We start from the raw sequence: 72,089 nt of genomic DNA on the forward strand, positions 1-72,089 counted from the left end.
GTTCAACCATCTTTCCTGCAGAGTAAATAATAATTCTATGTTTGATTTATTAATTATAGCTCTTTTTAATCTGTATTCTTTCTGATTTTTCGGTAATGAAGATGGCGAGTAGAATGGCCAAACCAGGGGAAGGAAGAGAATCCGGACTCATAAAATCTAATGAAGGAAGTACATAAACGCGGAAACAAAGAAATTGAAATAATTAAAACTATTTTGGATACTGAAAATTCAGCAACGGAGGCACTCCTTCTCTATAGGGTAAGTGTTGAAAAAATTATTTTATATTCCGTAGCACCTTCAAAGTCTGTGCATTCTCGAATCGATTTTAATCTTTAAATTTCAACCGTTTATTTCTTTTGTAGATGAGGGTGGGTTGATGGAGAGTTGTGAGTGCCGTGCTGAATTTTCACTGTCCTTCGCAGTTCAAGCATCTTTCCTAAAGAGTAAGTAATAATTCTATGTTTGATTTATTAATTGTAGCTCTTTTTAATCTGTATTCTTTTTGATTTTTAGGTAATGAAGATGGCGAGTAGAATGGCCAAACCAGGGGGCGGAAGAGAATCCGGACTCATAAAATCTAATGAAGGACGTACATAAACGCGGAAACCAAGAAATTGAAATAATTAAAACTATTTTGGATACTGAAAATTCAGCAACGGAGGCAATCCTTCTCTATAGGGTAAGTGTTGAAAAAAGTATTTTATATTCCGTAGCACCTTCAAAGTCTGTGCATTCTCGAATCGATTTTAATCTTTAAATTTCAACCGTTTATTTATTTTGCAGATGAGGGTGGGTTGTTGGAGAGTTGTGAGTGCCGTGCTGAATTTTCACTGTCCTTCGCAGTTCAAGCATCTTTCCTGCAGAGTAAGTAATAATTTTATATATTTGATTAATTAACGGTTTTAAGTATAGCTCTATTAACTCTTTATTTTTTTCTCATTTTTTTAGAGAACGAAGGATGGCGAGTAGAAAGGCCAATCCAGGGGAAGGAAGAGAATCCGGACTCATAAAATCTAATGAAGGAAGTACATAAACGCGGAAAAGAAGAAATTGAAATGTTTAAAACTTTTTGGATGCTGAAAATTCAGCAACGGAGGCACTCCTTCTCTATAGGGTAAGTGTTGAAAAAATTATTTTATATTCCGTAGCACCTTCAAATCTCTGCGCATTCTCGATTCGAAATTAATCTTTTGATTTTATTCGTTAATTTCTTTTGTAGATGAGGGTGGGTTGTTGGAGAGTTGTGAGTGCCGTGCTGAATTTTCACTGTGCTTCGCAGTTCAACCATCTTTCCTGCAGAGTAAATAATAATTCTATGTTTGATTTATTAATTATAGCTCTTTTTAATCTGTATTCTTTCTGATTTTTCGGTAATGAAGATGGCGAGTAGAATGGCCAAACCAGGGGAAGGAAGAGAATCCGGACTCATAAAATCTAATGAAGGAAGTACATAAACGCGGAAACAAAGAAATTGAAATAATTAAAACAATTTTTTTTTTATACTGAAAATTCAGCAACGGAGGCACTCCTTCTCTATAGGGTAAGTGTTGAAAAAATTATTTTATATTCCGTAGCACCTTCAAAGTCTGTGCATTCTCGAATCGATTTTAATCTTTAAATTTCAACCGTTTATTTCTTTTGTAGATGAGGGTGGGTTGATGGAGAGTTGTGAGTGCCGTGCTGAATTTTCACTGTCCTTCGCAGTTCAAGCATCTTTCCTAAAGAGTAAGTAATAATTCTATGTTTGATTTATTAATTGTAGCTCTTTTTAATCTGTATTCTTTTTGATTTTTAGGTAATGAAGATGGCGAGTAGAATGGCCAAACCATGGGGCGGAAGAGAATCCGGACTCATAAAATCTAATGAAGGAAGTACATAAACGCGGAAACCAAGAAATTGAAATAATTAAAACTATTTTGGATACTGAAAATTCAGCAACGGAGGCAATCCTTCTCTATAGGGTAAGTGTTGAAAAAATTATTTTATATTCCGTAGCACCTTCAAAGTCTGTGCATTCTCGAATCGATTTTAATCTTTAAATTTCAACCGTTTATTTCTTTTGTAGATGAGGGTGGGTTGATGGAGAGTTGTGAGTGCCGTGCTGAATTTTCACTGTCCTTCGCAGTTCAAGCATCCCTTCTACAGAGTAAGTTATAATTTTATTCATTTGATGGATTAACTGTTTTGACTGTAGCTATATTATCTTTTTTTTTTTCTAGTTTTTGGGGAGGGAAGTATGACGATTTGAAAGTGGCTTTTAGGGGAAGGAGGATTATACAGAATCCAGAAAATCTACTGAAGGAAGTCTCGTTGGTTGTATATCAAGAGGAAATTGAAATTTCAAAAAATTTATGGATACTGAAAATTTAGCTTATTATAAACGTAATACCTTTCACTGGTTTCTAAAATTCGAGATAGTGTAACTTCACTCATTTATTTGTTTTGTAAATTACGTAGATATTAAATAGAATACTTCTTATTTACCTTTCAACTATGGAGAAAAATATCGGAATTAAATATTTAATAAAACAATGGAAATGATTTTAGTTTCAGAGCTATATATATACAAAAACTGCCGAAAGTTAGCAAAACTTCGCACAACAATTAAATTGGCATCATTAACAAGAATATTTTTAGGTTTTAAAACTGCGTAAAATTTATTTTTCTGCAGTGTTATTTTCGAAAAATATTGCTGAAACATGGCAAAATTCTACTTAATTATTTATTTATTAAAACCAATTACAATCATAAAAAAATTGTTCTTAGGTGCACATTTCCATTCCACCAAAGTATATTTGGGACAAATTTAGTAACTTTAGGTCGAAAGGTCTTGCCTGTAGAATGCCAACACATGATCGGTTTTCAAATGGGTCTTGAATGTAAACGTTTTATTTAATTACTTAATGACCCAAACATCGTTAATATGAATGCCTTTTTAGAGATTTAAATTAATAAAAGTATCCTTAATATCAACTGTTGTATTTGGTCCTGATTCGGTGGTTTTTTTAAAATTGATAAATGTTGAACGATTTTTATCCCAAACGAAATCATTGCTTGTAAGGTTGGTTTTAAATGTATTGTTATTCTCAGAATAATTTATAAATTTTATTCGTTTCACAGTCACCATATTGCTCTAAATTGTAATTTTGGAACGTCTTTAGTTCCAAAACAACATTCTTTGGTATAAACCCTAACAACTATATTTACCTGAAATTTTTACTTTAATAAATGCGGAAACAGGAAAGGCCGGCATCCTGTCATAGCGCGTATTCCCAGTGATCTTGATGACCCGGAATAGAGTCGCGGTTTAAGCAGGGTTGTTCTTCATTTGTGTTCTATCTGGGAAGTGTGTGAATGCGCCCCCTATAAAAAGGGGTTGTGCAAGCGAATGTGACGCACGAGTGGATAAGACGTACTCCTCGCCCTAGATGGCGCTACTCAAAAACAAGAGGCGCTCTCTCGGCTTAAAATCGATGACTTCGTCAGCGAACTTGTCTATAATAACAAAACCAATAGAAACAGGGAAGTATTGCAATTCGAAATAAAACAATCTGCGATAGAAATCTTATGATAGCTGCCAGGTTCTATTGTGATAATCCAATTTATTTTTACTTTCGATTTCTTTATTGAAAATTTTATTAGTAAAATAGCATTGTAGCCCTTGTAATGATTCAGCTTCTTCCCTGTTTGACCATGGTGACGTTTCTTTTCCCACGCTCCATAATTAGCATCCAGACAGCAATATCAGCAATGGCGACGCCCTACCGCAGTGTAAGTGCTTCCAGAAGTGCCAGGTGGTCAACCCCTTTAAAGTAAGGACATCTGGGCATTTAGTGCGAGTCCAGATAAGGGACCCCACCTGCATTGTAATTGAAACAGATGTAAACCTACATTCTTTACATTGTGGAGGGTGGCTCCCCAACGCATTCCCATGGTCGACGGTAGACCACTGAAGTTGTTGCTGAACGATTATTGAATAACCGGGAAAATGGTCCGATGTGAATGAGGGTGGGAACAGGATAAGAGTGCGAGGAGATTGGAAGAGGAGGATCGTGGACACTGGGGCAGAAAGCGGAGTGTCCGACTAGAATTCCACCCGGAAAGATTCGGTGGATCCCTGGAGCTACGTCTGTTTATGAGAACGCTACGAGTCGGCTAGCTGTTTTCTTAAGAGGTTTCTCCGAAGTATTCGAGGAACTATCCTGGTTGTGTCGAATAAAAATCATTTAACCTAGAACTCATTTAACCTAGATGAACTGTAAATTTATGTAAATAAAGCTGTAAATAAAGAATTTGATCATAACGCTACCTTTTATTGGATCGAGACGATGCACCCTTTTTCAGGCTTTCATTTTTGCTCATTAAACTCTCATAAAATTCATATGTAATTTCGTTCGTAAATCATTACCTTGGGACTTTTATTTTTGTTTATTTTAGGCTATTCTGGGATGGATTTTTTTTAATGTAATATTTATGTAATATTTCTATTCTTCATTATATGGCAATTCAACAGCAATTCTCCCCCCCCATTATAAATGCTGGTAATTTTTTGTTTTTAATTTTTATATTTCTCTTTCAGATGTCTATCTATCACTGTGTTATTAATTTTATTTTTATTTCTCTCATAGGGTTGCTTTTTTTGTTTCGATCTAATTACTAATTAAGCTTAATTACAAAGATTTGTGTATCATTTTATAAAACCTCCATATCTTGACTTTTCTGTAAGGCTTTACTGTGAAACATATTTTTCTTAACAATTTCGGAAAAAGAAGGTTTCGTTTTGTATTGTGTTGGCAACTAAATGATTGTAAATTTTAAATGAGAAGAAAAATTCAAATTTTTGCTTAAAAATATAACTTTATTCAGTTAGGCATTGTCCGTCTTTGTCGATGACCTTTTACCACCTTTCAGACAGTGTCATAATTTCATGTTCATAAGACTTCCGATTTTTGCAAACAAAAAACCGAATTAAATGTGATTTTGCATAATGAGCGTCATTAAAAATTTTACCATTTAAGGAGTTCTGCATGGAACGAAATAAATGGTAATCTGAAGGCCCAAGGTCAGGGCTATATGGTAGATGTAACAACACTTCCAAAATAGTTCCAATAATTTTTGATGGGTGACCAAAGATGTGTGGGGCTTTGCACTATCATACTGGAAAACAACATCTTTAAGATTTTCCAATTCTACCCGCTTTTCTTGAACTACGTCGTTCAGTTTGGTGAATTGTTGAATGTTTGAATTAATCGTTTGATTTCTTGGTAAAAATTCAAAGTGCAAAATTCCTTTATAATCCCACCAAACTAACAGCATAATCATTTTTTTTTTTTGGTAAATCTCAGCTTTTGGTATCGTCTGGCCTGGTTCATCTTCGATCCATGATCTTTTCCGATTTGCGTTGTTATAAACTATCCACTTTTCGTCACCAGTAATTAGACATTTCAGAAAGAAATGTTATTAAAGAAATGTTAAAATTTGTTATGTTTCAGAAGCTAATTGCATTGTATCAAATGAATTTTCTTCAGCTTATGAGTCATCCATAAATCGAGTTTCTTGGCGCAGTCTGGCTGTTTAAGTATTTTTTTTTCCCAATGTATGTGTGCAATACATCGAGCTTTTCTGCAATTTCACGTGTTGTACTATGACGATCTGAATCGACAGTGGCCTTGATATGGGTCTCATAAACTTCAACTGGGCGGCCAGATCGTTGCTCATTTTTCAGTGAAAAATCACCGGAACAAAATTTGCAAACCAATTTTGACACGGCCTTTCTTTCAAGACTTCGTTCCCATATACGGCACATAACTTATTGTGTGATTGCGATGGGTTCTTGCCTTTTCGGAAATAATACAGTAAAATATGTCTGAAATGCGCTTCGTGTTCTTTTATCTTTAAATTGGAATAAAAGTGAAACTAAATACTAATCGATACAATTTTTTTATTAAATTAAAGGTGAAAGTCCAAACAATAAGAAAACAATATAGATAAGGTGCTTTGAACACGCTGACAAAACAAAAGAACGTGCTAAAACTATCTATTGACAAAATCCGCAATGACTTAGTTGCCAACCCAATACCGGTATCCTTGTTAATTACATCCTTGCTTTGTTTTATATGCGGAATGATTGTTTTATTAGAAAACATTCTTTCAAGCGACTAATGAGTAAAGATATCGAACTAACCATTTATATCTCTGTTCTGAATCTGTTCTTCATTTATCTTGTTCTCTTAAATTGAAAATTTTCTTCCTTAGATTACTAATTTGTTCTAAACAGAAACAGTTATCTCGTAGAAAAAAAAAACATTTCAATAGTTATAATCAGGGCACTAAAATTCTAATATATCGGCCAAGAATTTCAAGTTTCAAGATAGCGACGCTCAGAAGATGGAATTCTTGAGTGTTTTGCTATTAAAGTATCGAAATGGAAAAAGAAAAAAATATTTCGAAATAACTTTTTCTATTTACTTAATAACTTTCTCTATTTCTTTTTGGAAAATAACTTTTTCTAAAAGATTGAATTATCTTATAAAACATCAATTTTACGTAATAAATAATACGCTGCGAGTTCTAAAAAAATCGAATGAATTAATAGTAATTTGAGTAATTAATAGAATAAATCGTTCTTGATTATCACTAGATCCCAAGCCTTTTTTTTTCCACTCTTGAGGATGAAAGATCCTTCTGTTTGCATGATATTATTTGGTGAGTGCAGTATGTTTTGCGTAATAATAAGAAAATTTAAAGGCAAATTGAATAATTTATCATTAAACAAGCAGTACCCGCACGGCGTTGCCCGTGGCATAACATCCAAGAGGAAAAATTAGCTTTAAACTTAAACGAAAAACTTCCCCAATAAATGCCCTACAAAATGGTACAAATATCTCCAATATCAGTTAATTTTGTGGGGCATAATGAGTTTTGAATCGCTGTTTAAAATCGGATGTAAACAAAGAAATGTATCGTATATGCATACCACAGCTCTTGCTACTTGCACATGCGCGAATAAGTAGTAGCGCGACAAGTAATAATCAACCACAGCACACAAAGCGTCCAGGCAGAATCCAGCAGGAGAGGGAATCCTCGGAGCTTCGCTCCACGGTCTTTCCAAACGGCTGAAATTTTCCTCTGTCTCCTCACTTTAGCTGTATCCAACTGCCGAACTCACTACCACACGACTGGCTACTCCATACACGACGCTGCTCCCACAACAAACAACAGAATTCGGCAAACAGCTCGGTTCAGCAATAGTTTGGGCTCTACACAACGATGGCGCTCCGCCGTTGCTTCGCTATCCTCTCAAAGACTCGGTACTTTCCAGTTTGAGACTACCGTTCTTTTATAGTACCCGGGAGGCGGGCCTAGAACCTTCTGGACCAATCAGGTGTATCTTAGTTCCTATTGGATGCATCGTTAAAATTCTCGAAATTTCCAGCATTATCCATTTTGTCACCAAATTCGCCACCAAATGGCCTCCAAGTTTGTCACCAAGCTCTGGGATTACTGGCTCGGCACCCGAGCAGCATCCAATGATTGTAAATCGGTCTTTCCGGTGATAGAACTAATCAACATTTCTTGTTTGTAACAAGCAATGAATGTTTGCATTCAATATTGAAATCATAAAAGCAAATAATTTCATTTTCTAAATCAATGCGATCGATATCCTTTTACGAAATCGCATTTTGGTCCCTAAATAACTAAAGTAAATTCTCATCAGTCGGTTTATTTAATTAGTATTTTATTTAAAAAAAGAAAAAAATCTATGCGTTAGCTTCACACATTTAATAAGTTACAAATCCTTTCTTAGAAGAAATAAAAACTGTCTTTTATGATTAGGGAAATAATTCGAAAATAATTTTCACCAGATGAAATTTATCTCTTCCTTCAAAATTTTATATGTTATGATGTCCACTTCTTTCCTTCAAATTAAGTTGCCAATAGCTTTGCTCTTTATAACTATTAAAACAAGATTCGAATTCTGATTAATGACATGTTTGAAAAAAATTTGCAACATCGATATCCCTATTGTGAAATATTTTGCATGCATTTGAAACTCATTCAGTTTCTCATTCAAATAACTAAATTTAAGAAAAATTCATTCAAAGTAAACTTATTGTCAATTAATAGGATTTTTTCATATCTTTTTTGTACATAAAAATGTTTCAAAATTTGATAAAATCATCTTGCCCGAAGATTTAAGTATTGACGATACTGCTATCATATTTCTGACTATGGTTTTGGAATATCTTTAACCATAATCAGTAATAAGGTATTGCAAGATCACCGATATGCTTCCTGTTTATGCCCCAGTCTAACAGAACTTGCCAAAAAAATTATCAACGTTTTGTTAAGCCCCAAAAAGTAAATTTACAAAACAAGTCTATGTTGAAGTTTTCTTAAAACTAAAATCAAATCACGCATGTGTCTGGAAATTTATTTTTTCGTGCTAAGCCCTTGCCTGTCTCTCGTGTCGAAAGAGTAATGCCTGCAGTATTGCACCCATTACTCTTTCATAAGCATATTTTAAGCATTTTGTCGCGTTTTTATCTTTTCGAGTGTTTCATCAATAGTATTTTTAATTTTATTCTTTCCAAATGCTAAACTTTCAGTAACTCGCTCAAATGAATCGTAAACCACTGTTCTCTGTCATCCAGGTTCCTCATTTGTACTGATCCTCTCCCATCCTTATTTTTGCTTAGTAATATTTCTTCCTGCAACAAAATTGTAGTGAATTTTCAAATCACTCTTTACCAGCTTAAAGCAAGAGGAATTAGTGTCTGTTTTTCTCACGTACGAGGTCATTGTGGCATTTTAGGGAATGAAAGAGCCGACTGGCTTGCAAAGCAAGCTACAAAACTAAACATCATTGATCCTGTGATCATCCCCAAATCTCACATTCGTAATGAGAATCACAAGACCATTTTCTTATGGAACGAGCTGTACCAAAATTCGTCAACTGCCTCTTTAACCAAATTATTTTTCCCCACAATTTCTCAAAGGTTGAATAACAAGCATTTCTTCAGTGATTTTCACTTAACAAAATTTCTTACTGGACACGGTAATTTCAATTACTATCTCAAGAAATTTGGATTATCGAGCACTGATCTGTGCTCTTGCAGCGTGGGTGGAGTTCAAAATGTCGAACACTTGGTTTTTGATTGCTCCAAACTTACTGAAGGGAGAAGAGATTTTATTGTGGATCCCGATGCCTGTAATATTAAGTTTCCACCTCCACTTCATGTTTTGGTCGACCACAAAATGGCTTTCTTCTCATTCTGTAAATGTATTGCCTTTGCTGCTTCAATTTTTAATTAACTTTGTTGTTTATTTTTTCCTGTTGTTTTCATTTTTATTTTTATATGTACATATTTTTATCTATGTATGTAGTTGTTTCTACTTACTTCTATAAGCCTTGTGCTGTACTTTGGGGTGCATAAGGATTGACTTGTTATTAATAAAAAAAAATGCTAAACTTATAAATACGATCTTTCATAGTATTGCAATAGCAAAATTAAAATACATGTATAAGATCTGGTTTAACACATAATTTGGTTGAAGATAACATTTTTCAGATGTGTAATATGACATCTTTGTACTTCAAACAATTTTTATTTTTCCTTTCTCGCTTATTTTCTTAAATAATACTTTTTAGTAAATAACACATATTATATTTTATCGTTCAAAAAATCGTAGTTTTCGACTCATGTCGCACCCCTCTGTAAGAGTGGAGATCTATATTTTTCAATTTTTATTTCAGTGCAAGTACTGGAACCCCCGACATTTTTTGTTTGGATTTTTCCTTGTCTTTTTTTATTCTGATGAAGCTATGGTTCTCAGAATTATTCAAATTATTTTTTTTCATCCTTTCTCTCATAATTCTCTCCTCGTTATTCATTGTTCTTATAATCGTTTTTTTTTTGTAAGGAGAGGAGAACATGATCAGGATCGTTTTCGTAGATATCGTCCATTTTAAATTCATTTGCTGTATTATGAATAACGATGAATTATACGTTTCTTCATTTTCGTTGCATATTTTCGGTTTTTTTTTAAGACATTACACATGATTCTCTTTTTTCGTCCATCATCTCAATTTAATCAGGACAATGCCTAACGTTTTCCTTGCATCTCTTCCACCTGTCATATGGACCGCGGTCGCCTGGTGTTAAGGCCTCGGCTTCGGAACTGGAGGATTTCAGGTTCGAGACTCGATTCCACCGAAGAACCGTCGTATAAGGGGGTCTGTTGCACGTTAAATAAATCAGGGCCAAACGTCCTCCCCCTGCTGTGGTGTGGTGTGGAGAGAGGGGTGCCAGCTGAGGTTTCGACCTCGTCAACTGACCGCGGTTCAAAATTATGAGGTCCGTCCCAAAATAGCCCTAGTGTTGCTTTACAATGGGACGTTATTATAACTAAACTAAACTCCATCTGTCATATTCCGAAATTTTTTAAAATACTACTATAAGAATAAAATAAAATTTCCTTTTTTTAGGAGTCTAACAAAAATAAATAACAATGATTTATATATTTTTAAATGGAATTCAATTGTATAACTATTTGATTCCTTTCGAATATTATAATTATTTTCAAGATTCGTGATATAAACGATAGATCTTAGCAATCGGATATTATAATGCAAGCATATTAAAACGGATTTACTTCCTCACTATTCTGTTTCTGGTTTCTGCAATTATAACGGGACTAAAGCAAAAGACCTTGATTTAAATGGATTGACATATAATGAGCGCAAATAGCATTAAAATATTACAGTATATGTATTCCCGCATTAAAAGGAAAAAAGCATTTTTATTTTGCAAAAATAATCTTTCGCACACCCATTCTCGGACTAACCTTGAATAGGACAAAAGTTCACCTAATTGCTGAAATTAAACTGTTTTTATTATTAGTTCCAACCATAGAAATTTCATTTTAATGCCCCACTTAATGTTCAAACATTAAAACTCCATTTTAGAAATTTATTAATCATAATTTCGCTGGCATCTTTTAACCTCTTCATTGCTTCTTAAACCACCTTTATTTAACCTCCTAATTAATACATCCTATTTTACTATTATTCCAATCCCTATAATAATATAAAAGACATTTGAGATATTGAGGATTTGCCAACTGATTTTTGTGTTTTAAATAACGTTAATACTTTCAATAATTTCATATTAAATAATAAAAATTTAATAACTTGATGCACATGCTCGGCATGTCATTATAGCGACCTGTCTAAGCCCTCAGTATAGCAATCCTAGGCAAACTGCCTGGTTGAAAATACAACACAACTTACGTACCATCTACCTAACTAGAAGCAACAATTCTTTCACTTAACTTCAGATTTAAATAGTAAAAATTCAGAAATTCGATGCACACGTCATTATAGCGTAAAAGGTTACATCGACCTACCTGAGGATCCGTGGTGGCCTGGTAGTAAGGTCTCGGCTTGTGAGCCGTAGATTTTCAGGTTCGAAACCCGATTTCACCAAACAACCGTCGTGTAAGGGGGTCTGTTGCACGTTAAATTAGTCAGGGTCAAACGTCCTCCCGCAGGTGTGGTGTGGAGAGGAGGGTGCCAGCTCAAGTTTCGTCCTCGTCATCTGACCGCGGTTCAAAATTACGAGGTTCGTCCCAAAATAGCACTAGTGTTGCTTTAAAATGGGACGTTAATATAACTAAACAAACGATCTGTCTGAGCCCTCAGCATAGCAATTCTAAGCAAACTGCCAGGTTGAAAATATATTATTGCTTAAAGAGCATCCACCTATAATCTTGATTCGAGGCTGCGATTCTATCAAACTAAATTTTTATTCAGAGTCATTATCCTTGTTTGAACTGTGTTAAAAAAAATTGTACTTTCAGTGATGGATCTTCATCAGAGTAATGCGAATCTATATATATATATAAATATATAACTGTCTGTGCGTGTGTAACAATTTTTCATGTTTCAGTTACCATTTTCCTGATGTGTGAAATTGACTGTTTCAGAGGTTCAAATCGTTATCAAACGTTCGTTTTATAAGTAAAAAATACATGACTGAAATTATATCCCTTATTATTAAAATTATTTTCGTCAGACATCTGGGGAAAAAATTACGTAGAATTTTATTCCATTTTTGTGGATTTTAATATAACAAATTCTTATACTTTTCATATATAATGTTTCAGGTATAATACCTGAAAATTAAGCTTGATTTAGAAAGAGAAAAAATGTTGGACGAAATAATTATCGAAACAGAAAAATGACGGAAATGAAAATTGTCGAAAATGAAAAATGATACAGGGGATTTCGAGAATGCTATTTCTCGTTTCGGGCCTTTTTTGTAGCTTGAAGAAAATGAATAGTATTAATTTTTCGTCGACGAAATCCTTTTATATTCTCAAAAATATAATTAATGAAACAAAATTAGAAAATCACTATATTATGAAGAAATAGAAAAGTAACGAACCTTCAAAAATATATAATCATTTTTCGAAGTATGTAACCTACTTTATTTAGTTAAATAAAATAAAATTAGTTAATAAATGTGCAAAAAATTATTTATTTTTCTAAAATCTAATGAATTGGATCTGTTCATGACAATTTCCTTATTCATTTAAAATTCCCTCTAATGAATAATAACAATAAAAACTATCAGTGTTAGTAATAGACAAATTTAAAATATAAAAAAAATCAACTCTAATGGCGGCAAAATGACTGGTGAAGGAGAACGACATCCACTTCAACAACTTTCAACGTGAAATCCCGCCCACAGAGAAGATCCTCTCCAATCTCCAGCCTCTTCTCTGTGGTCCCGCCTTCACGGCGCAACTCGTATCCCAATTTACACTCACTGTCAATCACTTATTCCGAAACTAGAATTCTCTGTTGGTAATATTAACAAGTGGAAGTAGGAAAAACATTTTTCTGCAACCGCTTTGCATTTCCACCTGTTCTTTCTCCGCCGGCTGTTGAACAGTGCATAATAATAAATGGCTACAGGTGGGAATAATAACTCTAGCCGCGGTACTGATGTACTAGATAGTGTATCGATTTCTTTTAAAGAATGCATTATTGACAAAGATTCTATAGTTTTCCATCTTGATGCAAGCAAATGAAGTAGTTCAGTCATTTGTAAGTAATAATTTTGACATTCAAATTTTTTTTATTGGGCCATTTATGTAGCGAATGAAATTGAAAATACTATGTATTACTGAAATATACTTTTACTCGATTTAAAAATATCAATATAAAAATTAAATTTATATGTATGAGTAATATATATATAATATTAATTATATAAATAAAGTATTTATAATGGATGCAATATCGTATATTTATAAGGAATTTATTAATATTTTTGTATTTTATATTAAACATTTTATTTAATTTATCACCTACCAATATTTTAATAATATATATGCCAATTAAGATTCAGGAATTCTTCACAAAACCACATATTCTTTAGTGAATCTCAAAAATGCTTTCATATTATCAGGTTATGCTATTTTTCTTTAGGTTAAATTTAATGGTTGAATATACAAATATTTATTCTTAATATATACAGTGTCAGTTGAATGTTTGAAATGTAATCAGATGTTTTTTTTTTCTGAATCAGAAGGAAATTTCATGCTATACTTTTCTAAATAGAAATCTGATATTTAATGTGACTGTAATCATTGCTTGGCTTTATGACTTATATTTATCTTAATTCTTGAATTTGTTTGGACAAATTTTTACCATTGCATCTTTTGTCATAAAATTAGTAAATTATCTTACTTGTATTTTGGAATCTATGGATTATAATACAATCCTGATGTTAGATTTTCAAAGAACATTTTTGAATACATAAATATATATTTTTTAAAAAAATAATTCTATTATTTAGTTTTTATATAAAAATGTAGCATGCATGCTTAGTATTATGGAAAAATTATTTTCATTTTAAAAAAATTGGCAAAAAAAAAAAAAGTACTTTATTCTTCAGTTTTACCCTTCTCATTAATAAAAAGTTATTTTCATATCTACTCAAATTCCTTATCCTCTAGTTTAGTCAGAATCTTATCATATAGATGGTTGAAACAGGTGTTAACTTCAATGAAGGAAGGAAGTGGAGAGAGAGAAGCTACATCCATAACATTGTCATTTTCAGATTTTTTTTAATTATATCAAATAATTAAAAAAATTATTTTAGAAGGAAAGTACAATTTTCTTTCTTTTCCTCCTAGGATGCTAGTGAAATAGGAATTACACTAGATCCTGGGCTATCAAGTTTCTAAACAACGTGAAGAAATTTCAAAGTAGAACCTGGGCTATCAAAAGTTTCTAAACAATGTGAAGAAATTTAAAAGTAGAACCTGGGTTATCAAAAGTTTCTGAATAATGTGAAGAAATTTCAAAGTAAGATATAACAAAATTTTATGATTTTTTTTTATTATTATGCATGGTGATTGAGCTTCATTCAGATTTTTTTTTTTTATTAATTATATAAATATTTTTATTTTAGAAGATTTTGACACCTGCTTTGCTTTTCAATTTTGATATTTAAAATTTTAAGAGTTCTTATTTTGAAATTAGTGTAAGTTAGAATTTTGATTATAAATCTCAAAATTATTATTAAATGCTGAGAGTGATGAAATTAAACATTGATTAATAATATTTTCTAAATTCCTTTACTATATAATTTTGAGGACTTTTTACTATTATCAAATATTCGGTATTCTAGACTTACACATAAAAGTTTTTTTTAATAATTTGGAAATGTAAAACAGTGGTTTTCTGAAAATCCGCAATGTTGATATTAAATGACTATTGGATTAATTTTAAAGGCAAGGACATTAACATTTTTGATATTTAAAAAAATATATTATTTTAGCTTGCATATTAATACTTTTTTAAACAGAAATCAACTAAACCTTTACATATGATTGTATTAAAGTTATTATTCTATGAGCTTATCATTTAGTATATAAAAGTATCTCAGTCTTTTCCCCCTTTTCTACCTTTTATCATTATTAAATGGAGTTATATAATGTTATTTCTTAATCCAATGTTGTTGTTCATTTAGGATTGTGCTTATTGTTTCGAATTTCCAAATTTATATATGAAAAAAATTGTTACTTATGTGTTATAGTGGACCTTACATTCTATTGTTAAAGTAACCAAAATATATCATCAAAATATTTACGTTATATATAATGTATCTTGGCCTAATCCTAAGGTCAGATAAAAATGGAATCACCCCCAAAGTTATTCCCCCTTCCCTGAAGTTTTCTGTCATATTTTAACTCTAGTTTTAATTTATATGAAAAAATGGCAGGCAACTTGTTACTGGATTTTATTTTGATTAGAAATAAAAAATTGTATAATTGAACTTTTCATAACGTAGTTTTATTTCCCTCACAGAATTTTAAAACATTAGTATTTATATATGAATGTCAAATGTTACTGATTTTTTTACTATAAAATCTGAATAGTATAATAGAAGAATGTGAGTTCAAATGATGGTTTGCACAAGGCAAATTTTTTATTTGGTGATCAGATATTAAAGATATTATATATGTTAAAAATATTATTTAAGTTAATAGTAATAATACTTAATTTCTTTTTTTTAAAACAGTGATAGTTTTTCCAAGTTACTATTATTTTTTTTAATTGATAGTGTAAAGGTTGGAGATACTAGATATTCATGCATTATTATTCACTTAATACAAAGATTTGTTTATTGCTCTAAAAATTAAATCTACATAATTGTTTTCGGTCAAATTTCTTTAAAAAATTAATCTATTATTCACTTAATACAAAGATTTGTTTATTGCTCTAAAAATTAAATCTACATAATTGTTTTCGGTCAAATTTCTTTAAAAAATTAATCTACAACTTTTTGCCATTTTGTAGGCGATTTTAACAATCAAAATTAAAATAAATAAATAAAATGTCAAAATGATGCATTGTTTTGAATGGTGAGTGAGAGTGCAAAGGGTTAATATAATCAGCAAAATAAAACAAGGGAAGAGGATCTTTATCTTAACAATAATAAATGGCAAGTTTAATTAATGTTTTTTTTTTTTTTTTTCAATGTACAACAGTGTACAATATATTATCAGAAATATCTAGAAGTCGTCATATATTTTTTAAATATTTTTTATTGTTAATTTTTAATCTTTTTGTGTTTGTGTGTGTGGATGAAACATGATTATTTTTTTTTAAAAAAAGTAACATTTTTAAAAATAATTTCTGTAATTTTTAATGAAACGCATATATTGATTTGATTATCAGTTGCATCAAAATAATGCATGTTCATTTTTAAAATGTTAAAAAAAAAAATTCATAAATATTTCAGCATGCTTAGTTCAAAAATGTGATGAAAACTTATGATCGAATTATTAAATAACTGTAAATATCAAATGAAATGAAGTAAAATAAAGATAACTGATTAATTGAAATTAATTTGAAGTGCGATTGTTATCATTATTCTTAATAAGTAAAATAGATGGATATCAAACAGCATTTAACTTAATGTTTTGTAGGATTTAAAATAAACAGCAAAATAAATTTTGAAATGCAAACTTGCTAGTAAAATATGCGAAACAAAATGTATGGAAGATAATGCTAGTTTTTTAATTTTGATAAATGTCGATTTAGATCCTTCCTTGTGTATTTTAAAACAGGGGTGCAGTTTTAAAATAATGAAGATATTGTTGCACAACAATTAAATTATTTTTAAATTTCATTTAATTTATTTATGTCAATTGCTCTTACATTTAACAATCTCTGAGTTGCTCTAAGCTTTTAAAAAAAAGGGAAGTTGGATGGATTTAGGAGAATGTCTGCTTTCCAAGGCCAACAAAATGCATTTTCATATTTGTTTAAAAGTTGATGCAAATTGAGAATGAAACCATATTGGTATCATCTATTGCAAAGTTGTCAGAAATTGTTTTCTGTAAGCAGTAGTTTATGCAATGTATATTGTTACTAATAAAATTTGTTCCTGACCACAAAATTTCAAAACTGAATAATGAATAATCTTGTCAGTATAAATTGTATTTTAATTATAATTCCATATTGTATGTTTCAGGAAACAAATGAACTTCACCAAAAGATAGAATTGAGTGGAAAAGAAAAAGTTAATTTAAAACTTCAACTGGATGTAACTTCACGTAACTGATGAGAACAAAATAAACCTACGAATAATCAAGTTATAAATTTAGTGTATGTTTTTTTTTTTTTTTTTTTTTTTGCTTTACTTGTTAGTGCCAAATCTGCTTGCATTGCTGATTATGATAAACAATTCTAGTTGTTATATTTAAGGTTATATAACCAATGAGCTTTTTAAGTTTCAAGTTAGAATTCCATTTCTATGACCTTAAGTTTGAAATTAGAATTTGCAATTTGTCATCCTATTTTGAGTCATTTCATTCATATGTGAGTGATTATAGCATTTTCCCATAGTGTTTTTCATAAAGAATCTATATCTACAATTATATGCTATGAAATTCATTAAACCAATTAATGATTCTGCCATATTCTGCCATCTGATTAAGTATATGTAACTAATCTTTTAAGTTATTGATTTCTGTTTGGAATACTATGATAACAAAAAAAGTAAAGATGTATTACTTCACTATTTTCATATATAATGATTCTCTACACTCACCTTTTAATTAGAAGTCCTGAAATTGATGTTAGTAGTAGACATTTTAAACTCACTGACAGGTAATATTGAAGAAATTATTTTGTGTTCTTCATAATATTTTATTGTACCAAGTTTTAATACGGAATGCATAACTACTTAAAATTCCCTCTTTCTTGTTTGATAAAATTGGAAAATCTGAATCTACTAGAAATTAAAATCTATTGAGGATCTCTAAAGGATTTTACATATTTGAAACTTATCTGAAATTCAATTAAGTAAAAAATGTTTTCTCTGAGAATTCGATATAAAATACACACTGCCATATTTGTTGTAATTTTTTTTAGAAATCAATGTTTAGTGTTTTAGCTGTTGAAGAATTTATTAATGTCTAACAGTATATGTTTCCACATTACTAGAAACATTTTCAAAAAAGCTGTATCCATTTAAATAATGTTGAAAATTGCAAATCTTTAATGCTAACTTATAAAAGTTGACTCAATTTTTTGGTATTGATAGTTTGATTATTTTTATGTTTTTGTCAAAACCTGAAAGACGATTTGTTTTACAATAGAATATGATCTACAAATACAGATATAAATATTGAAATTTAAAGAATATAAATTCAAAATTAATTCTTAGAAACTTTTTCAATAAAAAACATGCATTATTATGAAATAGAAAACATCCTATGCTTAGAAAATACACAGTTTACATATGCATATATGTACAAAGCTGCTTAATTTTTGCTGCAGTTTCTCGATATGCACCCTGATTAAAGTACTTCATAGATCAAGATCAATTCCAAATACCTACTTATGAATATAAAGTGCAATCTATTAATAACAGCTACCCAATGATCTATTTATTATTAATCTTCTAATTACTGTTGCTTTTATTTTAATTAAAATTTGTATAGTATTTTTAATTATGATTTATTAAGTAAAATTTTAATTATATACACTGGAATTAACTTTCATTAAAAACTATAACTAGTTAATCAATATAACTGATTATTAACCTATGGACAATTCCATCAGTAATCGTTTTATAAAGCTAACAGAAGCAATATATATTTATTTTATTAAAATGTTTGTATATACAGTTAGTTATAAATACATGATTCACTTTGTAGAAATTCTGACATCTTCAATTGACAACTTGTCCACGTTATTTGATACAATTCTCCTTCGCACCATATTCTCTAATAATTTTATTTTGGGATGTTCTGAATTCTTTTTTAAAAATGCTGCCAAAGAAGCAGGGATCTCTCTTTTGGCAAGTATTACATATTTCATCAAAGCAGCTGCAGCACAATTTTTCACAAATAATTTTTCTGAAAAATACAAAATGGAATGTATATAGATAAACAGCCAATTTCTTTATTTTGCAGTATTTATAAAGACTAGGAAAATTTTCTAAAAATCATTGACATGAATGGAAGAGTACTTCATAAAATAATTGTTAACATTTCCAAGGGAAACTAACCCATGAAAATGTTTTTTGTATTTGAAAACGATTATAGTTAAAATGTCTTCCCAAGTTTAAAGTTAAGACTTAAGTTCCTAAAAACATTAATATGCATTTTTTTCAATCCTTTATTGGATTGTATTTTGAAAATCAAAGCTTTCTTTTGATAATTCTAATGAAAGCATAATGAACTTATCTTTTTTATAATTTCTAAGTATTAGTAACTGCATTTTTGAACTCCCTATGCATTAACATAAATCTTAACACTTAGTCATGTATAAACTACTAATCTTATTGTTTTTCCACATGCAAAATATGAAAATCTTTCAAAATTTTATGAAGTTTGTTTGCTTTTACTAATTTAAGCCAAAATTATGGACAAATCAAATTAAGTAATAATTCAAAACTCAAATTATAAGAGATAGTTAAAGATATTCTCCTTTATGAAATAAATTTTCTTCTTAATTTTTGGATTATTATATGATCTTATCCTCTCATTTTTTCAGTTATTTTGATTTAAAGTAAAAAATAAGACTTCATTACAGAATTAATATTTAATGACTTTTATTCTTTGTAATACCTGAGAAAGACATATATGAAACTGAATCAAATGAAATCTCATAGTTTCCATAGTAGTCTTTGATTATTTCTGGCATTTTGTTTTAAATGACATTAGTTATGAATAAATTTGAAACAAAACTTGGTAGTTACATCTTTTTAATTTGGGTTTAAATTTCCTACTTTATATGGCATTAAGATTGGATAGTGAGATTCAGCGGCAATTCTCAAACCAATTAATGGTTGAGTTATTAAATCTTTTGTGCATCTTATTATGTAGCTAAAGTTTTATACTGATATTTTTTCTAACTAAATAGAAAGAGATTACTGTTTCAATGGATGAGCTTCAAGCTAATTTTGCAGCAACTGCTTTTACAGATATTGGTGCAGTACTTCTTGAAATATACTATATCTTAAAAGATATTATTTAATGCTATTCCATATAAAAACTATACCTACTTTTTCATTCTTTATTAATCAATATTAGCTCATTTATATTATTTTAAATTTTGCTGGTTCATTTAATTACAGAGAAAAATTTACATTCATGCAAAGGATATTGTTTTCAATATCTAAAAAAATTTAATCCTGTCTTTATTCTATGAATGTTTAATATTTTTTATAATTATAATACTTGTTTTATATATTCCTTCTCATTTATATTTATTTATCAATAATAAATCAGACAGAAAAATACATAATTTTCTAGGAATGCATATGCAAAGTGTGAACTGTAGTAATTAAAAAAATATATATACCTTTACATTCAACTTCATCTTCAATAAACTTAATTAATACTGTGTCAGCAAATTTTGTTGGCGCTAATAGATATACATCAACTAAAAAAAAGGAAAAAAATAATAAAAGAAAAGCATAAGTCAAAAACAAAGACAAAGATTTGTGCAAGAAAGTGAAAAAAAAAAAGCCACAAAACAATTTTCAAATAAAACTTTTAGCAATAAATGGAAGGCTTTTTTAAAACTGCTTGTTTAATTTATATTATTATTTACTATTTAATAAGAGTATATGCTTCTTTGATTTTGAGAATTCACTATAATTTATTTCTAATCTATTTTAACCTATTAATTTTTTTCTCCAGCTCAATACTTTTTATATTAATCACAAAAAAAATCACTATATTACAACAAGTGATTAATTTACAAAGGAAAAGAAGATAGATAGAAAAAACACCCCCAAAAATATCATGTTAGACATAGCTAAATTTTGATTATTTTTGTCAATGACCTGCAGCTAATACACAAGCACAATCTCAGGTCAAATTCTTTATCTTAAAAGATAAAGTCCTTCAAGAATAATCAGTGAGAAATCATTAAATATTCCATAACATATATACAATCATTAAAAAAAAATAAATGAAATTGAATTACAAACTTTTTATACAGTAACAGTGCACAGCATTTTTACATTAAATTTAGTAATTTAGCATAAAAAAGTTTCTTTTTAAAGATGAAACATAGCAAAACATATTTACAAAAATATTAATAAAAGATATAAGTAAATTTCTATACCATAATTTTTTTATCTCATAAATCATGAACATTATCAAAATGTCTTTCAGTAACAAACAATAATTCTAAATTTAAAAAAAAAATACTAATATACTAAATATAATAATTCACTTTCAAAAACATTGAATAAATTCAAATATTTCCCTAAATAAGTGCTTTTTTTTAATCATTAAAAAATCATACTTTTGCAATTGAGAATAAATTGAATAAAAATTTTCAAAACATAATTCCATGTAAAGATATATCAGATTTTTTCCTGCCATATTATAATTTCTGATGTCGCATAGGATTTTAACTTGCCATTCAATATTTCCTTTGATTCAAAGTTTTGAACACCATAAAAACAAAATGAATATTTAATCCAATAAAATAAAACTTTTTTCACGTGCAAAGAAAGTTATTATACCAATTTATACTTAAAAAAAAAAAAAAAAAATGAAACATTGCTTACCATATAGATCACAAAACAATTCAAATGCGTGTTCATTTAAAGATTGACAAGAAAATTGCTCTAAATTCGTTACAATGTAATCATTTAATAAGGTCTCCTTTGTCCAATTCCATGGTTCACGGGCAGCCAAAATAACTAATGAAGAAGTCAAATACCATGAATTCTCAAATGAGCCTAGAAAAGAGCAAAAACAGACTAAATAACAAGAAATAAGAAGATTTGTAATATGACATAATTCTGTTATTTCTGCCCAAACAATTCAAAACATGCAACTACTATCAGTTCCATATGTTGAGCTCCAAGATATCTGAAAAATAATTTGACATATAGAAATACTTATTACAATTTTTTATAAATTTCTTACAGAAACCAACTATGCAGATTTAATTTTTGCAGTTAGAGAAAATTAAAAAAAATTAACAACTAACAGTGATTTTTCATTCTACTTTCATATATTTTTAAAACTGGATTTTCATATTTAAAGATTTCTATTTGGAGGTCATATTCATTATAAGAAATCTACAGCTTAATTGAATTGAAAGTAAAAATATATGGCTCTAAATTAGAAGAGAAATCCAAAGAATAGAAGCTAAGAATAACATCTGCTGATCTTCTGCAGTAAGAATTGTTGAGACAGGTTGTTTTTTTTTAAATTTAATTTATTTTTCTTTGAATGATAAAATCACTAGTTGTTTTTTGATTACAATAGACATACAGTTTTTATGCAAAAAAAAAAAAAAAAAAAAAATGTTTGTTCAAAACATAAGAGTTGTTCAATATATGGGGGTTCTAGTGTGCATTCTAATAGTCCATAATTCATGAAATTATCCAGCTGAAAAATAATAAATGCATTCAAATATGAAGTATTAACCTAAATAAATAAAAGAAAAGCCTCAAATTTCATTCACAAAACTACATTTTAATCACTGTTCTATTAGAGCTATCATTTGGATATAAAAAATAACTATATGATTGTGTAATGATTTCAATATGTTTGTAGGATTATTATAATAATAGAAATATATTCATAGGATTACTATAATAATGGGAATATATTCATCCTTAAATTCAGTTGATAAAACATATAATTAATTTACTTCAAATTATACAATTTTCAACTTTTATTTTAAAGAGCCTTTTTAATCAGCATCAAAACATAAAAGCAATGTCAATAATAAATTTCTACTTGCTTTTTTTATAATTTGCCTATCACATGCATAGCTATGATTTATTTTTCTTGGCTGTTTCAAAACCACATATGCAGTATATAATATTAAAATGCATTAATTAGTTTTTTGATCAGAAAAGACTTATTTTTAAATGCATCAAAGCATAAAAGTAATGCGATAATTTTTTTTTTTTTTTTTTTTTTTGTAATTTGCCTATCGCATTCTGTTAATTCACATTCTGCTACAAAATTCTGTTAAGAGCATATATAATTTAAAAACAAAAGTTGGTTGAACAAAAAGTTCTTGCTAATAGCTTTTACAACTCATATTTAAATTTACAAATATAAACAGTTACTCATAAAATGCCAATGAAATTTATTATAAAATAATAACCTGCAATTTTTAATTCAAGACTGATGGAAGCTACTGAAACCAGGGTCCAACTTAGAAAATAAGTGCATCAAATTCAGGGGTGTTTGTGGGACCCCAAAAAATCCCCTGAAACTTTTACGGACTTACTACCGACATTTTGGAGTTTCGAGAAGGGGGGGGGGAGAAATGAAAAATTACGATTATGAAGTATTGAATGACCTAATTATAAAAGTTCAATTAATTACTTTTTTTGCAAAATTAATAACCATTAATTTTGCAAAATTAAGACCTTTGAACCCAGGTCACGTGATCGCACATCTGGTCGAACGAAGTCTCTCCCTTTTTTTTCTGCCGCGCCTACTTGCCGAAAAGAATCCAGAAGAGAATGTCCGAGAACCGGGGGAATGAGTCATAACTCGCAATAAGGAAAGAACAAAAAAGAAGTTTTTTCCCCCTTTTCACGCATTATCACTGCCTTTGGAGAAAGAAAGGAAAAGTTTTCACCACACACGCTGACTTCGCGTTTTCTGCTTTCAAAGCAAACAAAATTACCCAGATCAAAATACATAATTCATTATTATTCCTACTTCCTTTTGAACGACGATCCCCGGAATTTCCGGGTATCGAAGTTCAAAATCCCCGGAATTCCGGGGTTTCCCCGGAGCACAAACACCCCTGCAAATTGTATTTAAATATGAGCAAAGAAGAAAGAAAAATATGTAACAGAGTTTTAAGGTTTTTCAATACATAAAACATATTAAAATAATTGTTATATCAATGATGCTATTTTGATATCAATGGTTCCATAAAATATAACAGTGTCTAATAAAATCTAAATTTTATGCAACATTTTTTCATGGGAAGATAATATGCAGGGTTGTTATTAACAAAAAAAAAAAAAAACTATTAATAAAATCCTGGTCCCCTGGTTATTGTATTGTTCATAGAAAATGAATGAAATTTTGTTTTAAGGTATTTTGAGGTATGCACTCAAGAAAAATAAGAGAAATAACTTTTGTGCATGAATATTTTCAGAAGTTGATGCGAAAAAATTTGCTTAGTTTTTAATTAAGTAAAATTTTAAAAACATCACTCAAAAAAAGCACATTTTCACTCCCAAGTATATTCATGCTAATTTTTTTAATTCTGGCCGACTGAGAGCTAACACATAAACCATAGCTACACTTTCATCTTTATTATTAGTAGCTATACAGAAATAAGATAGCATGTCAAATGTTTGGTGCGGGGTGAAAAAATAATTTTTATATTTTTGCACTATTTTCTTTCTTCAAGATATTGGTTTGACAGCATTTGCTTACTTTACCATTGATTTGTAAATTACAGAGGATTGGTAATTATTTTAATTACATAAGTTAGGATTTTGGAAAAATGGGATAAGCCCATTTTTGTAAAAAACTTTCAATTTCTGAATTTTGTAATTACATCATATTCCAAAAATGTGAAATATTTTAAATAAGAGAAGGGGGAAATATACAGTTTAATTCATATATTACTGTGCTGTGACAAAAATAAGCTTCTATATTTATACCATCTTTAATGAAAGAAGGAGGAGAGAAAAACTTACTTTTTAGAGATTTCAAAACAATTTGTTCTTTCAAAGATTCTATGACTTGCTTTGCATCTGATATAACTGGAACTATAAAATATTTGCTTATTAACTTAGAAATGTTTTCCCAAGTAGATTTTGTAACTTTCTTTGCCCTTTTTTGAACTCCATATGCAATGGAACTAAATAATATTTTCTGCTCATCTAGAAAAAAAATTTGTTTAATTTAATTCTGAAAGCACATAAGTAAAAAGAGTAAAGAAACTGCAATACATTGAAAAAATAAAAATAGGAAGTTGTTTTTAATATCAAAATGAAGAATAAAACAAAATCTCAAAACTAACTTTTTATAAGAAAAATCTTTTATAACACATCAGCTGTATTAAAGAATTATGTAGAGTTAATATATTAACATCCACTTTTGAAAATGCATGGGAGTTATTTTAAATTGTAATTACATCACAAAAACTGAAATATGGAGTTCACAACTTTTTAAATTTCCATGCCACACTAATATGATTACATCTGACATAGGATAGTAAAGTCTCTATTAAGAACATCATCAAAACTTCTTCAGCATCAGGTTTCAAAATAAATATTTGCCGAAGACAACATAATGTCTAGTTAAATTATATTAATGTTATAAAAAAAACCTAAATTTTTGAAAATTTTTTTCATTTACTGGTGGATGTTTTATTGCAATCTCAAAATTTGATTTGTATACAATTAACATTACTGCGAACCAAAAAAAGAGACACATGGACTGAAAAATAACTATTCTAGAAGTAAAATTTACCAAAAAAATAAACTGAGTTACTGAGTTAAATCAATATATATAACTTGAAGATAAATTATAAGCAATAACTAAAAACAAAAATTATCAAACTATGCAATTTGAATATCATGCATGAGTAATTTATTAAACAATTTTCAAACAATTACCCAAGAAATGGTCAGGAATCTCAAATAATTCTTTCCAAACTCCAACAATCGATGCAACTAATAATGATGCATTCCTGTGTTTTTGTTTCAACAAATCACAACATAAAGACAAAGGTTTCAATTTATCACCATGCTGTTTACACAGTTCAGTAAAAACTCTACACCAAGATGCCAAACTACCAACACTTAGCTTTCTTTTTTCAAGAATTAAACAATACATAACTGACAAAAGAGAGTTTATCAATCCTTGCAGATGTAGTTTGTTCTTCTTTTCAACATTGAGTAGTGTAGTAACAACACAGTGCTCGGAAGGCAAAAAGAAAGGAAAAGATTCAGGACTTTGAAGAAATTTTAGATACGGGTTTTCTTGCTTTACATGAAGATAATGCATAACAAGAAAGATTAGTGAAGCAGTATCAGGAGCATTTTTTGGATTTATTAATAGATTAGTTAAAGAATGGACATATTTCCTGAAAACTAAACTATCTATTAATGTATTATTAATACCATCAAGAATTTCACAAATGTGTACTGAAGATGATATAAGATCCTCATTTTTAGAATCTTTACAGCCTGCTTTTTTATGAAGGAATTTTTGCTTATTTTTATTCATGAATCTTTTTTTGTCATTTTTTGTTAACTGCTTTGAACATTCAAGAGTAACACTGCTTTTACATAAAGAATTAAAAGTTGTGGAAATGTTTGATGTTGCAGCAGTAGTGACTGAAACATTATTTTGAGCTGAACAGTCTGTTACAGAATAAGTTGTACTAAAATTTGAAATCTTGCTTTCAAAAGATATTTCATCCAAAGAAGGGCTCTTAAATTTATTAGATAAAATTTCAGCAGAATCACTTTGATTTTTTGAAGCCAATTGCAAATTATTCAAATTTGTTTCATTAATATTAGGGAGAATTCTATTTTTAAAATTAACATTGCATGAATTCTTCAAGGAATTGTAACTTTCTTTATGTAAATCTGGACAACTGGATTTGACATTTGAAAGTTTTTCTGGCGTCTTTTGAAAGAATTCATTAATAGAATTATCATAAGTTCCAGATGTTTTATTATAATCTTCATCAATAATTAACTCTGGGTCTGATTCATCTTCAAAATTCCAATCATCCTCTATTTTTTTGTTTGTTGAACTATCATCAGCAAATAATTTTCCATTTAATGTAGAAATACTTTTGCTATTATGAGAATTGGCCATTGTTTCCTCAGAATTTTCACTACACTTTTGCTTTTTCGTAGCAGATTCTATGTTAGAATTCAAAGATCTTTTCTTAAATGTGAAGAATTCCTTTTTTCTATTTAGACACTTAATACTATTATCAATATTAAGCTCATTAACATTTTCTACAACATTGTTCTCATTAGAATCTGATGATGGTTTCAGTGAAGAACCCAATTCAATAGATTCATCTTTCAAATCTTTTCCCTTTATAAAGGAAATGAAGTTCATGCTTGTTTTGGATTTTGCATTAGCAAATGACACAGTTGTCTTTTTTTTATTTTCTTTTATCTTTTCACATACATGAGTCTTGTCCAAAGCTGGTCTCCTATGTTGTTTACGGATTTTGGAAGGTTGTACAGTAATATAAGTTTCAATCTTTTCATCACATTCATGAGGCATCAAATTATTTTCAGACGATTTATTTATATCATAATTTGAATCTATATTATTATTTATAAGCCTACTGCAAGAATTTTTGAAAAATACTTTACTTTTTGAAGTTCTTCCTCTTATTCGAATAGGAGCAGCATAAGTCATTTTACTATCAATAGGTTTTATATTCCTTTTTGAATCTCTGATAGATGTATATGGCTTTTTAAATGGAGAAAAGCATTTTTTCTTAAGTCCAAGAGTGATATTTGCAGGAATAAGTGTTTCTGGTGGAATCCCTTTTTGTTTTTTAGACAATGAAGGTCTATTTATTATTGATGACTTCTTCCATTTTGTAGGCATAGAAGGTCCTGATAACAGAATAGTAGCTCTTTTCATTTTTTCTATAGGTTTATTAAGAGTGAAGTCACTAAACTGTTTCAGCATGAAAGTCTTTTCAGAATTACAGTCAGATGATTCCAATTTTTTTCTTTTCACTGGATATTTTTGATGCTCACTTATTACAGAATGTTTCTGAATGTTTACAGATAAATCATTAAATAATATTTCTGTATCAGATGAATTTTGGAAAGTTGGTACTTTCAATTTTTTGTTCACTGGTTCTACTTTCTCAGTAGTATTATTAGAATCTAATGATAGAACATTACATCCTTTCAAAGAAGAATTTTGAGATACAGAAGGTTTCAATGCATATTGATTGGTGTAATTTAGTTCTACAATGTTAGCAGAATCATTCTGAGATCTTAGAGATGAACTTTTTTCATGCTGACTGTTTGGCAGTCCTCGATGGTTAGTAGAAAAATCCTCTTGACATATTATCCTCTTGACATATTGAGAAATTGGAACAGGACATGTCTTGTCTACTGGCTTCATTCTATTAGAAGTATTATTATGGCGGACATGACTTTCAGTAGGATATAAATTCTGAGATTCCAAAGAATTTTCATTAAGATTTTGAATATTATGAAAAGAAGATGTCAATTTTTCTTTTTCAATTGGTAATACAAAAGTTTGTTCCCTCAATAAATTATATGATTTATCAGATAAAATTTCTTGGAGAAAGCAAGAATTTGGTTCATGTTTTTTATTGGATGGAATAGAGAACATATTAATTCCTACTTTTTTAATCTTAAGATGAATGCTATCATATTCAATACTTCTTTCACAATCTTTAAAAGTAGTATTGTTATCATTCAAAACTGTATTATCTATTGGTTCACTTTCATTTACAATAACTGAACTACATACATTGGTTTTTAAATTGATAAAATTTGTTTGGTTATGCTCAGTTGCTTGGAGCACAGACTTTTTTCTTAAAGAAAGAAAGTAATTTGGAATCTCGCTTCTGGAAAGTGAAACAAAGCATTCATTTTTGCACCCAGACAAAGTTTTACTTGAAATTTCTTTTTCTTTTGCAGAGGTTGTTGACACGCTTGAAACAGAATCCTTTATTGAAATATTTCCTAGTCCATTTGATGATTCACAATTTTCATGTTCTTTAAGAGATATGTTTTCAACAAGACTTGATAGATCATGAGTAATATTTAAGGAAGAATCTTCTGTTGAATTATTTGACAGTGGAAAAGACTGAGAAGAAAGAGATGGAGCTGTAATTTTTGTCTTTGATAAGTTTGAAGTTTCTTCCAGTGAACCATCACATGAAAACTCAGAATTTGATTCTTTTTCAAAAAGTATTTCAGATGCTGATAAATTGCTGATTTTTTCAGTTTCATGTTGCATATTAGAATCAAGATTGGTTAAGCACTTCATATGTGTAGTTGTACTATTACCACACAAAAGAAAATCATTTTCTTCCTTTTCAAATGAAATTACAGGCCTTGAAGTTGCGGGTTCTGAACTACTTAACCTACTGTTGTAATAATCAACTAATTGGGAAGGAGTTTTGTTTCTAAGATTCCTAAAATAATTTGGAATATCATTTCTGGAAAGTAATACATAACATGTTCGTATTTTTGAAGTTGAGATCCAGTTTGAAATATTTTGTTTTCTACTTGCTGAAGATTCTATCATGTTGAAAGAATGGGCCCCATCAGTAATAAATTTGGAACTACTTGATTCGCAGCAACTTTCTGATTCTGAGAATACATTGTAATCATTGGTACAGAAAACTGCATTATTATTTGTATCATTTGTAGATTGCTGTTTAAAAGGATCTAAAGATTTAGTTAAGATCAGTGATGAAAAAGGTAAAGCTATATTTTTTACATTAAGTATACCAAAAGTTTTTTCCGATGAAATTTCATGATTAGATTTAATGTTCAATTTATTATTAGAAAATGTAGCTGTTTTTAGTGAAGTTTTTATTCCTGCAAATTCATTTTGACAGCACGCAGAATCAGACATTGCTTTACAGTTTGTAGTAAATGAATTACTTAAATTATCATGTGCTTCTAACTTTTCTATTTGTTTATTACTACATAATTTTTCAAATCCACAAACTCTTGAATTTAAACTGTCAGAATTAATTTGGTTGCTATCACTCGCTTGAAATGAGAATTTGTTTTTCAGAGAATGAAAATAATTACGAATATCATTTTTAGATAATAAAACATATGGATTTTGAATATTTACAAATGTTTTGTTTAAAATATTCTTATGATCTGATGAAGATTTGACTGAATTTGAAGCAGAAACTTTCAAAGTAGATTCACAGTTATGCGATGATGTCAATGAATTCTCAGATTCTGTTAGGTCAGCAGCACTAATGCAAGAGAGTTTGTGATCAAGTATAGCAACAACAGGAGAATCTTGGGTTAAGGAATTTGGAGATGCATCTTTACTTAATAAAGAAGATTGTGAGGTAGTAACACAATCGATAAATGGTCTTTTAATCAAAGTATCAGACTGAAGCTTGCATTTTGATTTGTTCCCAAAACATTCTTGAGATGATATGCTGTTTTCCCTTTCAATCTTATACTGATAAGGATCAAATTTCAATATATTATTATCATTAATTGCAGCTTTATTATTACTATCAATCAAAAGTAAATTATCAGTTTCAGATGAAGCAATTAAATTCGAACTCTCTGGAATGAAGCTTTCATAGCTATTTTTATGAATAGTAAGCATTTCTGATTTGCTTTGAGTTTGCTTTCTTTTGGAAGAAAAATATCTGGGAACATCACACCTAGAAAGTGACACAAAGCATGGTCTTAAACAGACAGCATCTTTTGTAAGTTCCTGATTTTCACTTACTGCAGGCTTGATTATATTTTCATATAATGAATTATGCTGCTCAACCAATTTTGGCTGAATATCCTTATCTAAGTTATCATTTGATTCTATGAAATAATTGTCATTTTTATGAGAAATATTAGTATTGCCAGATAATAAGATACTTTTTGCTACAGAAAAATTTTTATCTTTGTCAATAGGTAATTCCTGATCTTTGACTGATTTTGGAATAGAACTAATCTGATTTGTTTGCTCATTTTTCTTGAGTTCTTTCAAACTACTATTTGAAATGCTCTTATCATGAAAGAATTTTCTGTTTTTACTTTGAGATGCAGAAAGTGGCAATGTAGGATTCAACAACATAATTGACAACTTTCCAAATTTGGAATACTCATCATATCCACTATCACCCGAGAGACACTTATCATCTTGGGAAACAGATGTAGCTTTCACAAATTTAGGTATTACAGAAAAATTATCAGTTAAACTAGAAATTTCATTTGTTAAAACTGATCTTTGTTTTAAGACATCAAAAGTATTGTCTTCATTTACAGCCAGCATTTTTAGTTCTGTTTTAGGGCTTTGTTTTAGCAATACATCATTTTTTAACACATATTCAGATGTAGTACGATGATTAAGTTTCTCATCAGATAAATCCCCCCAAAGAGGCATAGATATATCTGATATGCAATTTTTCTCAGAGGATATATTAATAGAAAATGCTTGTTCACTGCATACATTTATTTTTCCCTCATGTTTTAGATTTTTTGAACTAGACACATTTGTTAAAATGTTACCACATGATACATCTACAGTTCTGAATGAATTTTCTTCTCGATTTACACAAGGATTTTGATCATTTCCTAATGATTTTCCTTTATGTGGGCTTCTTGTGTCTATTTCAGAGGTTTTAGGAAGATGTTCACTAAACAGATCTTGTTCAGCATCATCTGCAAAATTGGAAACCAAAAGTTTCTTTTGGGTTTTTTCTTGTTTATTAGATAAATTATCAATAATATCATTTTGAGATGACATGTTTGAAATATTGTTACTGCTTAGTATTTCATTTGCAGTTTGGGATGATGCCAGTGAAGATAAGTTTATATTTTGATTATCTGTAGATATATTTGTACACAGGGAATCAAAATTTTCCATAACACTTTTAATAGGAAGCACTTCTAAAAGAGTAGCTGATGAGGCATTGATTGTTTTAGGAGAATTCTTCCCACCTGTAAAATAAATATATGATTAGTATGGTTGTTCATAAAATTTCTATGTACAATTTATTACTAACAATAAAACACAGAAAAACATAACTTTTTAATTCATCAGTAATAAAGAAAATGAAAATGGGTATAAAGAAATGTAAAGACATAACATAGCTTTAAAAAAAAATCTCTAAATATTTTTAAGCAGTTTAAATTATGAATAATCTTTTCATAAAATTGAAATAGCCAAATGTTGTTTTATTCTAGTATGCATAATTAAACTGAAGAAACAAACTAACAAAAAAAAATTAAGAAATGGTGCTGAAATAAGATTTGAAGACAAGAACAAAATAGTAAAGCTTATGAAATCTATCAAATATAAAGAAAGAAATTCTGAAAAAAGTCAATAACTTTCATATATTTAATGTATATAAATACCAACTAATCAATTTTGGAGAAAGAAAAAGTAATGGTAATTTTTTCTCATGTGATAACATGGTTGTTAATTTTTAGCAAAGAATTCGTAATACCTACAAAAATGCATAGGTAATAAATACATGCATCTTTAAGTTAGAGGCACAGGATCTTTAAGTCAATTGAATACCAGGAAAAAAGTGAAAATTAATTTTTAATTGATATAAAACTGATATTTTATATTAAGATATGCTTTTGCAAATTCATTTTTAAATAAAATTGTTACATTGCCCAATTTGCACCAATTATATTTATGATTAATTTCAATGACATTATTTCAACTACAAAATAAACATGAATAAGTATAAAAGAAAAGATTTGGTTTTCCCTGTGGAAACAAACTATATACAAATGGTTATGTTCAACTACACTTTCCAAATTGGAAATTTTAAACAACATTAAGTAAAAGAATGCATTGTGATGATGTTTAGACATAGCCTAATAGATTACTTAATTTTAATTTCACAGTTTTAAATATAATCCTATGACTAAAGATTTGAAACTATTACAAATTTTCAAAACTGCTAGACAAGTACACATAATTACGAAAGCAATCTAACCACTACATACAAATAGTTATGTACAACTACACTTTCCAAATTGGAAATTTAACAGCATTAAGTAAAAGAACACATTGTGATCCTGTTTAGACAGATTACTTAATTTCAATTTTACAGTTTTAAATATCATCATATGACCAAAGATTTAAATTATCACAAATTTTCAAAACTGTTAGTCAAGTACCCAAAATTAGAGAAGGAATCTCAAAACCAAAATACATTTCCATCTCTAAGTTCCCATTGACATACAATAATTGTAATGTCATGTACTTATAATATCATTTTACAAATTTATTTCAATTCAATTATTAACATATTACTTTCATTATGAACATTTACAAGGTTTCAATGTCTATTGCAAGTAAGAGAATGATTTAATCTGATTATTTCTTTAGTAAAACTCATACAGGAAAAAGAAATGCACAATAACAAAGGGATATAAAGCTCAGTAAGATCTCTCAGTAAAATTTGCACAGAATAGAAAGCATCTAGATAACAGAATTTTTCCTTCTGAAAGTTTTTAAAATAATGTAAATATATTTTCTTTGAATTTTTTCCTATTATAAGAAAATGAAATAATTCAAAAATAAAATAACCTGCAGAAATGAATTTCTTTTTTTTAATTTAGAAAGAAAGAAATATGAGAAAACAGATTCTCTGTTTAAGATATACTTGTTTCCGTTTAGATAACAATTTTACAAACGATGCAAAGTTTAGTAATAAAAAAGGCTCTTAAATTTTCAGATTCAAACATCATTTTGCTTTTAATCACTTTTTTACTTTTTATTTACATAAATCTGAATATTGAACTTTTCAAAATTTTCAAGGATAAACATGTTTCATTTTATACATATTATATATAGTAACAGAATGAAAAAGCATTAAAAAAACGAAAAACGGTGGAGAATAGAAAAGAATGAAAAATGAGAAAGATAGAGAATTAAATTTTTGTTGATTGGATGTTAACATGGAATTTACAAAAATATTAGTACTAAATCTTTCACTGTGCAACCTTTAAAACAAAATTTATACTTCTATTTTCATTTCAGTTAAAAAAGTAAAATTTTATAAATATTTTATTGCTATCAATATTAATTCAGCAAGTAAAACAGATTTGTTAATTTTAGTCTTTAAAAAAATGGAACTAACAACTTAAGATGGAACATTAATAATATGAATATATATTTATTTATATTGAGCTCTTTCTCTATAAAACTATGTAAATTAACTGGTTTTTCTACAAAAGGAGTTTTATTCTGACTTAATTTTAATAAGATTTTATTTCATTAATATGCTTATTTAAATTTATGCAGCTATATTGTTTAAAAAAATTAAAAGGCCTTGTTAAAAACTATTTTTTGTGTTTGAACACTTGAGACAAAATATTATTTGCTTATAGCTGGATGGCCTAAATTTTTTATCATTTAGATTATTAGAGCTTATTATTAATATGCTTTACTAATAATAAAGAAGAATATCTCTGTGCTGGTAATCTACAGAAAAGTATATTTGCTTTAGAGCTTTGATGACTGGTAATGTGCATCTCTGAGAGATTTTCAACATTTTGGTTAAAATTTTAATTAGTTGAGATTTTTGAATTTTCCTAAAATAACTATTATTGTACAAAATGATTTCTGGTTTTTATATTAATTTAAAATATTCTCTTTTTAATCAATCATACCGATTTCACTGCTTCCTTATTTCTTTCTAAATCTTTAAAATTTTAAAAAATATATTTTTTGTGCAATTTTTAATAACAGTTTTCATTGTTACAATGAAATAAAAATCATTTCATCAAATATTTAATCATATGTTTACCTTTCATTGTTGAAAGCTAATGAAGAAAATTTTTATTTAATATCTGTGTAGTTTACATCACAAATAAAAAAGTGCAGTTACAGTATTGAGAAAGTTAGAAGAAAGATAAATCAAACAATTGCAATTTTAGTAACACTTCGATATCGTAGAATTTGTATTTTAGTTTACTTTAATGAACCAGCTGATCACCAAAGGAGCTAATAATAAACAAAAGATGGAACAGTGTATAAATATTGTTTTTAAAAAATCCAGAATCCAAAAATCAATGTTTATGGCGTAGTGGATGCATGATAAAATGGTTCAACAGGCTCAATAACAATGATTGGCGCTTTATTCTACATAAATACACAGATACTAAAATACATCTGAAGTGTACACAAGAACAGCACTTACAGTAAATAGCAAATTATAAGCAGCAAATTAATAACTAATAGCCATAAGTGCTCAACGAGAACTCTGCTGGGGAGAGACATTGCATGACGCCTCTTGAACTTCTACCGACTCACTACTGTTACAACAATGACGAGCTTTAATACAGCTGATTTCAAATTAGCCTTCCATCATTTTACAATTTCAGGGACAGGGCTAACAAAACTAATGTAACTCATGTCCTAATGGACCTACCACCAAAATTCCTGTACATTCTGGAATCTTCGATTTTGTCATAAAAGTTGGAGCTAGCTATAAAACTGCCTTCCTTAACAGTAGACTCATTGCTGCATTACAAAGCAACATTATAAATTTGTAACAGTATTCACTCATGATTTTGAAAAGTAACATGATCTGCATGTGTACTTCATTTCAGTATTTTTTAACGAATCTATAAGCTCTGTAGGTTAAAGATTTTTATCTATATATCAGTTTATATATTTGTTTCCTGCATTTTTCAAAATGTAACAAAATATAAGAGCAAAAATTTATATTTCAGAAAATGTAAGAAACTAGAAATTCTTTACTTCCCCAGTTGATTATTACTGAAAGTATATAAAAAGATAGTTCAATAAATGAATACTCAAATTATATACATTTCATAATCAAAATCTTTTTTTAAGAATTTTTTTAAAAAATTATGATAAAATGAAGGACAGAAAATTAGTATTATCAGTAAAATCTGAACATAAATGTTAGTTTTATATTAACAACTGATTTCTTTTCTGCCTTTAACCTTGATTGTTTTTCTACATATTAAATTTATCTGTTGTGAAAAAAAAAATGTTTATGTAATATTACACCAATATACCCAATGGACAATAAATTGTCAAATTCAACACATTCTCTAAAAAAAGTTAACTAACTTTTTTTCATTATTAAAACAATTAATAAAAACTTACTTTCAGAACAGGAATCCCTTTGCATGTCCTCAACTTCTAAAAAATCACTTTCACTATCTGAATTAGCTGCATTAGTTTGAGATTTGTTGTTTATGACAATAGGATCAGTTGAATTTTTGGATGACTTTAAATCACATATTTTCTGATTTATGTCACTTGGATCACAAATATTCAAGTTTTTTTGTTTTTGTGTCGAAATAACTTCTTGTATTGGTTGTATAGAAAATGAGTCTTGTTTGAAGAGTGAATTATTTTTCAACTGATTTCCTTTCGGTACATTTTTCAACTCATTAGTTTCCTCAAAGACCTGAGAATTTTTTGTATCTTCAACATAAGAATCATGCAATGGTGATAAAATGTTCATTTTTTCCTTTTCATCATACAAATCAATTTCTTTATCAGAATCTGATGAGTCTGGAGAACTACATAAATTCCAAATTTCATCATCTTCAGCAATATTGTTATATGATACTTTCTTTTTATATTTATTGGCTCTCTTTGAAGGAGTATGAAGTTCATTTTGAAATGTATTCAAGTTTTTACATTTTTCCATTGAAATGATTTCTTGTGATGTTTTCAAAGAATGCAAATCTTGTTTAGATGATAAAGTATTTGCCAACTGACATCCTTCAGGCATATTACTATTATCAGAGATGTGAGAATTCCCTAAAGCTGGTATTGATAATGCCATATCAATGGGGCTTGTATCAGGATAAGGTATTACTTCAGTAACTGACTGACTATCTGTAAAGATCTGTTCATAAATTTTAGATAATGGCTCATTAATATTACTGAAAACAGAATGATCTTCCACTTTGCAGAAATTTTTTTCATTATTAACATAAGAATTACACAATTTTGTTGGAGTGTTCAATTCTATTTCCCCTTTATCCTGTGAGGTACTTTCATCAAAATTTGATGAACCTGGAGAATTATATAAGTTCCGATTCTGGTCTTCTTCAGTATTATTGTTATCTAAAAACTTCTTTTTGAATTTATTCTTTTTCTTTGGAAGATTCTGAAATTCAGTTTGAAATATATCCATATTTGCACAATCACTTTTAATAATTTCACTGCTTGAAGTTAATGATGAAGTTGGAGACCGTACAGAAAAAACATTTTGGTCATCTCCAATGCATGTGTGAGCATTATCAGATTCTATCTTGTTGGTAAGTTTGAGAGAAGAATTGAATACTTCAGATGTTCCTTCAGAGATGTTACCTACAAAAAGAATGATAATTTTTTAAATCAATAACAAAAACTTAAAATTTTGATAACAACAGTATGAGAATTGCAACAATAAAAAGAATAAAAAGATAATATCCCAGCCAATCAATCATAAAGATATTTCAATTTAAAATTCCTTTAAAAATATTTATTGATATGTAATAATCACAACATATTTTAAAATGAACATAATTTGCTTTAGTTTGAGCAACATGCTGTTTTAATTGAAGCTACAAATAGATTATTTTTTAAGACATTTTTACTCAACATTACATGCTTCATGATTATAAAGATGGAATCTGCAATCGTTTTTCCACTTACTCATGTATATAGTTCTAAAATTTTACACAATATTTATATTTTTTAAAATAAAATATTTTAATAATTTTAAAACTCCTGGTTACCAATTAATATATCTAAAAATTAATTTCACAAGGGCAGCATTGTCTATAAATTAGAGAAATATCGATTTTCAATATCCATTATACTTGTAACTATGAATTATGAAATATATTATGTTAAAAGATTAGAAAACAATAAATATAATAACTTTAAAATAATGCTTTTGTCAAAGATTTAAAAGAAATTTTTAATTAAAAATCTGGAAGTAAAACAAAAATTGTAAAAGCTTGAGACAAAAATAGAAAAGCTTTAAAATAAATTGAAACTGCAATTACATTTACATTGTATTCTAATTTTTTATATAATGAAAGTTTGGAACTTTTTGCTTCTTCATTGTATTAATTACAGCTCTTTTCATATTGTTTTTTACATCTCAGACATTTAATATTTTTGCTTTTTCTTCCAGATTTTAATTAAAAAATTATTTTTACTTTTTAATGCTTAAAAATTTTTTTTAATTTATAAATTTACTATTTCATAGATTAAAATGATAATCGTTAGCCTAGGTCACAGAAAGAGAACATCGAAGCAGGTGTCCTGCTTTCCAAATACCAAAATCAACTGGTGTGACAATGCTTGGATTCTAGTGAATTTAATATACACCAATTCAACATAGATGCAGATTATTCAGAGTACTTGAATCTTGGTTGTAACTGATTTTTCTAATAAAATTTTCCACACACTTTCAACAATGTTTTTTCAAAAGTCTTTCAAGGATAAAAAAATTATTTCGAAAGGATAAGAAAGGTCTTTTTTTTTGGGGGGGGGGGAGCTTTATAAACAAAATCATCTGCAATTGCTATAATGCATAACTCATCTTTCCAAAAAATTATTTACTTTTTATAAAATCATAAACAAAAATTATCAGCTCAAAATTAAACAGAAAAATTTATTTCATGAAACCAAAATGACAAGTAAATAACATATGCAAGCATAAAATAATTTAAATATTTTTTTGTTATTCTAAAAATTACTTTCTTTTCTTTTATGAATGATATTTAAAAGCATCCAAAAAAAAAAAACACTAACATTTATTTTGCAATTAAAAGATGAAATTCTGGAATAGCAAAACAATTTTTGCTTAGAAGTTTACTGAATACTTAGAAGTTACACAGTAGTACAGTGAAGTACAGAGCATATGAAGAGTAAGATGAGGTTTATCACAAAAACCTTAATTTAAGAACAGATAATAATTACAATCTGATACATATTGCTTTGAAAGAATTTATGTTCCATTCTTAAATTTAAAATATTATTTGCAATTTCTAATATATGAGGAATGTTAATCAACACACATAGAATTCCATGTAAATAGTTAATTCCTACATTGTTTATTCCTACATTCCAATGATTCACATGCACATCATTATCATTTTGTCTTTTTTGATAATTTTAATATATGATGAACATATTTATTGCTGACTAAATAGTAGATTCATTAGAAAAACATTAAAATAAATTTTAATTAAAAAATCAATGATTATTAAATAATTAAGTTTAATATTCAATTTTTGAAATATTTTTCATGATTCCTAATACTAATTTACATAATTTAAATAGTTCATGGTAAAAAAAAAATTAATGTTTGTTAATAATGTAAAGCTACTTTACTAATTTCAAGTGCATGCATGCATGCATGCATGTATGTATGAAAAAATTATTGCTAATGCAAAAGTCAGAAATATTTTTTGTAAATACAAATTTACATCAAATGATATATTACATAAAAAATAAAAAATGAAGCCCCTTCAATATTTTATTTCATTCTTAACTGAAATTCTGATTACTGAAGCGTTAATTTAGAATCTTTTAAAAGAAATGAATATAAATTATTCATAGACAGCAAGCAAAAATAAAAAAGAAGAAATTACAATGAATTTAGAATAATTGAAATAAGTTTAATATTACAAGTTATATCACATCACAAGTTATTACACATCACTTTTACACTTACACATTGTGAATGCATGAGAATAAATTATATTTTACCAATAGTTTCAGATGATTCAATGGAAACGAATGCCTTCCCATACTTTTTTGCAAGATCCACCCTAAATTTTTTAGTTAAAAGACCTATAAAAATGTTGAAATATTTATTAAATATACATTAAGAAAATGCAAATTATTTAATGAATGATAAAAAGTATTATGAAAATTATTAACTTCCGATCTGCATTTTAATAAAATCAAAAACTAAGATTAAATCAAAACAAATTATTCATAATTTAGGAAAGAAAATTAATTTACCAGCTTCTGTAAGCTTCTTTCCAAATTCTCGAAGTAAACACTAAAAAAAATAAAATAATAATGAATTACAAATAAAAATATGCCACATACAAATAATAAAACATATATGTGAAGAAAAAAATTACCTCAATTTGTTCATTATAGCATTCCATTCTTTTTAGTTGAGTATCTTTCTTAGCTATCTGGGAGCGATAAGTTACAGAACTTTCTGAAATACACAAAACGGACTTATAAGCAAAAAAATCGTTTTCTAACAATAATATAATGAATTATTGGTTCATGGACAAATACTAAAATTTAATGATGAAAATTTTATAAAAATCTCTTAATAAAGAGCATATTTACTTTTAAATCTCCTGATACTTTTCAATTTAATTAATCTGAAATAAGAGAGAAAGAAATATTAGTATTGACTAAGATTGAAAGATTTCAACATTTAATTATGCCCTTAACATTAATTATGAATAATTAATTATAAAATAATCAAAAACTTAAAATATCATTCATAATACAAGTAGTACTAAAATGAATTTTAAATTGTAGCCATACATTTCTTTTTCCAGTTGTTTTATTTTTATGTTTTCTGCCTCATTTCTTAATTTCAATCCTCTAAACTGAAAGACTTCACACTAAAAGGAGAAAAAGAACAATGAATGCATCATTAAAATCTTTCTCTTATGCAAATCAAATAAATATCTTTCCATACCTTAAAATAATACATATAAATTCATAATGGAAATTCAATTTCTATGAAACATGCAAGTGAATCACATCAGCAATAAGCCAAAATCTGTATTTGAAAAAACTAGTTATACATAATATGTCCTTCAAAATGCATCATGACTATGGATAAAAAATAGAATAATTGTTTCTTCATATAAACCTAATTATTTTTATGAAATACGTTAGGAAATCAGAGAACATATAAAAGAAGGGGGAAAAAAGATTTTCTTGTTTTAAACAATAGTAAGAACAACTGATAAAATTATACCATTTTTATAAGATTGAATTAAATTTCCAAATGGATCACCTACCAACTTACATTAAAAACTTAAATCATCATTTTCCCAATTTTGTAAAAATTCTTTATTTTTATATCTAATCAATGAATCACAGTAGTGAGACTTCTCTTTTCATAAAATGGCAATTAGAGTTGGGGCTCAAAAAAATTAATACTTCCTATCATTTTATAGTTACAACAACAACTACAGCAAAAGCGCAACAAAAGTGCCTTCCATTTTCTAATACACTAACACAATATAGTCTATTTCGTATTTAGCTTTGTCTTTTGTACCCCATCTGTTTAACAAATTGATTTAAAAATATAATATACATGAATACGTGTGGCATACAGATACAATAAATTCATCTCTCTAAGCTGCAGTTTTGAGTTATAACATTCACTTAAACCCAAACAGACTGAATGATAAACTATCGACTTTCCAATAGATAATTGAAAACTTTATATACATTGATAATATTACTAATAAAACCATATGCAAAACTTATGCATATATATCAAGCTGATTATGTTGCAATGTATATAGACAGACAGGCATCCCATTTTTAAGCTTAATCCAAAATTGCCAAAGACTACATACATAATTAAAAATAATACTTATCTTAAACTTGGTGTGGTTTAAACTGAGATTTATCAAAATTTTAAGGTTACAATACTTTTTCATAAAACCTAACAAATAAAATAAAACAGATTCCTTTTTCCATTACTATATATTTTTTCCTCTTGAAGTATGGTAAGAAATCTAACACTTTATCAAACACTTTATCTTTCATAAATTTTCCAATCATTAATCACAAACATAAGAAAATAATAAAAATGAAAATTCATATTAAGTGCAGATCAGCCTACAATTTGTCCAAAAAACTTTCATAATTTTATTGTTTCAACCAATCAGAATTTAAAATTCATCACTTTAGAAATTATAATGGCATTTAAATATAATTAATGTTCAGGTAATATTATTAATATTACATATGAAGTAATCACTCCCAGAATTATTTAGTTCCACAAAATGTTTCATAAATGTAATAACAACTCATATCAAAATTTCCAAACAAAATACACATAAAACACGACCTTATTCATCTATATCATTTAAAGAAAAAACTTGAAATATATTAAAGTGTATTTTAATTTAAAAATTTCTATGATTATTCTAAAAAATATTTACTGCAAAATTAAAAAATTCTTCAAAATTTTACTGAGGATACTATTGTTTAATTTAATATTTTCCTTTCTTATTAAACACAAAATAAGTTTTATAAATTAAAAGAATGTTCATATTTCTTTTTGATTTATAATATCTCAACACCAGATACATTAAAAGAAAATAAGGAAAATTTTACAGTACTAAAAGAGTCAGAGAATTTTTCATGGTCCTTTACAAAAATTCATTACTTTTTCAAGTTAAGCATATATCTTTAAAAAACAGGATCCCAGTTTAACGAATTTTTCCCCCTTTTTAGATTAAAATGAAAGTAAAAGAAAAAATAACTCTATTAATGAATAATAAATTCTGAATTAGCAAAATATTTCAACAACCATAATTTTGATGTTGTTGTTGGTGGTGGTGGTTTGGATTAGGAAAAATATAAAAAGAGAACATTTCTAATTATAGAAACATATTCTACAAGGAGAGTGCAGAAATTTTTCATTTTGGATCCTGATATCATGAATAACCCCAGATTAAATGACTAAAATATTTAGTGCTAGTGAATTCATCAAATCGGAGCCAGACTATATAACCCTGCAGAGCAAGTAAAGTTAAGAAAAGGCAAGAAATGAAATAAATTTTATTAATGGATCAAGAATAATATAAAAGCAATAAAAAATAAATTCATTAAATGCAGATGAACCGAAGATAAATGCAAAACTATGTTTAAAAAAACCCTCAACAAATCTGCGAAAATTAGCATATATAAATGAACACCTCATTTTCGATAAAAATGAATTTAATACGTTTACTTGGCCAATTATAAATTTAAACACATCACTTTCACAAACACAATAATTCTAATGAAATATGAGTTTGTATGAATAATCCAATAATGACAGAAGTGAATAAAAATTCTTTGGAATCAAAGAACTGCCTACTATTGCTGGTCACTAATCAAAGAAGATCGGAGGGAGTGCAATACCGATCTGACATCTAGTCTTCAGCCTAAAAATCTGAAAAAAATATAGCATTTACTATTTTTAAATGCTTTCAGTGTCAGTTGAATAGTCAAATTCAACAGCATAGTGATTTCAACATTACCTTTTTACATTTGATATATATATATGCAAATAATATAAAAAACATTTATAAATGTTGGAAAGACGTGAAAAAAATCCACATAAAAAATTTTTCAAAAAAAAAAAAAGCAGTTTAATACAAGAACTTGAAAATATTTTATTAGAAAGAGTACACTGATATGGTAATATTTTATTTCTTCTATTTAAATATTTATTTTTTTATTTAAATATTTATTCTTTTATTTCTTCTATAATTCCCTTATATACAAATAATACAAAAAACATTTATAAATGGTGGTAAAAAAATAAAAAACAATCGATATAGAAAATTAAAAAAAACAAAAAACAATTGATATAGAAAAATTTAAAAAAAAAAAAACAGTTTGATAAAAAAAGTCCTCTTATATGGTAATATTTCATTTCTTCTATTTAAAATTTTGAATTAAAACATCCAATCATGAATGAATAATTAAACGATTTGAGAACAAAATCAATAAATCAAGCAAGCCATAAACTTCCAACATACTTTGCATTTTGTAATATTTTTTTGACATGATAAAAAGTTTCCTTTACTTTAAAAAAAGTCTTTCATTTCTTAAATTTTTATCTACACAGGAAAATAAAAATTTAAGAATTTTAAATATAACTTATTAAATTAAATGTAGTTATTAGTTATTTGATACTTGTTACTGAAATGCTTTAAATTAAAGATATTTAATTCTGCTTACTAGAAAAATAAAAAAACAATAACCCAAAAGCTTTTGTAAATAAGAGTTTAGAAATTCCACAAAAATGTAACCATATATGAAGTCAGTGCACATAATGCACATAATCAAAAATGTAACCATATATGAAGTTTTTAAAATGTAACCATATATGAAGTCAGTGCACATAATTCTAGATACCCTGATTAGTCTACAGAATTAACATAATATATATATATATATATATATATATATATATATATATATATATATATATAAGAAAGATTTTGAAGCTAATTACTATGCATCATCAAGAAAACTTAATTTTAAAAAATTAATACCAAAATTAACTTTTCAGAAGATTATCAATGCCTGTTAGAATATTCTGGAAATACCAACCTCAAGCTGCTTTACATGCCATTTCAGATTTTCTATCTCAGCATTATCAGATTCTTTTTCTTTTCTAAGTTTATCCAACTCCTAGAGAAAACAAGTACTTGAATACATTGTTTCATTCCAAAACAGTTATGACATAATTTATGCTATAAGCACATAAGAAAATATTCCTTTTGAATTTCCGTTTCAAACAATTGAAATTTCCAAAATTCAATATAAAGATCCTTATAAATTCACATATCTTTTTAACTACTGAATGGCAAACCAAGGATTGTTAAACAAATATCTTAAATTCATTTAATTTTAAATAAAATTTATTTACACATACTTTCATAAAATCATTGTAACAGTTAAATGGTAATATTTTAACTGTTTTGTTATTCTAAAATGAATCTTAATGGCAATTTTTAGATGATGGATATATTTTTTAAGAGATATATGTCTTTTAGATATATTTTCTTTTAAATATTTCCATTTTTAATATTTTTTAATTAGCTGTTTATTAAATAGAAATATGCAAAAAAAAAAAAAAAAAAAAAAATGTCACTCTACCAAGTATAAAACTTCTAGACTGAAAAATTACACTAAAGATGAATAATATTTTTAAATAATTTAGCAATTAAAGAAAATATGTTAACATATAAAGCCCACTGACAGCAATGTGTTGGTCAGACTAGCACATGTTTAAATATATACAGGAAACTTTACTCTCAAATTTGTTTCTAAATGAGATTAAAAATATATTTTTAAACAAGTTAACAAGAGCTTTTTTCTCAAAAGCCATTATGAATTCTTTCAGATATCCATTTTGTTTATCAAGTTGGTCACTAGACTGCATATATTTTTCAGATAACCATCAAAACCAAAATTAATGTGAAACGTTAACTGTTGGAATGCTTTGTAAAAAGTTGCAGTTTCGTCTCTTCAGTCATATCCTATATATTTACAAATTTATCAGTGGTTAAGAAATAATGTCAAAACCACACTGAAAATAAATGGTGAAAATTTTATAATTCTTTTTAACTGTGTCCCAAATTCTTAGGCAGAGTGGGAGTACTTATTACTTAATGCAGCATATGTAACTTTACAGAAATTTCTTATAATTGCATAACTTCGTTTATAATAAAATAAAATGGCATTATAGAAAAATAAGAATATTTCAAAAAATTAATTATAATCTTTTATATCATCAATAATCACTTAACTTCTAAAGTCAATAAAAACAATTTTCAAAAATTTTAATTACCTTATTAGCAGCAAATAGATCTGTCATGCTTTGAGCAAGTCTTAGTTCATAATTTGACATTAATCTGAAGCATATAAGATTTTAATTAATATATATGTATACATATATTATGAAATGTTATTAAAAAAATTATTATGAAAGTTTACAAAATAGCAACATTTTATAAAATTTCAGACAAAAGAAAGTATTATTTTGAGAGTAAAAAGAACAGAATTACAAAATCTAAACTTAGGTTATTATTCAATTAACTTAAGCCAGTTGTAAAAAAAATTTTAATCATTCCTTTAAATCATTACCACCTTATTGAAGCAACTATAATATAGAAAAATTAATTTAAATATAAATTGCATTGTAATATTTTCTGTTAATGCCGTGTTCACAGAAACAAAATCTAGAATATGGTGAATGATGACACTAAATCAATTATCAAGAATAAAAATTGAGCTCCAGGTATGAGATGTTGCTTAATTTAAAAGATTACAATGAACTAGAAACCCAAGTTCAAAATAAACATAAAAAAATTATAGCTTAAATTGTTGCCCCCCCCCCCACTTTTTTAACAAATAAGAGAAGGAAATAATGTTCTTTATTAATAAATAATACAAATTTTGAAGGAGCAACCTCTCACAGTCAAAAAGTAACAATACTACAGCTGTAGTTTCATCTATACTTATATAAAGCTCAATGTAAGTGTGTGTGTGTTGGCACTCTGCAGCCCAGATTGTTCGACCTACAGCTACCAAATTTGGTACATGCATACCTCAGGGGTGTTTGTGGGACCCCAAAAAATCCCCTGGAACTTTTACGGACTTACTACCGGCATTTTGGAGTTTCGAGAAGGGGGGGGGGAGAAATGAAAAATTACAATTATGAAGTATTGAATGACCTAATTATGAAAGTTCAATGAATTACTTTTTTTGCAAAATTAATAACCATAAATTTTCAAACATATAAACTACTACATTTTATGCAAATCTTTTAAATTACCTGAATTAATTCTTTTAAAAAAAATTCTAATTTCTGCTGCTTTTTTTTTTTTATTTTCTGATGTTTGTGGGCTTGTCTTTCTTTTGTGGTGAACTTCATAATTGCAGGAAGGTTGACTTTTATTTTCCTCATTTACAGTTGAAGAAATTTCCTCGAGAACTGCACATGCAGAGGTAGAAGCAGTTTGCTTTTCTGCTAATGTAGAAGGTTTTTCAGAGACTTTTATAGGTGACTCATCTGAAATACATGTTTTTAAGTCCTCTTGATATGTTTTCCAACTTCTGTTCATATTCAGTAAGATATCTTTGTGAATTGGATCAGTCATTGGATTTTTTGAGCCATATTTTTCACATGAGGTTTCTTTAGAAGCCATTAAATCATATTTAATAGTCTGCACTGCATCTAGGGAATCAATCTTAAGAGAGGTTCTATAGTCAGTGACAAGTGTATCCATTAAGTTGAATGCACTTTCCACTAATGGGCCATGGAAGCAGCTAAGGCAGGCTTTGACCAATTTAGCCAATGTAGGATACTTATAATCATTTGTGAAATCATCTTTTAAATTAAAAACTTTAGACCAATATTTATCAATTGTACACTTGACTTGATTTCCACTTTCATCAGATGTGTAGAGCATTTCTTTGGTGATATCAATATCACTCTGGTATAACCTTATTTCAGCTTCTACTTTTGACTTTTCATTATCACTAAAAATATTGGACATAAAAGATGATAATTTTTCAAAAGCTAATATTGTACTGGTTTTACCTCTTAGCTCTGGATCTAATGCTGTAAAACTAATTAGATATGAATTTTTAAGGGGTAATTTCTGTTTCATATGCTGAAATTTCTAAATGAAATTCTCTTGCGTACATAAATAAAAAAATATTTCAATAAGCGAAACGAAAAATTTACACGTGCATCAATAAATGAAACGAAAATTTTACACAGCGAAGGAAAAAAAGTTCCGAAGCGATCAATGACAAATAGCTAATACGGCGAAAAATCCCCCTTCTCTACTTATTGGCGCCACGCCAGTAGAGATAAGACCTTTGAACCCAGAGTCACGTTATCGCACATCTGGTCGAACGAAGTCTCCCCCTTTTTTTTTCTGCCGCGCCTACTTGCCGAAAAGAATCCAGAAGAGAATGTCCGAGAACCGGGGGAATGAGTCATAACTCGCAATAAGGAAAGAACAAAAAAGAAGTTTTTCCCCCCTTTTCACGCATTATCACTGCCTTTGGAGAAAGAAGGGAAAAGTTTTCACCACACACACTGACCTTGCGTTTTCTGCTTTAAAAGCAAACAAAATTACCCAGATCAAAATAAATAATTCATTATTATTCCTACTTCCTTTTGAACGACGATCCCCGGAAATTCCGGGGATCGAAGTTCAAAATCCCCGGAATTCCGGGGTTTCCCCGGAGCACAAACACCCCTGATACCTTGGAGGTCGGAAATGTACACCTGCAGTCACTTTTTTTTAATTTTTAATTAGAATTTTAATTATTAATTAAAAACTAACTTTCCTGCCAAAAAAAATTTCATTTTCCCCACCACCAAATGAGTAAGGCTTCAGTTTTTTCTTCCACGTTAATAAGGATAGGCTTAACATAGTTTCGGCCGATTATTTCAAACAATTCTGTTTATTTTCTTAGTGTTTGATGCATTTAAAACTAAACATTGTTAATTAATCGACCTTTCAGATTCATTCTGAAGTACTTTTGAATTAAAATAGAACAGAATAAAGGAAATTAAAAATTTCTAAACTGCGTGGCATTACCCCAACTGGTGTAGAAAATTCACACATTTGCATTACCATAACTGGCATTGAAAATTCACGCATGCGCATTGTGTTCTGATTGTTGACAACTGTTTTTAATGGATGCAGACTAGATTTAAATTATTCTTAGGTGAATTTTATGCTTCTGTAATTAAATTGTATTTATGTTAGTCATATATTTTTTGTATATGCTTATAATTTTAAGTACATCGTTTTTTTAAGTAGTTTTTTTAACCTGTTTTCGACCGATTATTTTAAACGATTCTGTTTATTTTCTTAATATTTAATGCATTTAAAATTAAACATTGTTAATTAGTCGATCTTTCAGATTCATTCTGAAGTACTTTTGAATTAAAATAAAACAGAATAAAGGAAATTAAAAATTTCTAATCTGCATAGCGTTACCCCAACTGGCGTAGAAAAATTCACGCATTTGCGTTACCGTAACTGGCGTTGAAAATTCACTCATGTGCGTTGTGTTCTGATTGTTGACAATATTATCAACGGATGATTCTTGATTTAAATTATTTTTAGGTTAGTTGCTTGCTTTTGTAATTAAATTGTATTTATGTTAGTTATAAATTTTTTGCATATGCTTATAATTTTAAATACATCGTTTTTTAAGTATTTTTTTAAACCTGCTTTTGACCGATTATTTTAAACGATTCATTTTATTTTCTTAGTGTTTGATGCATTTAAAATTAAACATTGTTAATGAATCGATCTGCTCATGATGAATCTGAGAAAATTTTGTTGACAAATTCTTGAGATATTACATAAATTAAGAAATATATTCTTTAGTGCCCATCAGGTTTAAATGCTCAGTGACTCAGTTTTCAGTAATCATATAATTAAAAAATACTTTGTTTCAGTAAAAAATATTATTATATTAATTGCAAATTAATTATTTTCACTTTAATTTAAAGCATAAATTCTATGGGAGCTAACAGAAAATTAGAGATATATATTACATTATGACTGAAGGCCTTCATAATATTATGAGTGAATTATATATATATCAAAATGTGAAGTTTTGAAATATTTTAATGAAGAAGCTATTAAAGTAGGAATTACATAACATATTTAATGATTAAAATTTTAACGGCATTAAGATTGGCGAACTGGCTGGTCGCCAAAGGTGGCTAGTTTTAAATAAAGTTATAAAAATAAATTACTTTTGTTGAGCAATAATTTTCTTCTTTAATCGTTTGTTGGCCTGTTTCAGCTTTTCATTTGCTTTAGATAAATCAGCAATCAGTAAAAGAATATTAAGGAAACATAACATAACTAAAATCATATATTTGACAAATTATATGATTAATTTACAGACAATTTACAGAAAATAAACTAATTCAGATTAATTTACTTCCTGTTTTTTAATATATCTAATTTTAATTGATACATCCAAAAATAAAAAGTAAAACAAATTATGCAAACACATTAACAAAAAGCAAAAATAAGTTAAAAATAATCGAATAAAATAAATTTTATTTGATTATTTTGATTTCGATTCAACAATGTATATATAAATATATATATATAATTCAAGAATTATCAAAATAATTCAAAGTATGTAAAAAAAAAAAAAAGTGCAGAAATTGAATGGTTCAAACATTTTGGTTTTAAAAAAGCAAATTAAAAAGCTAAATATCAGAAAAATAGTTACATTTTTAAAAATATGCAAAATCTATTATAAAAAGGATATATGATGAATGTTCTTTCCCAGAATCTTCATTTTTCCTGAAATGAAAATAGTATTTTAAAATTTCTAATAAATTAATGTTTGATAAAAAAAAAAAAAAAAGACAATTGGCATATAAGTACAGTAAAAGTTTTTTTTTTTTTTTCCTATAAAATTGCTCAGAACTTTAATACTGTTAAATTCTCAAATTCATAAAAATATTATTTCATAAAAATTTATTAACATTTATTATATAACTGAAACATATATTTAAACTACACAGTTTGCATTTGCACATTATATTGTAAGGACTAATGTGCCCATTAATCAACAGTCATGTAGTTTAAAAATATGCACTTAAAATTTATTTTCTAATTGACTTTATCATTTTGAAGAAATCATTATTATTCATATTCAATTCATCAATTTCAATCATATTCATTATTCAATCATATTCAAAAACATACTATTTATCGGCAATCTTTTTATGAATAATTTTTTTTTTTTTAATTTGCAAATTATCTACGTGAAAAAGATTTCTAACATAAAAGTATTAGGGCCATATATAATAACTATACATAATAAGAGCAGTATGAAAAGAGTACATCGTTAGGATACTTGAATTGGAAAAGCTAGAAACTTTCAAACTGTTAGATGTTAGCAAAATTAATTAGAATTTCATAAAAAGTTATTAATTATTCATGAGAAGTAGCAAGATGGGTTAATCATATTGATAACAATCTGTGGTAAAAATAATTATTAAATAACAAAATTCTAATTTTTAAGATGATAACACAAGTACTTACTGGATAGTGTCATTATTTGAAACAAAAGTATTGTTCATCAGATCATCAATCACTTTTTGATAATCTTCATTCTACATTAGAAATAAAAACAATTAGTAAAATTTTTATACAGTTAAAAATTAATTGCACATTTAAAAAATTGCATTGTGAAAGCTTTTAATTCCAATTTATTCTGATGATAATAATAATAAATAAGATAAATTAAGACTTGATTGCAAAAAATGCCATATTTAAAAAATTTTGAAGAAAAAAAAAAATAACATTTTCTGGGTTTTATTAATCCGACACATAAAATACAGTAAAAAAAATTTAGACCATTATAGAATTTTTTTTTTTTCCTATTTATATTTAAATCTACCTTTTAAAGAACAATATTTAATTCTAATAATGTAAACTTTCTGTATTTTTTTAAGTCTAGAATATTTTTAAGATAAACTGTTATTTAAACCAAATTTATGATTGATCTGAAATATTCATATAGGGTCAAATCCCAGAGAATGAGGTGCTATACCTATTGTTTGTTAGGGTAAATTCTTAAAGTTAATTGAATGAGAATCTAATTAAAATTTATAAGTTTTTATCAAATGAAATTAATCATATAAAACATAATCTCATCATTTAACAGAATTCAATAGCAAATAATTTGATACATGCATATACTATAATCAATTTTAATTCAAATACTTTAAACTGTACATAATTATGCTTTAAATAAACCATTTTTTAATTATCTGAAATTAACAAATAAAGTTAAATCACAGGACTAGTTGATATAATAAGGTTCTGCTAAACTTATACAGGATGGAATGTATTCAGTTGCTGCAGCTTTGTAAAGTACAGCACCATAGGTCTTAATACTTCTTAAATTTTTAAAGGCCTTTTTAGAAGATACCTTATATTCAAAGATTATAATAATAAAGGTGACAGTACTGTACTAAAACAATATATCTTTACTCATAGACAAATAAAATACAGAAATCAAAGTATTGTAATAGAATCAGTTCACATGACATCACAGATATAATTGTACCTTATTTTGTATAATACCTCATACCTATCTGATTTCTTCTATACCATCCCCCCCCCCTCCTTCTTCTTTTTCTAACTGGTCCATAATGTGTAAAAGATTCCAAAATTAAACTGACATAAGGAAATTATCATATAATCCATGACTATGAATTAAGTTCACTGCACTACAAATAAATCCATGAGTAACTGTACAATTTTTTTAACAGTTCTTTTCCTTCATCTAATGTTTAATCAATATATAATGCTATGCATCATACAAAAAAATATTTAATTAACATGCAGAATCTTTTACAGAATTTTATATTTATGAGAAATAACTTCAATTTGCAGTTGCTGTAAAACTAAAATTGAGGAAATTGCTGCTGCATTAAAAATAAAATAGAGAAATAGAGTGTGATGAACATAGTAGTAGAACAAATTAGAATATGACATTCTTCAAAAGAAAAGAGATTAGACTTGAGAATACAATATTGACATTAATGATTTTTTTTGAAATTATATATTAGTTTAACATAATTAAAATCTATGATTTGTCGATGTATTGTGATTACAGAACTGTGTGATAATACAATACTGTGCTTTCATGTCTAAAATAAATAAACTGTAAACATCAATGCATTTTAACAGTTTGCACAAGATTTTCTTTTATATGAGTTTTATGCTACAAAATCTAATTGTAGAGACATCCAAAAAATAATTTGTTTCTTCATTATTACATCCTAAAAGATGCAATAGTGAACAGTACTAATATCCCATATATGATTTGATATTATATGGAAAGCAAAAATAAAATATGAAATATTGAATACATGAAAATACAAAAAGCAACTCCAAATTCAATAATTATATCTGACCAATAATTAACAATATATCTTCATAAGCAATATTAAACTGATTTCATAAAGTTTACTTAATATGCTAATAATATTATCATTTATCTAGATTAAAAACAAGATAGATGTTTATAACAATAAGGATGCCTCATGCCTTAAATTGGATGATTTAATTATTTTTTAACTAATTAATTATCTTGATAACTGCCCTTTAATCTTCAATTGAAAGAGAATGCAGTCCGTAATTTGGTTATTAAATTATCACACTAAATCTAATGGAGATAAATATATAATGATAAATTTGTTGTTCAAACCTAAAAGACCTACTAGTTATATTACTATTAAATTTCAGTGTGGAAGGCAATATATATTCAACCATTCCAATTTTAAATTTTATTTAAATTTAAAAATAAATATCTGCGAAATAGTAAAATGATAAGGAATCCAACAATTACAATTCAAGATTTGAAATTATTTATCTTTATTTTACGATAAATTAAAGGATTTTCTCAAAAAAATTAATAAAATATTTTTAAATCTTTGAATGATGTAATATAAAACAGAACCGAAACAAATAATTGTTTAATTTTATATAATAAATGACTTACTTGTTTTAATTCATTTTTTTCAGGTGGACTCTCAAAAAGTTCGGATAAAAAGTCAAAATCGTTATTGGCATCAGGAGAATTATTAACAATATCTTGGTTGAAAATAATAGGAACTTGGTTGTTCGGATCCATCATATACATAAAATAGGTATCAAAATGTAGACACAAATGTAAGCACAATATTTTTAATGCAGTACAGTGCGACAAAATTATAAATGCAATAGCATAATAATGATAAATAAGGACAGAAAAATAATTATATCTTATTAAAAAACCGGCAAATTTTCAAAACATCATATTCCAAACTAAATAAACAACACGATGATGCCATTGCGAAAAGCGTTTCTTTACTATTGCCAATATATAAAACAAATTACTCTCATTAAACCACAGACTGTTCAAAGAACGAAATCAAAATAAAAATTGAACATTAGTTAATACTAAATTTTAAAAAAAAATCAATTTAAATTATTATATGACAAATTTAATGACATTTATAAGATAAAATTCAGGAAAAGACAGAATAGATATTTAGGAGCACTTAAGTGATACAACATTCCATCTCTTTCCATTCATCCCCAACGTTCCAAATCTCTTGTTTTGACTTGACATGTATGAAGGACAACAATATAATAGTCAAAAAATTCGAATTTTAGATTTTGAGATTCGAATTTCATGAGTTTGAAAAACACATTTTCGGTATGATATCTGTCTGTCTCTACGGCAAAGGTAAATTAAAAACGCTTTGAACTATACGGATAAAATTTGATATATGTTTCTTAACAAAATCAAATTTGTAGATTTCTATCAAATTCAAAGGCGGTCTCTCTAAATAACTGTTTAAATATGAGTGAACGTAATAACTACAAAACGTAAAGAGCTAGATAGATAAAACTTGGTACACAAGTTTAGCATCTAAAATGTAGATTCTTATCAAATTTTGAAAGAGTTTTTTTAAAGGGTTTGCCGTCAATGTTCTATACTTTCGCATTCATGTAAACGTGGTAACTCAAAAATGCACTGACTTAAAATAACGAAATTTGGTATGCGATCTTTTGATTCCGTGTTTCTAAAATATAAATCGATTTCCGGGTCTATTAAGTTTATGCAGAGATTAATCCAGAGTTTGTGGCAGAAGAGAAGAGAAGTACGATGGGGGTAAGCACAGTTTCTATGATTTAGCTTCAAAAATAACTCGAGTTATTTTGAAGCTATTATGATTTTAATAATTAATTTAACATTTAATTCAAGTCAATTAAGTATTAATCAATACCACTTCAATACCACTTCTAAGACCGAAGCTATTCGATTTTATTGTTTGAGATGCTAGCAAGGGATTTTTCACCCTCACGTATCTTTTAATGTAACCAGTGTGAAAGCATTCTTGACAAATAACGTAATCAATTTTGTATCGATCTTTTCAAATAACATGTAATTCCAAATGAATGTATGCATGTTCTTATGCTGAAATCAATATAAAATGAATGTAGACACTAAATTCAAAATATTTTATAACAGAAACGTTTTAGAAATACAGCAATAGAAAAAAAGGTGCGATATTTTCAGCAAAAATTGGTTACTTACCACAATCACCTACCTAAAAGAATTTTTAAATAAAAATTGTAATAACGAGCAGGAATTCAGATGTGTTTCAAGTCTGAGGCGAATAAGCTCGCATGTATGAAAAAAATTTACTACTTTTCGGCCATGAACAATATAGAATGCAGAGTATATATGATGATATTGAGTTTTCTTTCTTAGACTACTGGAGTAAATATTTTGTAAATATACGTTAAAATTTATTCTTCCATACAATGCTTCGTAAGATATGTAAAATGCAAATCTAAACCAGCAGGAGTGGTCTCTCCAAAAGTTTCTCGCGTACTCTCTAATAAATTTGCAATACCTGAAAACGCCTTGCACGGCATTGGTTTACTATAGTTAAGAAATATTGATTCTTGGCATGAATTTAGCATTTTTACTGAATCGATCGTGTCATCCTTGACGTGTTTTTCCGCGATTAATCCCTGGCAAGTGATGAAACTGCACTTTAATATATTAAATTAGACACAAAATCCCATACCTAATTTCATATATTGAAGTCATAACGTTTTTAAATCATTGCATTTAAATGTTTCTGAAAGTGCAGACAAAGTTCCAACTTTCATATATATCTACACTACAGATGTTAAATCTCTGTACCGAATCTTATCTGTCTAGCTCTTTTTTTTAACTATCGTTTAATTTATATTTGAACACCCGGACTACCTCTGAACAGATTTTACTAAAAATTTGATAGAAATCTGCAAATTTGGTGTAAATTCAATCAAATTTCAAACATCCTAACTCAAAGCATTTTTGAGTTATCTTTGTCATATAAAACAGACGGATGGTCTCTTTAGAACTCAGGGTGGTCTAAAATATAGAGATTCATCAAAATTTCGAGTTCGAATTCTTTAATAATTTTCAATACTATATATATATATATATATTTAAATTTAGAATTTTAACTGTCTTACCTTTCTTTTTAGGTACGCATTCTTATCATTAAGTACTTTTTTACCTCGAAACCATTGCCAGTCAATATTTTCTCTATATTTTTTCTCAATTACATGCATTAGTTTTTCTAAATGTATTGTAAATGAATATTCTATGAATAAATATTTTAATCATTGTTTTATTAAAATGGCTTCATCCAAAATATATTCAAAAATTTTGAAACACTTCGTAACTCGAGAGCGTCTGAAGGGTCTAAGAACCTCATGACGACTCGGCAAAAAATTTTAAGTACAGTGTAAATCTGGTTTTAAAAGCACATTGCTAAGAATACGAGTAGATTCTGCTCCTGTGCGCGAACTTGACTCTAGAAATTCCGATTAAATATAGAAATATTTTGAAATTAAAATAGAGTTTTCAAATATATGATTTGAATTGATTCATAGTAACTCTATGATTAATGGAGAAATATAGATAAAATTTATTTAAAAAAATAAAAATTGCAAAATTATTTGTCGCTTTCGAGATTCGAACTGAAGACCAGAAAAATATAATACCACATCCTGCCGATCTAGCTACCAAGTCTCGTAACTCGAGAGCGTCTTAAGGTTCTAGGATCCTTATTACGACTCGGCAATAAGTTTTAAGTACAGATTAAATCTGGTTTTAAAAGCACAATGCTAAGAATAAGAGTAGATTCTGTGCATGTGCGCGAACTTGACTCTAGAAATTCCGATTAAATATAGAAATATTTTGAAATTAAAATAGAGTTTTCAAATATATGATTTGGAATAATTCATCATAACTGCATGAATAATTGAGAAATATGGATAAAATTTATTGAAAAAAACAAAAATTACAAAATTAATTGTCGCTCTCGAGATTTGAACAGGAGACCAGAAAAATACAATGGCACATCTTGCAGATCCAGCCATCAAGTCTCGTACCTCGAGAGCGTCTGAAGGGTCTAAGAACCTCATTACGACTCGGCAAAAAATATTAAGTACAGTGTAAATCTGGTTTTAAAAGCACATTGCTAAGAATACGAGTAGATTCTGCGCATGTGCGCGAACTTGACTCTAGAAATTCCGATTAAATATAGAAATATTTTGAAAATAAAATAGAGTTTTCAAATATATGATTTGGAATAATTCATCATAACTGCATGAATAATTGAGAAATATAGATAAAATTTATTTGAAAAAAATAAAAATTACAAAATTATTTGTCGCTCTCGAGATTCGAACAGGAGACCAGAAAAATACAATGGTACATCCTGCCGATCTAGACATCAAGTCTCGTACCTCTTGAGCATCTGAAGGGTCTAAAAATCTCTTTACGACTCGGCAATAAGTTTTAAGTACTGTGTAAATCTGGTTTTAAAAGCACAATGCTAAGAATACGAGTAGATTCTGCGCATGTGCGCGAACTTGACTCTTGAATTTCCGATTAAATATAGAAATATTTTGAAATTAAAATATTGTTTTCAAATATATGATTTGGATTGATTCATAGTAACTCTATGATTAATGGAGTAATACAGATAAAATTTATTTAAAAAAAATAAAAATTACAAAATTATTTGTCGCTCTCGAGATTCGAACTCAAAACCAGCAAAATAAAATGGCACATCCTACCGATCTGGCCACCAAGTTTCGTACCTCTAGAGCGTCTGAAGGGTCTAAGAACCTCATTACGACTCGGCAAAAAATTTTTAAGTACAGTGTAAATCTGGTTTTAAAAGCACATTGCTAAGAATACGAGTAGATTCTGCGCATGTGCGCGAACTTGAATCCAGAAATTCCGATTAAATATAGAAATATTTTGAAATTAAAATAGAGTTTTCAAATATATGATTTGGAATAATTCATCATAGCTGCATGAATAATTGAGAAATATAGATAATATTTATTAAAAAAAAGAAAAATTACAAAATTATTTGTCGCTCCCGAGATTCGAACAGAAGACCAGAAAAATACAATGGCACATCCTGCCTATCTAGCCACCAAGTCTCGTACCTCGAGAGCGTCTGAAGGGTCTAAGAACCTCATTACGACTCGGCAATAAGTTTTAAGTACAGTGTAAATCTGGTTTTAAAAGCACAATGCTAAGAATACGAGTAGATTCTGTGCATGTGCGCGAACTTGACTCTAGAAATTCCGATTAAATATAGAAATATTTTGAAATTAAAATAGAGTTTTCAAATATATGATTTGGAATAATTCATCATAACTGCATGAATAATTGAGAAATATGGATAAAATTTATTGAAAAAAACAAAAATTACAAAATTAATTGTCGCTCTCGAGATTTGAACAGGAGACCAGAAAAATACAATGGCACATCTTGCAGATCCAGCCATCAAGTCTCGTACCTCGAGAGCGTCTGAAGGGTCTAAGAACCTCATTACGACTCGGCAAAAAATATTAAGTACAGTGTAAATCTGGTTTTAAAAGCACATTGCTAAGAATACGAGTAGATTCTGCGCATGTGCGCGAACTTGACTCTAGAAATTCCGATTAAATATAGAAATATTTTGAAAATAAAATAGAGTTTTCAAATATATGATTTGGAATAATTCATCATAACTGCATGAATAATTGAGAAATATAGATAAAATTTATTTGAAAAAAATAAAAATTACAAAATTATTTGTCGCTCTCGAGATTCGAACAGGAGACCAGAAAAATACAATGGTACATCCTGCCGATCTAGACATCAAGTCTCGTACGTCTTGAGCATCTGAAGGGTCTAAAAATCTCTTTACGACTCGGCAATAAGTTTTAAGTACTGTGTAAATCTGGTTTTAAAAGCACAATGCTAAGAATACGAGTAGATTCTGCGCATGTGCGCGAACTTGACTCTTGAATTTCCGATTAAATATAGAAATATTTTGAAATTAAAATATTGTTTTCAAATATATGATTTGGATTGATTCATAGTAACTCTATGATTAATGGAGTAATACAGATAAAATTTATTTAAAAAAAATAAAAATTACAAAATTATTTGTCATTCTCGAGATTCGAACTCAAAACCAGCAAAATAAAATGGCACATCCTACCGATCTGGCCACCAAGTTTCGTACCTCTAGAGCGTCTGAAGGGTCTAAGAACCTCATTACGACTCGGCAAAAAATTTTTAAGTACAGTGTAAATCTGGTTTTAAAAGCACATTGCTAAGAATACGAGTAGATTCTGCGCATGTGCGCGAACTTGAATCCAGAAATTCCGATTAAATATAGAAATATTTTGAAATTAAAATAGAGTTTTCAAATATATGATTTGGAATAATTCAGCATAACTGCATGAATGATTGAGAAATATAGATAAAATTTATTAAAGAAAAAGAAAAATTACAAAATAATTTGTCGCTCTCGAGATTCGAACAGGAGACCAGAAAATTACAATGGCACATCCTGCCGATCCAGCCATCAAGTCTCGTACCTCGAGAGCGTCTGAAGGGTCTAAGAACCTCATTACGACTCGGCAAAAAATTTTAAGTACAGTGTAAATCTGGTTTTAAAAGCACATTGCTAAGAATACGAGTAGATTCTGCGCATGTGCGCGAACTTGACTCTAGAAATTCCGATTAAATATAGAAATATTTTGAAATTAAAATAGAGTTTTCAAATATATGATTTGGAATAATTCATCATAACTGCATGAATGATTGAGAAATATAGATAAAATTTATTAAAAAAAAAAGAAAAATTACAAAATTATTTGTCGCTCTCGAGATTCGAACATGAGACCAGAAAAATACAATTGCACATCCTGCCGATCCAACCATCAAGGCTTTTACCTCGAGATCGTCTGAAGGGTCTAAAAATCTCATTACGACTGGGCAAAAAATTTTAAGTACAGTGTAAATCTGGTTTTAAAAGCACAATGCAAAGAATACGAGTAGATTCTGCTCATGTGCGCGAACTTGACTCTAGAAATTCCGATTAAATATAGAAATATTTTGAAATTAAAATAGAGTTTTCAAATATATGATTTGGATTGATTCATAGTAACTCTATGATTAATGGAGAAATAGAGATAAAATAGATTAAAAAAAAAGAAAAATTACAAAATTATTTGTCGTTCTCGAGATTTGAACAGAAGACCAGAAAAATACAATGGCACATCCTGCCGATCTAGCCACCAAGTCTCTTACCTCTAGAGCATCTGAAGGGTCTAAGAACCTCATTACGACTCGGCAAAAAGTTTTAAGTACAGTGTAAATCTGGTTTTAAAAGCACAATGCTAAGAATACGAGTAGATTCTGTGCATGTGCTCGAACTTGACTCTTGAATTTCCTATTTAATATAGAAATATTTTGAAATTAAAATAGAGTTTTCAAATATATGATTTGGATTGATTCATGGTAACTCTATGATTAATGGAGAAATATAGATAAAATTTATTAAAAATATAAAAATTACAAAATTATTTGTCGCTCTCGAGATTCGAACTTTAGACCAGCAAAATAAAATGGCACATCCTACCGATCTGGATACCAAGTCTCGCACCTCGAGAGCGTCTGAAGGGTCTAAAATTCTCATTACGACTCGGCAAGAAGTTTTAAGTACAGTGTAAATCTGGTTTTGAAAGCACAATGCTAAGAATACGAGTAGATTCTGCGCTTGTGCGCGAACTTGATTCTTGAAATTCCGATTAAATATAGAAATATTTTGAAATTAAAATAGAGTTTTCAAATATATGATTTGGAATAATTCATCATAGCTGCATGAATAATTGAGAAATATAGATAATATTTATTAAAAAAAAGAAAAATTACAAAATTATTTGTCGCTCCCGAGATTCGAACAGAAGACCAGAAAAATACAATGGCACATCCTGCCTATCTAGCCACCAAGTCTCGTACCTCGAGAGCGTCTGAAGGGTCTAAGAACCTCATTACGACTCGGCAATAAGTTTTAAGTACAGTGTAAATCTGGTTTTAAAAGCACAATGCTAAGAATACGAGTAGATTCTGCGCATGTGCGCGAACTTGACTCTAGAAATTCCGATTAAATATAGAAATATTTTGAAATTAAAATAAAGTTTTCAAATATATGATTTGGAATAATTCATCATAACTGCATGAATAATTGAGAAATATGGATAAAATTTATTGAAAAAAACAAAAATTACAAAATTAATTGTCGCTCTCGAGATTTGAACAGGAGACCAGAAAAATACAATGGCACATCTTGCAGATCCAGCCATCAAGTCTCGTACCTCGAGAGCGTCTGAAGGGTCTAAGAACCTCATTACGACTCGGCAAAAAATATTAAGTACAGTGTAAATCTGGTTTTAAAAGCACATTGCTAAGAATACGAGTAGATTCTGCGCATGTGCGCGAACTTGACTCTAGAAATTCCGATTAAATATAGAAATATTTTGAAAATAAAATAGAGTTTTCAAATATATGATTTGGAATAATTCATCATAACTGCATGAATAATTGAGAAATATAGATAAAATTTATTTAAAAAAAATAAAAATTACAAAATTATTTGTCGCTCTCGAGATTCGAACAGGAGACCAGAAAAATACAATGGTACATCCTGCCGATCTAGACATCAAGTCTCGTACCTCTTGAGCATCTGAAGGGTCTAAAAATCTCTTTACGACTCGGCAATAAGTTTTAAGTACTGTGTAAATCTGGTTTTAAAAGCACAATGCTAAGAATACGAGTAGATTCTGCGCATGTGCGCGAACTTGACTCTTGAATTTCCGATTAAATATAGAAATATTTTGAAATTAAAATATTGTTTTCAAATATATGATTTGGATTGATTCATAGTAACTCTATGATTAATGGAGAAATAGAGATAAAATTTATTTAAAAAAAATAAAAATTACAAAATTATTTGTCGCTCTCGAGATTCGAACTCAAAACCAGCAAAATAAAATGGCACATCCTACCGATCTGGCCACCAAGTTTCGTACCTCTAGAGCGTCTGAAGGGTCTAAGAACCTCATTACGACTCGGCAAAAAAATTTTAAGTACAGTGTAAATCTGGTTTTAAAAGCACATTGCTAAGAATACGAGTAGATTCTGCGCATGTGCGCGAACTTGAATCCAGAAATTCCGATTAAATATAGAAATATTTTGAAATTAAAATAGAGTTTTCAAATATATGATTTGGAATAATTCAGCATAACTGCATGAATGATTGAGAAATATAGATAAAATTTATTAAAGAAAAAGAAAAATTACAAAATAATTTGTCGCTCTCGAGATTCGAACAGGAGACCAGAAAATTACAATGGCACATCCTGCCGATCCAGCCATCAAGTCTCGTACCTCGAGAGCGTCTGAAGGGTCTAAGAACCTCATTACGACTCGGCAAAAAATTTTAAGTACAGTGTAAATCTGGTTTTAAAAGCACATTGCTAAGAATACGAGTAGATTCTGCGCATGTGCGCGAACTTGACTCTAGAAATTCCGATTAAATATAGAAATATTTTGAAATTAAAATAGAGTTTTCAAATATATGATTTGGAATAATTCATCATAACTGCATGAATGATTGAGAAATATAGATAAAATTTATTAAAAAAAAAAGAAAAATTACAAAAATTTTTGTCGCTCTCGAGATTCGAACATGAGACCAGAAAAATACAATTGCACATCCTGCCGATCCAACCATCAAGGCTTTTACCTCGAGATCGTCTGAAGGGTCTAAAAATCTCATTACGACTGGGCAAAAAATTTTAAGTACAGTGTAAATCTGGTTTTAAAAGCACAATGCAAAGAATACGAGTAGATTCTGCTCATGTGCGCGAACTTGACTCTAGAAATTCCGATTAAATATAGAAATATTTTGAAATTAAAATAGAGTTTTCAAATATATGATTTGGATTGATTCATAGTAACTCTATGATTAATGGAGAAATAGAGATAAAATAGATTTAAAAAAAAGAAAAATTACAAAATTATTTGTCGCTCTCGAGATTCGAACTTTAGACCAGCAAAATAAAATGGCACATCCTACCGATCTGGATACCAAGTCTCGCACCTCGAGAGCGTCTGAAGGGTCTAAAATTCTCATTACGACTCGGCAAGAAGTTTTAAGTACAGTGTAAATCTGGTTTTGAAAGCACAATGCTAAGAATACGAGTAGATTCTGCGCTTGTGCGCGAACTTGATTCTTGAAATTCCGATTAAATATAGAAATATTTTGAAATTAAAATAGAGTTTTCAAATATATGATTTGGAATAGTTCATCATAGCTGCATGAATAATTGAGAAATATAGATAATATTTATTAAAAAAAAGAAAAATTACAAAATTATTTGTCGCTCCCGAGATTCGAACAGAAGACCAGAAAAATACAATGGCACATCCTGCCTATCTAGCCACCAAGTCTCGTACCTCGAGAGCGTCTGAAGGGTCTAAGAACCTCATTACGACTCGGCAATAAGTTTTAAGTACAGTGTAAATCTGGTTTTAAAAGCACAATGCTAAGAATACGAGTAGATTCTGCGCATGTGCGCGAACTTGACTCTAGAAATTCCGATTAAATATAGAAATATTTTGAAATTAAAATAAAGTTTTCAAATATATGATTTGGAATAATTCATCATAACTGCATGAATAATTGAGAAATATAGATAAAATTTATTAAAAAAAAAGAAAAATTACAAAATTATTTGTAGCTCTCGAGATTCGAACACAAGACCAGAAAAATACAACGGTACATCCTACCGATCTAACCATCAAGTCACGTACCTCGAGAGCGTTTTAAGGGTCTAAAAATTTCTTTACGACTCGGCAATAAGTTGTAAGAGCAGTGTAAATCTTGTTTTAAAAGCACAATTCTAAGAATACGAGTAGATTCTGAGCATGTGCGTGAATTTCATTCTTGAAATTCCGATTAAATATAGAAATATTTTGAAATTAAAATATTGTTTTGAAATATATGATTTGGATTGATTCATAGTAACTCTATGATTAATGGAGAAATAGAGATAAAATAGATTAAAAAAAAAGAAAAATTACAAAATTATTTGTCGTTCTCGAGATTCGAACAGAAGACCAGAACAATACAATATCCCATCCTGCCGATCTAGCCACCAAGTCTCGTACCTCGAGAGCGTTAGAAGGGTCTAAGAACCTCATTACGACTCGGCAATAAGTTTTAAATACAGTGTAAATCTGGTTTTAAAAGCACAAAGCTAAGAATACGAGTAGATTCTGCGCATGTACGCGAATTTGATTCTTGAAATTCCGATTAAATATAGAAATATTTTGAAATTAAAATATTGTTTTCAAATATATGATTTGGATTGATTCATAGTAACTCTATGATTAATGGAGAAATAGAGATAAAATTTATTAAAAAAAAAGAAAAATTACAAAATTATTTGTCTTTCTCGAGATTCGAACAGAAGAACAGAAAAATACAATGGCACATCCTGCCGATCTAGCCACCAAGTCTCTTACCTCTAGAGCATCTGAAGGGTCTAAGAACCTCATTACGACACGGAAAAAAGTTTTAAGTACAGTGTAAATCTGGTTTTAAAAGCATAATGCTAAGAATACGAGTAGATTCTGCGCATGTGCATGAACGTGACTCTTTAAATTCCGATTAAATATAGAAATATTTTGAAATTAAAATATTGTTTTCAAATATATGATTTGGATTGATTCATAGTAACTCTATGATTAATGGAGAAATACAGAAAAAATTTATTAAAAAAAAAGAAAAATTACAAAATTATTTGTCGCTCTCGAGATTCGAACAGAAGACCAGATAAATACAATGGCACATCCTGCCGATCTAGCCACCAAGTCTCGTAGCTCGAGAGCGTCTGAAGGGTCTAGGAACCTCATTACGACTCGGCAATAAGTTTTAAGTACAGTGTAAATCTGGTTTTAAAAGCACAATGCTAAGAATACGAGTAGATTCTGCGCATGTGCGCAAACTTGACTCTAGAAATTCCGATTAAATATAGAAATATTTTGAAATTAAAATAGAGTTTTCAAATATATGATTTGGATTGATTCATAGTAACTCTATGATTAATGGAGAAATATAGATAAAATGTATTTAAAAAAAAGAAAATTCACAAAATTATTTGTCGCTCTCGAGATTCAAACAGAAGACCAGAAAAAAAACAATGGCACAGCCTGCCGATCTAGCCACCAAGTCTCGTGCCTCGAGAGCATATGAAGGGTCTAAGAACCTCATTACGACTCGGCAATAAGTTTTAAGTACAGTGTAAATCTGGTTTTGAAAGCACAATGCTAAGAATACGAGTAGATTCTGCGCATGTGCGCGAACTTGATTCTTGAAATTCCGATTAAATATAGAAATATTTTGAAATTAAAATAGAGTTTTCAAATATATGATTTGGAATAATACATCATAACTGCATGAATAATTGAGAAATATAGATAATATTTATAAAAAAAAAGAAAAATTACAAAATTATTTGTCGCTTCCGAGATTCGAACAGATGACCAGAAAAATACAATGGCACATCCTACCGATCTAACAATCAAGTCGCGTACGTCGAGAGCGTTTGAAGGGTCTAAAAATTTCTTTACGACTCGGCAATAAGTTTTAAGAGCAGTGTAAATCTGGTTTTAAAAGCACAATTCTAAGAATACGAGTAGATTCTGAGCATGTGCGTGAATTTCATTCTTGAAATTCCGATTAAATATAGAAATTTTTTGAAATTAAAATATTGTTTTGAAATATATGATTTCGATTGATTCATAGTAACTCTATGATTAATGGAGAAATAGAGATAAAATGTATTAAAAAAAAAGAAAAATTTCAAAATTATTTGTCGCTCTCGAGATTCGAACAGAAGACCAGAAATATACAACGGCACATCCTGCCGATCTAGCGACAAAGTCTCGTACCTCGAGAGCGCCTTAAGGTTCTAGGATCCTCATTACGACTCGGCAATAAGTTTTAAGTATAGTGTAAATCTGGTTTTAAAAGCACAATGCTAAGAATACGAGTAGATTCTGCGCATGTGCGCGAACTTTACTCTAGAAATTCCTATTAAATATAGAAATATTTTGAAATTAAAATAGAGTTTTCAAATATATGATTTGGAATAAATCATCATCACTGCATGAATAATTGAGAAATATAGATAAAATTTATTAAAAAAAAGAAAAATTACAAAATTATTTGTCGCTCTCGAGATTGGAACAGAAGACCAGCAAAATAAAATGGCACATGATGATGATCTGGCCACCAAGTCTCGTACCTCCAGAGCGTCTGAAGGGTCTAAGAACCTCATTACGACTCGGCAAAAATTTTTAAGTATAGTGTAAATCTGGTTTTAAAAGCACAATGCTAAGAATACGAGTAGATTCTGCGCATGTGCGCGAACTTGACTCTAGAAATTCCGATTAAATATAGAAATATTTTGAAATTAAAATAGAGTTTTCAAATATATGATTTGGAATAATTCATCATAACTGCATGAATAATTGAGAAATATAGATAAAATTTATTTAAAAAAAAAAGAAAAATTACAAAATTATTTATCGCTCTCGAGATTTGAACAGAAGACCAGAAAAATACAATGGCACATCCTGCCGATCACGCCACCAAGTCTCGTACCTCGAGAGCGTCTGAAGGGTCTAAGAACCTCATTACGACTCGGCAATAAGTTTTAAGTACAGTGAAAATCTGGTTTTAAAAGCACAATCATAAGTATACGAGTAGAGTCTGCCTATGTGCGCGAACTTGATTCTTGAAATTCCGATTAAATATAGAAATATTTTGAAATTAAAATATTGTTTTGAAATATAAGATTTGGATTGATTCATAGTAACTCTATGATTAATGGAGAAATAGAGATAAAATTTATTTAAAAAAAAGAAAAATTACAAAATTATTTATCGCTCTCGAGATTTGAACAGAAGACCAGAAAAATACAATGGCACGTCCTGCGAATGTAACCACCAAGCCTCGTACCTCGAGAGCGTCTGAAGGGACTAAGAAGCTCATTACGACTCGGCAATAAGTTTTAAGTACAGTGAAAATCTGGTTTTAAAAACACAATCATAAGTATACGAGTAGAGTCTGCCTATGTGCGCGAACTTGATTCTTGAAATTCCGATTAAATATAGAAATATTTTGAAATTAAAATATTGTTTTGAAATATAAGATTTGGATTAATTCATAGTAACTCTATGATTAATGGAGAAATAGAGATAAAATTTATTAAAAAAAAAGAAAAATTACAAAATTATTTCTCGCTTTCGAGATTCGAACAGAAGACCAGAAAAATACAATGGCACATCCTGCCGATCTAGCCACCAAGTCTCGTACCTCGAGAGCGTCTGAAGGGTCTAAGAACCTCATTACCACTCGGCAGTAAGTTTTAAATACAGTGTAAATCTGGTTTTAAAAGCACAATGCTAAGAATACGAGTAGTTTCTGCGCATGTGCGCGAACTTGATTCTTGAAATTCCGATTAAATATAGAAATATTTTGAAATTAAAATATTGTTTTCAAATATATGATTTGGAATAATTCATCATAACTGCATGAATTATTGAGAAATATAGATAAAATTTATTTAAAAAAAAATTACAAAATTATTTGTCGCTTTCGAGATTCGAACTGAAGACCAGCAAAATAAAATGGCACATGATGATGATCTGGCCACCAAGTCTCGTACCTCCAGAGCGTCTGAAGGGTCTAAGAACCTCATTACGACTCGGCAAAAATTTTTAAGTATAGTGTAAATCTGGTTTTAAAAGCACAATGCTAAGAATACGAGTAGATTCTGCGCATGTGCGCGAACTTGACTCTAGAAATTCCGATTAAATATAGAAATATTTTGAAATTAAAATAGAGTTTTCAAATATATGATTTGGAATAATTCATCATAACTGCATGAATAATTGAGAAATATAGATAAAATTTATTTAAAAAAAAAAGAAAAATTACAAAATTATTTATCGCTCTCGAGATTTGAACAGAAGACCAGAAAAATACAATGGCACATCCTGCCGATCACGCCACCAAGTCTCGTACCTCGAGAGCGTCTGAAGGGTCTAAGAACCTCATTACGACTCGGCAATAAGTTTTAAGTACAGTGAAAATCTGGTTTTAAAAGCACAATCATAAGTATACGAGTAGAGTCTGCCTATGTGCGCGAACTTGATTCTTGAAATTCCGATTAAATATAGAAATATTTTGAAATTAAAATATTGTTTTGAAATATAAGATTTGGATTGATTCATAGTAACTCTATGATTAATGGAGAAATAGAGATAAAATTTATTTAAAAAAAAGAAAAATTACAAAATTATTTATCGCTCTCGAGATTTGAACAGAAGACCAGAAAAATACAATGGCACGTCCTGCGAATGTAACCACCAAGCCTCGTACCTCGAGAGCGTCTGAAGGGACTAAGAAGCTCATTACGACTCGGCAATAAGTTTTAAGTACAGTGAAAATCTGGTTTTAAAAACACAATCATAAGTATACGAGTAGAGTCTGCCTATGTGCGCGAACTTGATTCTTGAAATTCCGATTAAATATAGAAATATTTTGAAATTAAAATATTGTTTTGAAATATAAGATTTGGATTAATTCATAGTAACTCTATGATTAATGGAGAAATAGAGATAAAATTTATTAAAAAAAAAAGAAAAATTACAAAATTATTTCTCGCTTTCGAGATTCGAACAGAAGACCAGAAAAATACAATGGCACATCCTGCCGATCTAGCCACCAAGTCTCGTACCTCGAGAGCGTCTGAAGGGTCTAAGAACCTCATTACCACTCGGCAGTAAGTTTTAAATACAGTGTAAATCTGGTTTTAAAAGCACAATGCTAAGAATACGAGTAGTTTCTGCGCATGTGCGCGAACTTGATTCTTGAAATTCCGATTAAATATAGAAATATTTTGAAATTAAAATATTGTTTTCAAATATATGATTTGGAATAATTCATCATAACTGCATGAATTATTGAGAAATATAGATAAAATTTATTTAAAAAAAAATTACAAAATTATTTGTCGCTTTCGAGATTCGAACTGAAGACCAGCAAAATAAAATGGCACATGATGATGATCTGGCCACCAAGTCTCGTACCTCCAGAGCGTCTGAAGGGTCTAAGAACCTCATTACGACTCGGCAAAAATTTTTAAGTATAGTGTAAATCTGGTTTTAAAAGCACAATGCTAAGAATACGAGTAGATTCTGCGCATGTGCGCGAACTTGACTCTAGAAATTCCGATTAAATATAGAAATATTTTGAAATTAAAATAGAGTTTTCAAATATATGATTTGGAATAATTCATCATAACTGCATGAATAATTGAGAAATATAGATAAAATTTATTTAAAAAAAAAGAAAAATTACAAAATTATTTATCGCTCTCGAGATTTGAACAGAAGACCAGAAAAATACAATGGCACATCCTGCCGATCACGCCACCAAGTCTCGTACCTCGAGAGCGTCTGAAGGGTCTAAGAACCTCATTACGACTCGGCAATAAGTTTTAAGTACAGTGAAAATCTGGTTTTAAAAGCACAATCATAAGTATACGAGTAGAGTCTGCCTATGTGCGCGAACTTGATTCTTGAAATTCCGATTAAATATAGAAATATTTTGAAATTAAAATATTGTTTTGAAATATAAGATTTGGATTGATTCATAGTAACTCTATGATTAATGGAGAAATAGAGATAAAATTTATTTAAAAAAAAGAAAAATTACAAAATTATTTATCGCTCTCGAGATTTGAACAGAAGACCAGAAAAATACAATGGCACGTCCTGCGAATGTAACCACCAAGCCTCGTACCTCGAGAGCGTCTGAAGGGACTAAGAAGCTCATTACGACTCGGCAATAAGTTTTAAGTACAGTGAAAATCTGGTTTTAAAAACACAATCATAAGTATACGAGTAGAGTCTGCCTATGTGCGCGAACTTGATTCTTGAAATTCCGATTAAATATAGAAATATTTTGAAATTAAAATATTGTTTTGAAATATAAGATTTGGATTAATTCATAGTAACTCTATGATTAATGGAGAAATAGAGATAAAATTTATTAAAAAAAAAAAGGAAAAATTACAAAATTATTTCTCGCTTTCGAGATTCGAACAGAAGACCAGAAAAATACAATGGCACATCCTGCCGATCTAGCCACCAAGTCTCGTACCTCGAGAGCGTCTGAAGGGTCTAAGAACCTCATTACCACTCGGCAGTAAGTTTTAAATACAGTGTAAATCTGGTTTTAAAAGCACAATGCTAAGAATACGAGTAGTTTCTGCGCATGTGCGCGAACTTGATTCTTGAAATTCCGATTAAATATAGAAATATTTTGAAATTAAAATATTGTTTTCAAATATATGATTTGGAATAATTCATCATAACTGCATGAATTATTGAGAAATATAGATAAAATTTATTTAAAAAAAAATTACAAAATTATTTGTCGCTTTCGAGATTCGAACTGAAGACCAGCAAAATAAAATGGCACATGATGATGATCTGGCCACCAAGTCTCGTACCTCCAGAGCGTCTGAAGGGTCTAAGAACCTCATTACGACTCGGCAAAAATTTTTAAGTATAGTGTAAATCTGGTTTTAAAAGCACAATGCTAAGAATACGAGTAGATTCTGCGCATGTGCGCGAACTTGACTCTAGAAATTCCGATTAAATATAGAAATATTTTGAAATTAAAATAGAGTTTTCAAATATATGATTTGGAATAATTCATCATAACTGCATGAATAATTGAGAAATATAGATAAAATTTATTTAAAAAAAAAAGAAAAATTACAAAATTATTTATCGCTCTCGAGATTTGAACAGAAGACCAGAAAAATACAATGGCACATCCTGCCGATCACGCCACCAAGTCTCGTACCTCGAGAGCGTCTGAAGGGTCTAAGAACCTCATTACGACTCGGCAAAAAGTTTTAAGTATAGTGTAAATCTGGTTTTAAAAGCACAACACTAAGAATACGAGTAGATTCTGCGCATGTGCGCGAACTTGACTCTAGAAATTCCGATTAAATATAGAAATATTTTGAAATTAAAATAGAGTTTTTAAATATATGATTTGGAATAATTCATCATAACTGCATGAATAATTGAGAAATATAGATAAAATTTATTTAAAAAAAAGAAAAATTACAAAATTATTTATCTCTCTCGAGATTTGAACAGAAGACTAGAAAAATGCAATGGCACGTCCTGCGAATCTAACCACCAAGCCTCGTACCTCGAGAGCGTCTGAAGGGTCTAAGAACCTCATTACGACTCGGCAAAAAGTTTTAAGTATAGTGTAAATCTGGTTTTAAAAGCACAATGCTAAGAATACGAGTAGATTCTGTGCATGTGCGCGAACTTGATTCTTGAAATTCCGATTAAATATAGAAATATTTTGAAATTAAAATATTGTTTTGAAATATATGATTTCGATTGATTCATAGTAACAATATGATTAATGGAGAAATAGAGATAAAATTTAATAAAAAAAAGAAAATTACAAAATTGTTTGTCGCTCTCGAGATTCGAACAGAAGACCAGAAAAATACAATGGCACATCCTGCCGATCTAGCAACCAAGTCTCGTCTCTCGAGAGCGTCTGAAGGGTCTAAGAACCTCATTACGACTCGGCAATAAGTTTTAAGTACAGTGTAAATCTGGTTTTAAAAGCACAATGCTAAGAATACGAGTAGATTCTGTGCATGTGCGCGAACTTGATTCTTGAAATTCCGATTAAATATAGAAATATTTTGAAATTAAAATATTGTTTTGAAATAGAAGATTTGGATTAATTCATAGTAACTCTATGAATAATGGAAAAATAGAGATGAAATTTATTAAAAAAAAAGAAAAATTACAAAATTATTTCTCGCTCTCGAGATTCGAACAGAAGACCAGAAAAATACAATGGCACATCCTGCCGATATAGCCACCAAGTCTCGTACCTCGGGAGCGTCTGAAGGGTCTAAGAACCTTATTACGACTCGGCAAAAAGTTTTAAGTATAGTGTAAATCTGGTTTTAAAAGCACAATGCTAAGAATACGAGTAGATTCTGCGCATGTGCGCGATTTTGACTCTAGAAATTCCGATTAAATATAGAAATATTTTGAAATTAAAATAGAGTTTTCAAATATATGATTTTTAATAATTCATCATAACTGCATGAATAGATGAGAAATATAGATAAAATTTGTTTAAAAAAAGAAAAATTACAAAATTATTTGTCGCTCTCGAGATTCGAACAGAAGACCAGAAAAATACAATGGCACATCCTGCCGATCTAGCCACCATGTATCGTACCTCGAGAGCGTCTGAAGGGTCTAAGAACCTCATTACGACTCGGCAGTAAGTTTTAAGTACAATGTAAATCTAGTTTTAAAAGCACAATGCTAAGAATACGAGTAGATTCTGCGCATGTGCGCGAACTTGATTCTTGAAATTCCGATTAAATATAGAAATATTTTGAAATTAAAATAATTTTTTGAAATATGTGTTTTGGAATGATTCATAGTAACTG

General features: G+C 28.7%; 1 protein-coding gene and 1 long non-coding RNA gene across 2 annotated transcripts; one reads left to right on the top strand and one right to left on the bottom strand.

The window, feature by feature from the left end:
* Nucleotides 1-12,845: 12,845 nt before the first annotated feature.
* Nucleotides 12,846-17,168, top strand: LOC129968145 (uncharacterized). The gene is made up of 3 exons (XR_008784378.1): nucleotides 12,846-13,114; nucleotides 14,209-14,380; nucleotides 17,058-17,168. It is a non-coding gene; the product is annotated as an uncharacterized LOC129968145 (long non-coding RNA).
* A 1,501-nt stretch (nucleotides 17,169-18,669) lies between these two features.
* LOC129968332 (uncharacterized) lies at nucleotides 18,670-49,382 on the bottom strand. Its single transcript, XM_056082189.1, has 14 exons — nucleotides 49,307-49,382; nucleotides 45,362-45,425; nucleotides 44,119-44,199; nucleotides 40,309-40,388; nucleotides 40,105-40,139; nucleotides 39,885-39,967; nucleotides 39,760-39,799; nucleotides 39,502-39,585; nucleotides 35,884-37,104; nucleotides 25,671-31,721; nucleotides 24,747-24,932; nucleotides 21,621-21,794; nucleotides 20,399-20,479; nucleotides 18,670-18,948 (listed from the first exon to the last, which is right to left on the bottom strand). The coding sequence occupies exons 2-14, from the start codon at nucleotides 45,419-45,421 to the stop codon at nucleotides 18,737-18,739; spliced, it is 8,388 nt and encodes a 2,795-aa protein (XP_055938164.1). The 5' UTR covers nucleotides 45,422-45,425; nucleotides 49,307-49,382; the 3' UTR covers nucleotides 18,670-18,736.
* Nucleotides 49,383-72,089: the final 22,707 nt, after the last annotated feature.

This window comes from Argiope bruennichi, chromosome 5, assembly GCF_947563725.1.
Source record: "Argiope bruennichi chromosome 5, qqArgBrue1.1, whole genome shotgun sequence".
Lineage (NCBI taxonomy): Eukaryota > Metazoa > Arthropoda > Arachnida > Araneae > Araneidae > Argiope > Argiope bruennichi.

What these genes read in the sequence shown, in the direction of transcription:
- LOC129968332 (XM_056082189.1), bottom strand. Translation starts at nt 45,421, where the DNA reads ATGTCAAATTATGAACTAAGACTTGCTCAAAGCATGACAGATCTATTT. An exon ending in AAGTATCAGGAGATTTAAAA is followed by an intron (nt 39,968 to 40,104) that starts GTAAATATGCTC and finishes TGTGTATTTCAG; the next exon opens with AAAGTTCTGTAACTTATCGC. An exon ending in AAGGGATTCCTGTTCTGAAA is followed by an intron (nt 31,722 to 35,883) that starts GTAAGTTTTTAT and finishes TTTATTTTACAG; the next exon opens with GTGGGAAGAATTCTCCTAAA.